Below are 72,089 nucleotides of genomic sequence, written 5' to 3' on the forward strand. Positions count from 1 at the left end.
TACCCCCACGTGGTCTTAACTAGCGCCGTTGCGTCTATTGCACTCAAGACAGGTCAACCTCACATTGTTTTTGACATGACCGAGACTGTTATCGATCCTATCCACGGTAAATTGGCGAGTGTCTTTATCCGAATAACGCCAACTCATTACACAATTACAACTCGCGCAGTGATTATTCTGTTGTTGTCGTAACGCAATTATTAATTCGGCATCAATATCAAAACGCCGCTGTTTTTTTTTATCCTGTTGGCGGTAACCCGAGAGTTTTCTATCAATGACGCTTGCATCGATGGTGACTCCGTCAGTGACTCCGTCAGTGACTCCGTCAGTGACTCCGTCAATAACAATTCTTCGAAGCTGATTTATCCTTCGTACTCTGGACACTGCAAGATAGACTAGATTCGACCATTCGATGCGATTATCAACTATCCAAACAATTGTGTCCGTGATGGTTAGTCCCTGCGAGGAATGTATTGTTGTTGCGTATCCTAGCGTCCACGGGGATTTATCAGCACGTAGCGCGTCCTCGACGACGCTGATATCAACGAGCACGATATCATTCAGCACGAGAATTTGTTTTTTTGTCCCTGACGCTGTCGGGGCTGGAATTTCAACTTCAATGTTCTGCCGCCGTGTGTCCGCGGGTCTATAACATAACGGCACTGGACGCGTTGGAAACTTTTCCTTATGCAACGTAAACAACTTCCGCTGAAGTGTGTCTCTGACTATCTTTCTGCTCGCTACAATTAAATCGTTTGGTCTCCATGTTTCCCAGAATTCATTCAACGGCGTTTCCGGAATTACCTCGCGGATTATTTCACACTGAACTCTATCCGGCTGTAATCTGATTAGTTTTTTAACCTCGCGCAGTTGTTCATCAAGTGCTCGGTAATCAGTATCGGTTTCTTCATAATAGTCCACAAAACCCCTTAACCAATCATGTGGGCCCTCGCCGACAAATGGTGGTGGTTGACCATGGTCGCCACACATGATCACCGCTGTATTCGCGCGCAGCAACCACTCAAGAAACATTTGTAAAGTATCTAACGAAACAGTACATATCTCATCCCAGATGATAATGTCGGGAATAAATTTTTCACCCATTCGATCAGGAGTCCACTCACCGCCGCTGTATCGAAAAAAGCTGTGATAAGTAACGGCGTCAACATTTCGTTGTTTTATCTCTCGCGCTAGTCTATGGGTCGGTGTAAGCACGATTATACTTGCCCGCGTTCGAAATAATTCAATTGCCCGAGTCGTCTTTCCTGACCCGCCACAGCCGCTTAAATAAACTGTTTTATGTCTACAAATTGGATCAGAACACGGTGGTGCATTAGACCATTCTGACAATTTATCACCGCGTAGGTAATTGTTTTCAACGGTGACATCTGCTGACGGGGAATAATCGCGTCGTATTTCATTTTTAATTCTCCATGTACCCCAACTCTCGTCCGGACTAGTAAACCCGGCTACGTTTTCCTTATACGCTACGTCAATATAAAATGAATCAACGGCTACTCTAACCGCGGTGTCGGGAAATCTATTTAACATTGAAAATAAATTTATGCAAGCGTAACCCAGCATAGACGCCCTCAAATGTGGATACGCGGGGCTGTCTCCATCGCTGTAGGAAACAACTGTACCCAACTTTGTTCCATTGGACAAGAAAGCTGTTTTGCAGTTCACGTATCTATTTTTCGCCACTGCGTCCTTGATTACGAAATCATATTCTGCGTCATCTATAATCAGCCGTGAGCAATATCGTTTGTAATCGCAGTTTTTTCCACCTTGTGTAAACTTACCAATTATTCTTCTACCGAGATCTTTTGCCTCGTGGTTTCGTTGGTTGAATATCCTCCTGGACCATTCGATGATATATTCCTCGTCGGCATCAATGTGTTTTCTGGATTCATCAATTATGCTATCTAGACGCTCTGGTTCTGGTAACCAGACTTCAGTCTGCGCCCGGTATGATATAATCGCGTCACTGACAATCAACGAAACTAGCATGCTACAATCAATCATATACCGTAGCAGCGCTATTGGCAACCACTTCTTTTCAGCTATGTGTCTACCGATCCAAATATAGCAACAGCGATGGAGTCCTGCCGCGAACTCAAATGATACTACGCGAGCAAATCCGGTTAAATCAAAATCAGGCAGTGGTCCATTAATAGCAACACGAGTCATTTCATGTCTGGGGTGTCCAAATCGTTTGAAATACTCAGCGGCGGATCCATACCCGAGAAAACTCGCTGGATAACAGGCAACCATATCAACGGAAATCATAGCGTCGCGGTTGTATTCAGTGTTCCATAGTCCACCGTGATAATACTCCAAACAACTGGATTGTACATCCGGTAGAAATTCCTTGCGCGTTGGGCTCCACGCATTTTTCCTCGCTGCAACATGAGCCGCAACCGATGGAATCGTAAAACAATTTGTTAGCAGTTGTTCATCATGCTCCTCAAATTCTATGGCGGTTTTTTTCATCCTGCTGTGAAATGCTTCAGTGCGGTATAATTCACCGTTTGGTCTTACAAACTGATCAAAAGTATCAGCGCTGCGAAGTAACCACACTGATACAGGGTCGTTTTTACGCAAGTAGGCAATAGCATCAAATAGTTTCCTCTCCGCGAGAAAACCGTCCTTGGAGAATTGTTCTCCCAGGAATTCTTCGGGTATATACTTTACTGTTCTATCCCGTGGAAATATTGTGATCGCGGGCGTCCACGCGTGTTCGTTATGATCAATAATTTTGATTGGGGCTCCCTTCGATTTGTACTTTGATTCGTATAATACTTCACCGGTTATCGTTGTAACGGTTATTGGAAATCTCAGCGACGTTTCTAATCTCGCTATGTCGCTGATGGTTGCTCCACGCTCTTTTACGGTTAGTTCCCACTGGTTGATTTTGCTACGTCGTAAATCAGTCAATTTGTTTCCTCGACACGCATTTGTAAAATGCTCTATTACTCGTTCTGCTACACAATTTATCCCAGTTGACTGTTTCATTGGTTTCAGTTTTCCGATATCAGGTTTCTTATTTAACGGGTATATTCCATAAACAACTGCTGTTTCAGGATACGCTCGTTCATAGTATGGTCTGTCAATTCCGGTTAACAGCCCCGGCTTGGAGTCGCGGCTGACAATGACTGTTTTCTTGTCGCTGAGAACTGGTTCAAATTTATCACGCATGATCCAATCGCCTGATTCCACCCGGACAATGAATTTTACTCTGAAGAAATATCTTTTACCGTCAAGTTGTGATATTATCATTGCTGCGCGGTTGTCGTTCATGGTAGCATCAACAATGTCATCAATTCGAAATGTTGACCAACTGTGAGATGCGCCATCACGCTTGAATTCATTGATACAATCGCGTATTTTATTCAACAGGGTTTTATCGTTTATTAACGCTTTTGGTGTGTCCTTGAGGACTCTATCGAGATTGAACTTAATATTTTTCCGGGGCTTAATTGCTGCCAATCTCTCAAACTCATCCATATAATTAAAACAAGTATTTAAATGAAAGAATATAGTATAATGAATCACTGCAAATGGTTGATGATTGGGTCGACAACCCCGTGCAATAAATCATGTAGAGGTGAATTCTGCGGATACCATTTACAAAGCGTTCGTAATGGTTCTCTTGGCCCTCTCCCGTGCTTGGTTTGCCACGTCGGTGTAAGAGGAAAATCACAGTTATGTATTAATTGTGGCGGAAAGCGATACAGGGAATTAAAACGCTATTATGACAAGCGAATTAAAAACGCCGTCATTGACCCTACCGCAGACTTCGTCATCAAAACTCCTCAGGACTACATTGCAAGGTTTATAATTAAACCAAATAATAAATTAGACAAGTAGTATTATTATACAAATGGACCAAGAGTTCAGACCTCACCCTGTGCTCGTTAATTACGAGGCATCTCGCGACGGTATTGTTAGAAACCGCAGACTGAAGAAGCCGGTTGGATGGAAAAATAATCAGGGGTATTTGATGTTTGGTGCCGGAAAGAAGAAGTATCATGTTCATAGGGCGGTATTTGAAGCATTTAACGGATTAATCGAGAATGGGCTTGTGATTGATCATATTAATAATAATAAGACTGATAATTCTCTTATAAACTTGCAAGCTATCTCGCAAAGTCAGAATACCAAAAAAGGCGAAACTGGTAAATACTCAAAGAAAGCAAAACCCGTAAAGTCATTTGATACAACAACTCACGAAGAAAAAACTTTTCAGTCGATGAATGAAGCCAGTAGATATTTTGATATTTGTATGCCCGCAGTACGATTTGTTGCAGAAAATATAACTAAAACAGCGATCTCAAAAAAGACGGGTCACAGAATTCGATTTTCATATATAACAGAAATCAGCGAGTGATGAAGTCACCGGCGCCTATGGCGCTGACGAGGTCACGTCTAACGAATTATTAAACACCTTCGGAATTGATACACGGGGTTTTCATTTTTTTTTATTAATATTTTTGATATTAGAAACAAGATGTTTTATAAGAATAATGAATATCGAAGACATCAATAATATATTAACTGAGATTTCAAAATTAAAAAATCAAGGAATTGAATTATCTGATGGTCTCGACAGTGAAAAAATATTATCCGATTATGAGATTATTAACGAACAGTCGAAACGGGGGCGTTTTACCCTGGCCCGCGAGTATTTTTTTATAAAACGATTACAACATACGATTAATGAAAACTTGTACCACAATGACGCAAATGCATTCATTGGACTATTCACTGCCGTTGAAATAATACGAAAAAAACTTGGACGTGTTTATGAACGACGCAGGGAGATTTCTAGTAAGATCAAAAACATTAGAAGGATTATAGACGAAAACTCCGTGGAGCTCCCGATGGTACACTCGGCGGAAAATTAGAAAATTGCGGATCAATTTACAATAATGGTAGGTGAATCACTTACTACTCGGCTAGCCAGAGAGCGGCTAGCAGCGCTTAAAAAGTTCATACCGTTACGAGACAGGGTGAGAGAGAAACTTCAAACGCGACAACAAATGCAAACTGATTTTGCTGTTGGAAGTGAACAGTTATTTGCCCCGGTAACTAAAGCGACCAAAGATGTTACGGCGGCAACTGTACCCGTTCTTGGTGCGCTTGAAAAGATAGCGGCTCAGACCGAACAAACAAAAAGGTCTTTAGAAACACTAGCGGCTGCTACAACACGGAGGCCACCACCACTCGCTATAACCGAACCACAAGAACCTTATGTTACAATGGCCGATGAAGAAGAACTAGGTGCTACTGCGAAAGAACCGGAAGAAGAAATACCAGAAGAAACACCGGAAGAAGAAATACCGGAAGAAAAAGAGGGGAATATACCCCGTATTGTACTCAAGAAGAGCACAATAGATGAAATTAGAGGCTTCAGCAACAGGGAAGAATTAATTAATTTTGCTGCCAACAATTTTGCTAAGAGCATACGAGATAAGAAGCATATCAATAGCGGTTACGAGAAAAATATAAAGTCGTTAAAGGACTGGGCAAGAATAGTGTATTTAGCAAGTAAACATAAAGATGCATTACCACATCGTAGTAAATCCGATTACGATGCATTCCACAAGGAAGTTAAGAGTATAACACCAAAAAAAGGAAAAGGATACTCTGTTGGTAAAGAATCCTACGGCGTTACCTGTCCTAATAGTGTTCTCAGTGATATATCACGGCTGGAAGTACTAATCGGAGGAAAACGAGCCGGAAATAACTCTCCGGAAATAATCAATGAGGCCGCTGATATTTGCAAGCGGTTATTTACAGGCGGTATTATGGACATTAATGCATATCGAACGCTCATAGACGAGCTCGTGGATGATTAATTGGAAAACTGGTGTTTTTAATAAGGATGATCATACACTACAACCACGATAAACCAGTACTCGTCTACGTGGTAAACTCGCGATTGCCTGTTTACCGCGCGTACTATGGAGATGGTCTCGGTAGCACCATTGCGGGGTTATTTACAAGAATGGCTCCAAAAGTAGCGCCGTTAGCCAAACAATTAGGAATGAAGGCTATTGATGTTATTCGTGATAAGGGAATCAGCGCTATTGGAGATGTTGCCGGAAAGGCGCTTTCAGCCGCGCGGGACAAACTAATGTCGTTGGTGAAATCCAAGAGATTTTCAAAAAGAAAACAGAAACCACCGGTAATGCCATCAACGACAGTGATGCCTGCAAATGTCAGTAAAGTAATAAATAACGCCGTGGAAGAAAAACTAGAGTCGTTGGCGGCGACTCAGTCGTTGGCGACGACTCCGTCGTTGGCGACGAAGCCATCAATGGCTGAGCCATCCGCCGATGCGGCAACCAACGCGCTCATGAACGCGATAGCGGGGAGTGGTTTAAATTCAAAGAATTTACGACGAAAAAATCGCAATTGAAAACATCAACATGATAAATAATAAAATGTTTGCGCGAACCGCTGATCCCGCGTTTGATATGGACGCCCCAGTGCGCAGGGATGATTCTGTCCGTGATTATCAATATTATTCTTATTATGCAGCGCAACCCGACCTACGATCGCGAATTGAACTTCAGGTCCAAGATACCAGTAAATATTTTTTGCCGTGTGAAGCGTTTATCGAAATTGAGGGAGAACTCGTGACAAATGCCGCCGATAATGCACCATACGCAGATGACCATCGTGTTCGAGTTGGCTTCGTCAACAACGGTATCATGGCGTTATTTGAGAGCGCCAGATATCTTATTGACGGGCGAGAAATTGAATCAATAGAACGCGAGGTTGATGTTGCAACGACGATAATTGGGTTGGCGAGATACTCGGATGATTATACAAGATCGGCGGGCCCATCTATAATGTTCGCAAAGGACACCACTAATAACGCTGATCATATTCAGTATATCAACGTGCTAGCGAAGGAAAATATCGCAGGTGATCAGGTTGAAGCAGCCAATCCAGATCGCAGAGCAAAACCAGGCGCTGATTTCAATATTATAAAAAGTCTTAACGATAATTACAATATGGGATTCGCAGCACGAGTAGGAATGTTGCAAGGACCACGCCGAAAGTTTTCATGCGCGATTCCACTCCATCACATATTTGGATTCTGCAGAAATGTCAGAAAAGTTGTCTATGGGGCTAAGCATACAATCGCGCTGACGCGAAGGGGCGATGATAACAATGCAATATGGCATGCTGCTGACGTCGCTGCCGGTAAAGTCATTTTAACTAAAATGGCATTGTGGATGCCGGTGCTGACTCCATCAGTTACCACGGAAGCACGATTGTTAGCATTTATGGAACAGGGAGGGAAATCGTTGTTGAGTTGGCTAGCGGTAACAACTGATGCTAAAGAGGATAATGTCGCCGATACGTTTACATGGCACCTAGCATCAAAACAGGGTGTTTCAGCCCCGCGTCATATATTCATAGCGCTGCAGAATAGGGAACGATTGGGCAGTCAAGAACGCAGCCATATGATATTTGATCAATTAGGAGTCAGGGATGTTTCGCTGAGAATAAACGGACAACAGGAACCATCCGAGGATATACAGCTTAATTACGGTGATAACCATATTGCACGTGTATACCATCGATTGCTGTCGTATATGAGCCGTGATCAAAACGTCGACACCGGTTTGCAAATATCACAACTTGATTTTAAAAACCTGTATCCGATTTATTACTTTTCGTTGGAACATCTTGATTTAACGAGACAATCCGTCGTTGATATACACTTTCGAGCTCGTATAGCCCCGGGTGGTGCCAATTATAGAGCGGTTGCTGTCATCCTCAGCGATAAATCAATGCTGTTGGAAGGTGTTGGTGGACGAATGAGAATCGTTGATGCGCCAGTGGAAAACATGTAATTGAAAGCACAAACGCGTTTACAATAAATGTCGTATAGTGTCGTCAGTGTAGAGTTGACTGATGGTCAAGTCAAGAAATTACGATCAAAGTCGGCTAAACAATGCGGGACCACAATAACGCTGAAGCCGTCGCAGATGGCAGGTGGTAATCATAAGATATCGTTGACGGCGCGTCAAATAAAACATTTCAATGATGCGATGAAGAATAAAAAGGGTGTTCAAATAGATTTTTCAGCCGCAGCGATTAAAAACATGGAAAAGACCGGTGGGATATTTCCGCTGTTAGCTGCGATTCCGGCATTGATTGCCGCGGCCGCACCAGCAGTGGCTAAGGCGGCGGCGTTAGGAGCCGTTGGTACCGCGGCGGGGATGGCATTGAAGAAGGCAACCGGGAAAGGCTACAAAAAAAAACGACCCGTGGCCGGAAAGGGTCTAAGACTACCGGGAACCCCGTATTCATGGTACTCGGGAAAGGGTCTAAGACTACCGGGAACCGTTTATTAACTCGAGAGTCAATGACTCCTGAGTTAATGACTCCAATGTCTAATTTTGATTTAATAGACGCCGCAAACGCGTTAGCGATAAAAAACTTCAGAGGTGTTTTTATGAGGGATCAATTACCGGCGGTACCAAGGAATATTGAAACCGGCATAATTAACCTCGATGGGTCCTCCGGAGCGGGAACTCATTGGGTTGCGTACGCGATTGATCCGCGCGCGATCGTCTATTTTGATTCATACGGGTTAGCCCCGCCGAAAGAGTTCATGCGGTATATCCGGGCGTGTTCAGCCCGGGTTTTTTATTCCACGCTGCCAACACAGCGATTAAGTGACCCACCGATATGTGGCCGTGAGGTATTGAACGTACTCGCGGCGATTTCATCATCGCGGAAACCACCTCATGTGGTTGTAAACGAATACACTAGTGGGGTTGTAGAAGCTCAACGGATTTTAGAGAATAACATTTACAATAATAATGATTGATATTTGGGGACGACCGGTTTCGGCGCTGAAAGAATCCACGGAAACGGCCGCCGCCGACATAAAAAAACTAATTGAGGATGAAATCGCTGATATGTTGAATCTAACAAGTGTTGACCCGGGCGAAATAGTTGTATTTCAAGACCGCCAGGGTAAATTGAAATCCGGTAATGTGTCACTGAATGACGTTTTAATACGACAGCGTGATGCCGCCGAGAACACCATCGCGTTGTATACCGGCGACGGACTACTCAAACCGGGTAGACATATAGTGGAGATAGAGAATACGATAGAATTAATCCAAGACGGTGTTATAAGGTTGAATAGATCAATAATCGAACTCGAAGGGTATGTGAAAGCAACTATCGATAGATTTTTTGGGTACCCGATAGTATTCGAACCAAATCTTGCAACAATAAAAAATACTATTTTGGAGTTTACGACGCTGTCGGGCCAATTTTACACGTTACGAAAAAATGTTAACAGGATCGATGACAACTTTGATAAATTCCTTGGTAAAAAAAATACCAAGCCGGATGAAATCACAATAACTATAAATGATATCACTGCGTATGGACAGGAAATAGAAACAATCAAAACTGATGTTGAAGCGAACAAAAAGGGTGTGGACGCGCATGAACGGGAAATAGAAATAATCGGCGCTAATGTTGCAACGATCATAAATAATGTAGACTCGCATGGACGGAAAATAGAAACAATCAAAACTGATGTTACAACGATCATAAATAATATGGACGCGCATACACAGGAAATAGGAACAATCAAAACTGATGTTGAAGCGAACAAAAAGGGTGTGGACGCGCATACACAGGAAATAGGAACAATCAAAACTGATGTTGAAGCGAACAAAAAAAATGTAGACGCGTATTGGCGGGGAATAGGATTAATCAAAACTGATGTTGCAGCGAACAAAAAAGGTATAGACGTACATACATATGAAATAGGAACAATCAAACTTGATGTTGCAGCGAACAAAAAAAGTATGACCGAGAATACACGGGAAATAGAAACAATCAAAACTAATGTTGCAACGAACAAGAATAATATAGACGCGAGTTGGCGGGGAGTAGGAATAGTTATAACTGATGTTGAAGCGATTAAAGACAGACTACCGAGAATGGCAGAGCAACTCGAAAAAATAAAAACCCCTCATGAGAACATCATCAACACAGTATACACAATTCGGCATGGATCATTCGATTGGACTCCTACACAGAATACAGTAAATATCACCGCAACTGTTAAGGGCATTTATCGATTGACACTGGTTTCAATGATGCAGTTTAATATATTATCGTCGAGTTCATCCGGGTTTAACAATACAATATCAACAATTATAGACAAGAACGCAACTGAACAGTTTACAATTTATGCCGTTGATAGAAATCTAGCCCGGGCAAACATTACATGGTATGTGGAATTTGCAGCGAATCTAAGTAATTAAAAACACTAGCTCTTTTAAAATAAAAATGACCACCAAGGAAGTTGAATCAGAGGTATCACCGACGTCACATCAATATCGATTCGATACCGCAAAAGAATTTTCCGCGAACTTGAAAACGCTTTCCGAACAATACCGTGTAAAAATAAAAAAATACCGTCGTAAAATAACCGCCATCGACGCGATCGTGTACTCGGTATCGGGTATAGTAGCTGGCGCCGGTGTTATTTTATCCACGGTGACCACGATAACCCCGATCGCTGTTCCAATCGCTATCTCCGCGATGACAACAGTTGCTGGAGTTGCCAACGCAATCACTAGGAAGATATCATCGTGTTTTCAGAAAAAACTCAACGAGTATACAGTAAAACATCAAATAGTATCCGACGCGTACTCGAAATTATCCGGGTTGATCTCGTTATCGATTGATAATTTGTTCGTATCCGATGTTGAATTCTCCACGATGGTCCAGTTGTATAGCTCCGCGATGTCAAAAATCGAGGATTTTCAACTGGAAGCCGAAACCACCTGGTTGCTGAAATTAGACACTAAAAACAACGAATAATAATAATGTCGCTGAACCCCGAAGGGTTTCAATTACTTCAGCGGATCGCGGAGAACACCACTCCCGTACAAACAAGTATGATATCGATAACATCAACGAAACCCGAATTCAGTGTGAACTTCCCATCACCGGTTCCAGTAAAGGAAATAGCGCTGGCAAAATTGCGAGTATATCACAGTTGGCCTAATATCCGAGCGGACGCATTTAACGGACAACAACCTAATAACTCGCTGGTTTTTGCACGGACAAATAAACCCGATGGGACCCCAAACTGGGAGGAGGTTACAATACCAACTGGGTCATACCAAATAGAGCAAATCAATAAAGAATTTCAACGCAGGATAAAATCGATCACAGGAAAAGAATCAAAAATCGCTATTACGGTTCATGAACCGACGTTATCGTCGACGATTGAAATAAGCACACCGGGGTATATGGTTGATATTTATAACAGTTCAATAAGAACCATACTAGGATGGCCTGAGAATCCACCCGCGGACACCCCCCCATCAACTATCCTCAGACACGATAACGGAGATGGTGGTAGGCATATTGCTCCATACAACGTAAATATCGCATCAGTGATAGCGATCAATCTAGTGTGTGATGTTATCGAAGGGAGTTATCAGGTGGATACCAAGCAATCAAATCAAGCTCAACAGGGATATATCCTTTATTCGTTTTCACCAACAGCCCCTCCGGGATTTTTAATCGTTGAGAGTCCGATTAATCCGGTCTATATGCGATGCCATGATCGGTTTTTAACGAGAATTAATTTTAGAATTACCGATCAGTCAAATAACCTAATTGATCTACAAGAGGAGGAGTTAGTGATCACTCTGTTTGTAAGATCATAGCAGCAGAGGGGGCAATGACATCGACGCGGTCGTCGATGTGCTTACCGGACGCTGACGACGCTGGGGATCGACGCGCAGAAGGTGTTAATTAAACCAAATGACGACGCGACAATCCCCCAACGACGTCGTCGTTTTTTTTTTACCAGCGCTGACGACACTAGATCGTTGAGTTGCAGAAAGTAATAATTAAGCAAAATAACGATTGGACAAAATGTCCGATTCGCCCCTCCCTCGGACACGATATCGTATCGGACTTGGTTAGTTGTAAATAACCACTTAGCAGCAGAGGGGGCGATGACATCGACGCGGGACGCCCGATGATTACCACGGGAAAACACCAACGGGATGTTGTCGCGAAATATAGCGTTTTCGAGCAAAAAACACTAAGGCTCCATTTGCCAAACGGAGACTTTATTTTTTTTTGTTCGAAAAGTGAGATTTCGAAGGAAGGCTCTATTTGTCGTTTTAAGACCTCAATCAAATTTTGTCGAAAAAGTTGTCCGATTCGCCCCCTCTGCTGCTATTTTTCTGTCATCTTAACGGCATGGACGACTAAGTACAGCTCACGTTTGACGCGATGTTGCACATGATTGGCTGAATGTTTACAACACTTTATAAATGACTATATAAATATTGTAGATTTATACAGTTCTTAAAAAATGTAAAGTATGAGAAGCATTGAACTGCTGTTGAAATTACGGACATGTTATTACAGAGAGTTCGTCCACATGCAAAACAACAAACATTAGTTTAACAAAGTAAAAACCTGATTTGGAGTAAAAGAACAACCCTTGTTGACTATATTTCGTTTGTGAAGTCATATTTTGCAGTAAGGAACGGATAACTAGATTGATACATCTGTTTGTGTTACGAAAACAATTGGCGCAATGACACACCTCACTGAGGAAACAAACAATGCTCAACGTACAAATTCAGAATAAGTATAAAGTAGAAATACAATGTGAAATACTCCTTATCTATTATAGATTACACAACTTATGAATCATTCCAATTTTGAGGCACTATTGTAATTATGTTTCGTGAGCGTTGAAACCACAATGAGAATGGATTAAATATTTGAGTGAATAATTGGTCTTAGAAATATGGATATTTCCAGACAATTATAAACCATGTTAAATGATGTATGTGCATTTGTGATGTTTTTACTAGGCATTAACAATATGTTTCTTATTTCTATGATGTTTGAAGTGTCGAAGTTTAGGGTGATGTCTAACACTAGGATATCATGCCGTTGACATAAAACAATCACACCCAAAATCATTATTTGGATCCCATTGCAAACAGTCCTAGCACTGAACTCTAAATGCTGAAAACCAAGCGAAGTAGCTACTTGTGCCATTTAGAATGATGCAAATGCTCTTTTAAATCTAGCACAATAACACATCAGATGATAGAAGCACACACCATTTTGTTACCTAACATTTGGTACAGCCCTTCGTATATTTCTGATTTTGTTTTGAAACAAAACATTTTTGCAGTGTTCCTGGCGTCGACCATGATCAAGTTGCAAGTGAGATATGGTAAATCCACTTAGTGAAAGCTGTACATCTAGGCTAAAGTATTCTCTTTTTTTCGGGCGGGGGGGATATGAGGCTGTTTAGATCCGCGTTCGCCTTCAGAAAAGCCGATCTCTGAAATCTGCGTCAATGACGAGTACAAGTGTCTCTTCCCAATCAAAGCTGACCAGCTGAACTGTCTATGTTAATCCTTCAGGCACATGTTCATCAGTATTATCTATGGTAGAGTCTTCAGGCAGTTGACCAGTAAAGATCTTAATCGGGGACACGTCCATTGAGATTTTCAACACGAACCATTATAAATACCACATGCTTGAATGAATCCGTTTCGATCACACCTGTATTGGTTGTATAACAAATAAAAACTGCTACCTTTAAATTTTACTTCGTTCAGTCTGTTCTTTAGTATTAAATGAATATAAGAGATCTGATATAATTTTGATGTAATCATCTTTGGAATTACCGAATAGATGCGTACTAAGCTCTTTATAACTTCGAATTTGTGGGCATATCAGGCACATACAGTTTTTGACGAAATATAAATACACAGGTCATTTTGGACGCTGGTTCTTGGACATAACCCCATTCAAATCTCTGGTTCGACTATATTCACAACAGTAGCATGTTATGTTCATTGATTTCATCAATCTTGTTTTCTAGATATGTGTTTATTTTAGTGAGAAAGCAAACCCGCGTATGCGCCTAATTCAATACACATATATAAATAATATTTAACAAAGCATTTTGGCAACAAATATATAAAATGCCACAAGATTTGGTACATGTTGTGTGATTATAAATACATGACAATCAGACACTTTAACATAGCAGTACATTTATGAACTAGGTCACTGATATTGCCATTAATATTTATCTCTTCGGTCAAAACTAATATTATATATATATATATATATATATATATATATATATATATATATATATATATATATATATATATATATATATATATATACACGTTTTAGGTGCGTTGTGGGCAGTCATCCCGAAAGTGGGTTTACGGGAAGGACATGATATAGTTTACATTTCAAATCAAAATATATATACATAGGTTGTATTTCTTACATAGTAATTATGTATATGTTGAAAATAAGTATATATACTTATGTTATAGTCCTATTCATGTTTTCGGTTCGTGGGCAGATATATAAATTTCATGGGCAGTTTTGACCTTTAGGTTGAAGATGACAAAGTAACTGCCCAAAAATACGTTCACGAAGAACAAACATATAGCATTCTGCCCGCGAATGCGGCCATGGGAACAATATATAGCGTACTGCCCACGAATACGTTCACAGGTAACAAATATATAGCATGACTTTCCGGTGTGCGCGCGCAAAATGGTTGTCAAGACACGACGATAAACATTAATCTATTAAAGCATCCTTTGCAATGGCCAGCGTACATATAGCGGACGTGAGGTTCGTTTTTCACAGTTTGTTTGAAATAAATGGATGATTATATATCCAGTGTAACAACTTGTCTTGACAGCTTATGGATGCTAATGTTTGACATTTATTGTGAAGATGATTGTTCACTGTTTGTTGATGAATTCGTAGATTCTGTTAATCGATGCTATAGCTCAATTTAACTGTCATACACTGATATGTTTAAGTCTGCTTGCACAGTTAACTATGCAGAGTTATGGAAATACAACAAATTGGTTTTAATAACTTTCAGAGTTTGTTTTACTATTACTCAATATTTGTTTCAAGTACTATAAAGGCTGTGATAGGTTGGGTGTCTGAGATTGCAAATCAGGCCCTTTCTCACTTGGGGTGGGGTGGGGTGGTACTGCCCATTATGAATATTACTGGTCCTAGATGTCCAACCTGATATTTATGACATATAGGTTCAACATCTTTCTGCCAGCAGAAATGGTGTTCTGTAGTATTTTTCCCAGTCAATAGTTTATGGATATATTATGTCATGTACTATGCTTGTTTAATTCTCTCATCTCAGTTCTGACGTTACCATTGAATGCTATAATGTTCCCAGACATGCGGTATTCTTGGTTATTAAAATTATATATATACACAGATAACTGAAGTTGAGTTCTCATTATTCCCTAACAACTGTAATTAGTGGGGCTGTAGCAATTGATGCTCTGAGAATTCAAGTTAACTGGTTCAAAACTTGGGTAAACAACAAACTGTTTTCTTCCTTTGACAGGCATCATAAAGTTTTGCACCTTTGTCTCTCTGATGACTGTGGTACACAAGTTACAAACTTTGCCTTAGAATGAGCCTGATTTTTGATACTTGTTACTGAATGGGGTGGGGTGGGGAAGTAACAAAATTATTAAAGGTGGAATGTATGCAAACCATGCTGGAAATAGATATGTGCCAGCAACTGCAACATGTAAGCTTCAGTAGATTTGGAAACTATAAGCTTTATCCTGTAAATATTAACAGTTCACACCCTGTATAAAAGATGATTTTGTGTTTGATTAACTGGAACTGTTAATTTATTATGTTAAGGAATTTATTGTTTTAACCCTAGTAAATGTAATATAATTAGGTCAAAAGTTCCAGTTTGTTTATTGTTTCCAGAGTTGATTACTGTAACTGGAAGAACCTGTTTCTAAGTGTTAAATGAAACGAAAGAGATATTGTTTACTCAAGTGATATAAAATAAAAGTTTAAAATGAACTGAAAGAAATATTGTTTATTCAAGTGATACAAAATAAATGCAAAAGTGTATATTCATTAAGAAGTGTATTGTCAATTGCAAATAAATGAAGATTTATCTTATTTTGTTCTTTACTTGTGTACAAAATTATACCTGGATTGGGCAATAATTACTTGGACGCCATTTGGAAAAGAAAAATCTATATGTCCTAAATACCTAATGTTCATATCATAATGCTCTTTTAATGGATGATTATGCTTTTCAGCTGACGTTACCATATTGCCAAGTGAACTAATAGTATGGCCTTCGGTGTGGCCCACTAATCATATTTGTAAATGAATTATGCATACAATAGAGAAATAGCTCTTAAAATATCTTATGAGTTGAACAATGTGTGTACACAAATAAACATGAAGCAAATCTTTGAACTTGTATGCCACACATGCAAGCGAATTGGTGGTTTTCATATGTAACTTGTGTACTCTTATGGCTTTTGTCTATATTACTTTTAGCCATTTCTATTCACACACCAGAACACAACCTTTTTTGTCTGATTCAGGTGCTAATGCAAAACTTATTTCAGCTGTAACTGAAGTATACAGAATTTTTCCTGATGCTGAGGCCTACTGTGTAGACAGTATAGCTGTAAGTCATCAAATCAAATGGAAGACAACAGTGTGCAGTTGAAGAAAATGATATATACCCAGTACCATTTAGAGTTATCTTAAAGAAAAGTCACAATGCACACTGATACAAGTAGTTTTAGAAAATGCATTTGTTCCACATACATTTTAACTTAACCCAAAAGTTCAGTCTCTTGCCTAAAATTCAATCAGATGTATGCATTTATTCCATAAAACACAAAGATATAATGAACCAAATCATTTTCATTATTGAGTTAGGTAGTAGGCTATGTTAAAGAGTGCAATCACTTTATCGATTTTTTTTTCCATTACATTTTTATTTATTATAAAATGACATTTCTTAGTGGAGTGCTAGCAACTGTAACTTGAGGAATATTTTGTACATGCTGGCCTAAGTGTCATGAATATACTGTGCTACATTTTGCTTTATTAGGTACAATACTATCATGAGACTTGCTTGATTAAATCCTGAATTTGTCAGTTACACTTACAAGTCCACTGGTAGAATTTAAAATCTGTGACAGTTTGGGAACTTTTTTTGCAGTAACTGCAAATCACTTTGCCTTCATAGTCAATGAATTCAAGCCATTGATAATTGTCAAACGATTGTGACTGAAAATGTGATTGTCTGTTAGTTGTATCCTATTTGATAATTTTGCTGCCACAGAGTCTGGATTGTGTCTCTGAAGAAATAGTTCATCTAGACTCTGTTGCAGTATTACATTTTATATGTTCAATTTAATGAATTTTCTTTCTTTGAATCATTCTTATGTCATAACTTGCGAAAATAGTTTAGTTAACAATATTTATTCAAACAGAAAAGATAACCTCACTTGACAAATCATCCTACTAAAGTGATCATGGCATACACTTTTATCTTTGAAATTCAAATATTGCCCACTCGTTAATTAACATAACTAATATTGCACATTGAAGGTGATCATATGTATCATCAGTTTTAAAAAAATAAAGACATAATACTATCATTTAATCACTGCATACAGGAAACAGACACTTGTGTCTGTAAAATGCCTTTCATTGGAGATTACTTTGGTTTATTAAAACCAAACAGCGATCCACTCAGGATTTTCTAGGGTAGATACAGAGAATATATTATGGTCATTCAGAACGCTATCAATACATCAGACCAGATTGTTTTTATTATTATTTAGGCAAAATAACTTAGTAAGTCAGATGGCAAACATGAGGATGGTGATAGGTTATGTGGAATTTGCATTGAATCAATGATCCCAGAAGATTTGATACAATGTCACTGGCTGTGGTAATCATCAAGTGCAGTTGCACGGCACCATAAGACTTATCAAGATACCATAAGCTAGAAAGATGAAGAAAAAGAAAAACGATGACCCAAAGACAAATCCTGCAAACTGTGTGCAAAAACGATTCCACAGATTATAGATGAAAACTTTACTATATTTAGCTTCAAGATATTAATAAATTCGGATTACTTCCTCCAGTCTGCTACAGTAATTCATGCCCATTGCACTCATAAATTGATTATAGTCCTTGCAGTATTTTGTGTGGGCCACAATATTTTAATTGATGCAGCTGATGCTCCATTCTTCAGTTCAGTGTTGATTCAAACATAGCAATGTCCCTTTGGGATGTGTGCATAAATAAAGAATGCCTGTCCCTTCATTACCACACTTGTTGAATTTATCGTGTCTCTCTGAAAACTGTACCATGTGAGAAAGAATTTTATAAACAAACTGGACATAAGTATTGCTAGACATATACTCAGACCTGAGACTCCATAAAAGACTGCTTACTTGTGAGGCATTATTAGTGCTAGGGCTTGAGGTAATAACTTGCTATATGTTTGGTAAGGCAAAATAAGGGGCCTTATGACTTAAATTGAAACTGTGAAAAAACAAAAGGTTCAAATGCAATAAACTTTTGTTTTTCCTCATTTGTTATATTACAGTGCCATGAAAGGTCATTTCTTTTATCTGTTTAATCCCTTGCCAATTTTAAGTCATCATCACTAACCAAGTCTCTAAATCAATTCTTGGCATATTTAGCTAAAATGGTGTCTACTATTCCATTATATCATTGATTGTTTAGCTTGCTTGTATGGAGCTTAACACCATTTTTCAGGACATCATAGACTTTACATGGCAGCCAACATATTTATTGGAAGAAATCAACACACATAACGCTACTGGCAAGCTTTCTCATATCCACACATTGGTTGGACTAGAGAGAGTTGATTAGTGATGTGTATGCCTAGACCATTCTATAATCCAGGGCCCCATGATTGAATACAGCTTAAAGAAATTAACCCTAATTCAATTTCCTTGTTGCATTTAAATCATAACACCCACCATGCAAAGTGACACATGTCTCAAGATTTTCAAATTTGTATATGTTTTGCAACTTTTAATTCTGAGTTGATGCATGTGGATGTGGAAATTCAGTTACTGAATACTTAGCTACTTATATAAGGAGCTCTCACACTGGTAAAAGCATGCAATTGGGATTGTATTTGCAAGAGGGCAATTAATTGTTCAAAATACTGTTTTAGCTAACTACATATGCGAAGGGTTGATGTATAAAAAAGAGGATCAAGAAATCCTAGCTGGTAAAGATAATTGTATCCAACTTGATAGAAAGTGAGAAGGCCTTTTAATTTTGTACAGCAGTTTCATTAAGGAACCAACTATAATACCATTAGAAGTTTATGAGCAGCAAAAACCACATTTAGGACCAACTAGACATCAAAACCATATGCATAGTTTCATTTACGGCCAACCAGACATCAAATAGGTCATCTAGTGAAAGCACAATGTCAAAATGACCAGCCATCTAGGAGAAGTAGCAAGGAAGGGTTTTCCAGATGCCCATTAAAACAGCCATATTGGAGGTTAGATTGGCACTATTTTCATTTACGTCCAACTAGACATAAGAAGTCTTTCACTGATATGACGATTCATTCAGGAGAAGTAGTTATACCAAGATTTTCAGGATGGCCACATTGGTGGCCTTATAGGATGTCTGTACAGCACCATAATTCTCATTCAGGACCTGCTAGACATCAACATAAGTATTTTGTACACATGTTGACACGCTGACACAATTATCCATTCAGAAGTAGCGATAAAAAGTTTCTTAATATGGCTACTGTGGCAACCACACTGTATGTGTGAGTGGCACCATCTTGTTTTTTCTTCCAGATATTTTCACACAAATATCATATTTAAAGATAACATGAATTCATACAAGATCTTGTCGGTTTATTTCATAACAGATTTTTCCCTCATATTAATATAATCTTTTGAAAACATTTATACATTATAGTTCTAGAAATTTTTCATGCTCTCAGAAACTATTAAAATCACAGCAGAAAGTGTTATGTTATATCTTTATTCAGCACTGAAAAATATTTATGAACTCTTAAAGTTTTTTCCCCTATATTAACTTAATTTAATGAAGATTTTCAGACTATAACCTTTCCATTGGATTTATTTTTTCAAACATGGCGTAAAAAGTATGTTATAGTAACCAATTTTTACATTGCCTTCACCATTGCAGAAATCTCTATAATCAATTTCCTAGTAAAGAAAAGCCAAGAAAATAAATGGACAGTTAATATTCACTTCAGGATCACAGACCTGAGGCAAATATGTCATTGTTAAATCAAACATTTTTATTGTGTTTCCTTAGACCTAAATATATATATATACTTGCTGTTACTCTAAACGAAGGCTGGTGATCCAGTTAATAACCTTTTGGGGGTCTTAAGGATGTCTTTAAAATTAAGGCCTTAAAAATGTTGAGATCTTATATTAAAAATGACAATTTGAGCCTTGCAGATTCATGTCCACAGGTGCCCAAATAAAAAAAAAAGGGGGGGGGGTGCAAGGGGCAAGCTTGTTGGTGTGTTATAAAATAACTGACTTATCATCGGTGTGCTGACAGGTGATGTGTAATTAAATCACTGTTGTAATATTAATAATGAGTGAGTCTGCACAAAGGAATTTCATACAGCTAAACTAGCTCAACAACTAGAGGCAATTAAGAAATATATCCACATTCGTGATTCTGTCAAATGGCAGATACAACAGCATCAGGAAGCTCAAGTGGCATTTACAGAAGGTAAAGAGCCGCTATACTTGTTATCTTTTTAGGGATGTGCTTGGATTTTGCCCTCAAGCTGGAGCAGTCATAGGATATATAATAAATCGCCACGGTCGGAATTTATCCCCAAGCTGGGGTAATCGATGGGTAAAGTCTTATCCACAGTCGGGGTTTTATTCAAGCTTCAGGTGCAAGTTTTTGTGCATCTCCATGCCCTTGCATAAAACACAGTTACACGTTTTTTTATATAGATATTTTTCAGTTGTAGACAGGAATAATAAGTATTTGCGAGTGTTTGAAATGAATGGGTTCATTATGAATTGAGTGGCACTACATTTCAAAAGCAAAATTGGATTGAAATGCAAGAACTGTAGTACGGAATTAGTGTTGGTTCTGGATCGTAGAATGGAATTGTGTGTGTGTGATTGGATTTTTAACGTAGCTTGAATAATTTTTCAGTCATATTGCTACGATGTCTGCAGTGTGGCAGTTTATAGTGATGTATAGCACTGGGGCATCATGCTGCAAACATGTAGTATGATGTTGCACCCAGTCACATTATCCTGACACCAGGCCGATCAGTCCTAACACTAACCTCTTAATGCTGAGCGTCTAGCAAGGTAGCTGTTAATACCATTTTTGTAAGTCTTTGGTATGACTTGGCTGGGGTTTGAACCCATGACCTCCCGCTTCTGAGGCAGACGCTCTAACCACTAGGACACCGGAGTGGTCAGAATGGAATTGTAACAATTACAATGGAAGCAATTTGTATTATGCTTGTTGGGGCATTCCTCACTGATGGCTGTCAGTGACATCATCATGGGAATGTGTAACAGCCACATTTTGTAAGAACAAGGTGTCGTTGGTGAACAATACAGACACTTTTCTGCCATTTCCACTGGCATCATCTCATATGATGTTATTTAAAAAAACTTCCTACAACATACTCACAACATATAAAACCTATATGCAAATCTGATGAAAGCTGCTTGTGTTTCTGAAACACATATTCCATACTGGTGGCAAGAATGTCCAAATCTACATTACAAAAATGAAAACATTACCATCCATCTAGGAGTTGCAAATGTATGAAATCCTCTTGTTGGGTAGTTTTACTAACAGGCTTTACAGCAGGGCCTTCCATTAGATTTAAATGTGGCAGGTATAATTCATTTTTTTTTTAAAGTAGCATGGTGTAAAGTAAAAGTAGATGGGCTGATAAGGAATCCACTGAATTTACAGACTAAAGGTTCAGACATTTGTTTTTAAGAGAAAAATGAAAGAAGGAAACAATACAACAGATATTTTAATATGACTTTAATGTTTATTTTCTAGATTTAATTAAGATTATGAATCAGAATCAGTCTCCAACTCCACTGTAAAGTTTATCTATTACTTCTTCTGCTCAGGCACCTGCAAATTAAAACAAAATTGTAATGCTTAAATAAAGTCATATCATCTCAGCACTAGTTACATATGCAGAAGTCATGTTAATCAGCATTATAAAAATGTATGAAATTTTCTTCACTGCACTTGTGCTTCCCTTACTATCGTTAAGCCATGATACAAGATAACTTTGCACTTACTTGTCATTTCTGGCAAGTGGATGGTGCAATCAATTTGCACAAAGATGAATTTATTTCATCCAAATATTTCATGTGAATAAAAATTCCAAATGGAGGCACTTGTCCGATCAGACAAGATATATGCATATTGTAGTTAGCTGGACTCTAGCTCTGATAGTCCTGGGCAATAGGATAAGCTGATTTTGTTATCAGTTTAGAAATGCATCCGCTTTGCAAATACTATGCTTTAAAAGACGAAACTGAATCCAATATTGATGAAATAAGAGTCATTTGGATTACCTTGTTTTTTATCATTCTGCGTTGGTTGGGTGCATATTTGAGGGCCTCTGATACGGTCTCTTCCATTCCATTTGCCTTTGCTTTGCCATTAGTTTTCAAGCAGGCTTCTGCAAGAGTAATACAATGTTTTAAAATAAGTTTCACAACAAAGGATGCATTGCATTTTTCTAAATGCCAGCAATAATCAATGGAATATTTTTAAAACATGTACTTTGAAATGTGTCTCAAGTTACTTTATCAATTCATTTAAAAATCTCTGGCAAGTCACATGAAAAACACAATTTAAATCAAGCCATACTTACTTATCAAAACCTGACATATCACAAGCTCTTGAAATGCTTTTTTCCCTTTACGTCCCTTTGGACTCTTTTTGTTTTAAGCTTTTTCATCATCCTGCAGACACTATCCCCAATTGTAAACCTGCCAAGGGAGCTCAAGTAGCATATCTGAAAATAATAATAATAATAATATTACTATTTTTTGATTTTGATATTATTATTAGTAGTAGTATTTCATGATCGATGTGACAAAATATGCTTGTATATAGTTATTTTTTGCCATGGTTTTGCAAGCAAATTTAATTTCTCTAACTTGAAAAAAATTTGATAACATTAACTATGCAACACAATGTACTAATAGCAATTATAAACCAAATTAACCACCGTGAATCTATTAACTTCATAAATGACATTCACTCAAGGATTGAATTAAAGTAGCCACATAATATGTAATAGTGTATATGTAGTAAAATACCTGTTACATGTTCATCTCTAAACATGTTTTGGCCTACATCCGTAAGACAAAACAGCCGACCACTACATGTTCACCCCACCCCCAAAAATAATTATACAGGCACTGCAGAACTTGCATAATGCATACTGAGGTTCACAACAGCAAATAAAGGTTATAACAGTTTTTTAAACAGAAAATAAAGCCCCAATTTACTATCTTCTTGGAGAGTTTGGGATTCTCCTCCAACCTCTGGCAAAGGCCCTCTAGTTCCTCCACTGAATCACATGGCATTGCAAGAATTTCTTCTCTATATTCTGTGTCTGGGCCTTGTGTATGAACTTGGAGGGCCAGCTGCTCCAACAAATTCTCAATATTTGTGTCCAGTTTCATAAGTACATTGAACTGGAAATCTGTAACAGATTTGTGATGAAATTAGTTTTGAAAGATCAAGATCATTATTATAAACTCCTTAAAAAGATCTGTACAGTGAACATGGGTTTAACAATGAAATATATTTATGAAATGAAATACATGGTTTTTGTACAGTTTATATGAAAACTTTTCCCTATAATCCTTTATTTTTTTATTCCCTGGATATGTTGTTTCACTGCTGGTGTCTGTAAAGTCTGCATTCAATGTAGATGGTTTAGGCGTCTGACTTACACAAGACAATGGTATACATCAGAAAGAAAAATAAAAAAACCAATGCAATGATGAACAGTCGACACATCAATGAAAAACAATTCATTGTTTATTTGCACAAATAAGTCTTGAACAGTATGTTTTATGACCTATAATTTAATTAATTAACATCTCACAATGTTCTGAAATAACAGTATCTAAGCTACAAGAGCTTGTGCTTTCATGTCATAATCTTCCATTTCGCAAACAAATTTTGATGTTGAATCAATGTATATGACCTTAGCATTGAACACTAACATTCAAAATGTCTACAAGATGACAAGACTATTATCAACTGAAGTGACAACAAACCAATGAGTTTTACGTGCACTGAACATAAGCATTTTTAAATGCTACAAAATGTGTTTTTAGTGTATGGCCACAAATTACCCAACATTTTGTCAAACATAAAACAGTTCTACTACCTTAGATGAGAATTAAATTCATAAATACAGTGTATAATTGACCTACTCGTATTTAGAGAGCTGTAAATGAAATAAGAGATTATATAAAAGTCAACACCTGTAGTATTTGTTTCATTATTCTATAATGTACATTTTTTTCCATCCTCAATACTTACTACTTGCAGAGGAACTGGCAGAGAGAAATCTTTATATTCTCCACTCCAGAGTGGATGGGGATGGTGATGGTGTTGACCTTCTGGATGCAGCTAAGAGTATAAAGATTATCACTACTCCTTAATTGCAGTAAAAAAGAAACAAAGAAATCAGACTGGATTTTTTGGCATGTAAACAAAATGCATACTGGTTGCAATGACCACTGTATATAAAGCAGTGATACAATATATCACAAAATCCATTCTTTTTTAACAAAACATCTAATCTCATATATACAGCATCATGAGTAAGTAAGTATTCTTAAACACATCTTGTTAAACAGACAGAAAAATGATGAAATTTATACATACTTTTGATAAAGAATTTCCAATTGTGGCATGGTATAAAAGCAATTGATAAAAAATAAAAAGAGACCAGATAAACTAAATAGAACATACCAGCAGGATAAGAGGAAATCTTGGAGTCTGCAAAATACTCTCCATTTCAGGAGGTTTTGGATGAGATGGCTGACCAGAAAGGTTTCCACTTGAGATTTTCATCTTTAAATAATCATCCTAGAGTGCACCAAAGTCATGTGAACTTGATCCAATTCCAACATTACTGCTGCTTGAGTGCTTAGATCCAGTATTGCCTTCACTAACTGATGTTATTAATACCTCTCTCTCATCAGCATAATTTCCATCATTTTTCAAAACTCCCATTGTAAAACCTCTGCTGAAGAAACTAACACTACACCATAAGGATTTAAAGAACTACTGCCCGGTTTCTAATCTCCAATTCATATAAAAAATCTTACAAAAGGTTGTTCAATCCCAGCTTGCATCTTGTCTGAATTCAAACAGTCTTTTTAGCAATGTACAATCTGCATATCGCCCTTGCCACAGGACACAAATTGTGTCTGCAAATAGATTACACTCCAGCCCAGTTGATCTATGTTGTGGTGTTGCACAGGGGTCTGTTCTTGGACCTGTTCTCTAAACTCTATACACTCAGCTGCTCTCAAGTGTCATAGATCATCATCCAGTGTCTCACCAATTGTACACTGATGACACCCAAATATACAAATCTAGCCACCCAACTGAAGTTGATGCTGCCATCCAAGGTGTAGAGATGTGCATTTCTGATGTGAAATCATGGATGACTTGTAACAAGCTGCAGATGAATGATGATAAAACTGAGGCCATTCTGATTACAACACAAAGACTTTCTCATTCACATCCTTTACCTCACACAATAAATATCAGCAACACCAACATTAAATTCACACAATCAGTACAAAACCTATGTGTTACTCTGGACAGTACTCTCACACTGCACCAACATGTCATGAACATATGCAAGGCTGCATATCTTGAGCTGAGACGCATCAGCTCCATTCTCAGATATCTTTCAGTTGATGCCACTAAAACACTTGTGTGTTCATTACTACTTTCAAGACTGGACTATGGTAACTCAATTCTGTCTGGTTCATCTTAATATCTACTGCAGAGACTTCAAAAAGTTCAAAACATAGCTGCTTGGATCATACTTAGAGTACCACAATCAGAGTACACCTCCCCGCTGCTCTGTACCCAACACTGGCTATCCATTCGATCCAGAATCAAACACAACATAAGTTCTCTGTGCTACGTTTCACTGACAGACTCTAGTCCAACATACCTATCCGACCTCACCTATGTGTACACACAAGCAAGATACTTACACTCCTCTTCCGACAATCATATACTCATTATTCTCACTATGAAAACAAAGTCACATGGACAGCATTCTTTTGCATACCAGGGCCCAGCAACATGGAATGAATTGCCCACTGAACTTAGACACAAAGACGCAGTGATCCCATTCAAGAGTGCTCTCAAAACTACTTATTCTGACTACAAAAACAAACTTAATGACTTAATAATGTTAACTACCTTAAATATTCTCAGCATGTTTTTTATGTTTTCTAATTTCATGGTGTTTGTTTTTGTAATCATATCATTGTGTATGTTTTTATGTTGTCTAATGTTGCAAAGCGCTTAGAGCTTCTAAAGATTAGGCGCTATACAAAGTCCTCATTATTATTATTATTATATTTAGCTTGGATGAATATTTTTTAAATCAGTGGCCATAACTAAAAAATGGGATTTTGTTTTATGATCATAAAAGTATGTTGGACACCATCCACGATGTACAATGCTGTCTGACATTTCTATGCACCTAAGGTTTCCATCTCAAATATTAAAGCAAAATGCATACCGAATTTGACAGATTGACGAAAATAAAAAAAAGCAATGCTTACCATTTGAAAAGAGGCAATTGTCACTAGAATATTCTATTCAAAATGATATTAATTTTGGACACAGGGGATACCACCCCCATGTTTTCCTGACTCGTGATATGTCGGCCTATTCTGTGCACAGCTTTAAAAGATGTAATGTTTATCCATCGAGCTATAGAAATGAAATACATTTACTGTAGACTGTTTCTGTCAGCAGTTAAGTTGAGTAATTAGGTCAGGTTTATAGCTAGTTTACAAAATTCAATGTAGAATGCCAATAAATGACAAGATATATTTTTGCAAACTAAAGTGATCTTGAAAAAAGATTAGTAAAGTTTAACATTTTATAAAAAATAAGCTATTATGTGGAAAAGAAACAACAATGAAATAGGATGCAATGTGTTTACGTCTAGTTTTGGAAGGTACCGTCTCTAAGGTACCGTCATAATTGTACCGTAGTTTAATGGGTGGAAAGGCCATTGAAAGGTAAGGGCAGTGCGGAGACCATCGAGTATGTTCCAGAATAGCTGAATCTTTGTAGATACATAGATCCATTCGTAACTTCAGTCCACAAGCGAAACACTGTACTTCGTATCCCAATCCTGACTCAGGTCCGAAGTAGACAAATCCTGTTCTAGCTAAAACATACGAAGAAGGTAATCCTTCCCTATCCGTAGGCCATTTCTGAAATGTGTCCAATCGACGGGCACAATCACAATAGTCAGGTAAGAAGACTGGAAAATGGTAGGGTTTGAACTTGGAGTTCTCACTGGATTTCTCACTCGATTCTTGCTGTGGCGAAGTCATCCTTCTGGTGGGTGGCTATCCTCTTACAACCAATGTTTTATACCGACATGTCCATACGGCAAAGTAAAGTGGGTGGGAAGCCGCACTCGCTTCTGCTACACGATTTGATAGACTTTTTCCAAGGGTCGACTGACGATGTGGTGTGTGGGTAAACGTACAATCTTGTTGGGTTGATAGGTGGTCACTTTCTCTAGACTGCAAGGCTTCTTTCAATACGCCAAAGTTGACCACTCGACTGGTACGATAATTCAGAGTAAGTCCTTTCACTTTACACTTCGTGTGCACTTCTCCTTGTTTGTCCCAGTATTCGTAGCTGTAATTTTTGGGACCGCCACTGACGAAACTTAGAATCTTGTCATCGGGGTGCTTGTCTGTCCAGGCTCCTAAACGGTCTCCTTCGATGTCAGGGTGCTGTTGACTCGGGTGATCGATATAAATGCAACTGTCCATGTCAAAGTACAAGACACGTTCCCCTAACAGTTCTAAAGCTTCGTACAATTTTAAGCGAGCATGAGCTGTCATGTAAGCTGCAATGATGACATTTCCAAAGGGGTCATCTTCTACAAAGTTCAGATCTTCTTCGTAATTCACCAAGATCAAATCCTCACGAACGACGTCCACGTGTTTCATGAATTTGGCTTTGTCGTGAATCATCTGAAAGTAGCGGGAAGGTTCGGTCAAATACTCCGTCTTGGGTAAACATGGTCATTGTGCCATTTTACCCCACAAGCAATTTAACATCACTTTGGCAAACAATCGCCTGCCTTCGTTTTTCTCAATGTGATCTAAAGTAATGCCTTCTTGTGCCCAGAATTTCTCTCTGAATGTCTTTTGGTCTTCGGGAGTGTGACACCAGGACAGATAGCCACTGGCTTCTTGCTCAGTTTCAAAAAGGCATCCATGTAGTCTGCGAAAATGCCTTTCTGCGTGGGGTCACCCTTGTGGAATTATTGTGTCTTGGGAAAGTGGCAAATTTCGTACACTTCTAACAGTTGGTATCCCATGTTCAGAGCTTTGAACAATTCTACGCTGACCCATGTCCCCGTCAAGGCCCGTTCTTCCTGGGTGTGATGACAAGGTTGATCTTGGTTGCACGTTTCAGCACAAGTACGGCACAAAGGAAACATAAGTTTGCCTTGGCAATGGCGAGGTAAGACGGGATGGTATAGGTTCGTGGGAGGCAAAACTTTGCACTTGATCAAGCCTTCGTATTGTCGAATGTTTTTTAGGTCGATGTGTTCGGTGAACAATTGTGGGTGCCCTGCAGGAAAGCAACAATATTTGCACACGTAGGGATACAATGAACACACGTCCAAGTATTTGATTTCTTCTCCTTTCTCTTCGTCAGCTTGGTACAGCAAACAGGTGGCATTGGTCCTTCCTCCGTACAAACTATCACTTGGGTTCAGGGGGTCCATGAACTGGTAACTTTCCATGAGACGTTTAAACTCGGGATCGGTGTTCAAACGGTGATTGTATTTGTGTTCCCACATTTCCACCACTTGGTATCCTTCCTGTTCTAACTTTAGGCGTCGCTGACAAATGGCCTGGTACAAGTCTTCCATGGTTCGTTGTAAGAACTGATTTTTAGTGCCGCGGTCAGGGTAACAGACGGGACATCCGTGAAATAAGCAACCGTTAAACTCGTACATGATCTTGGGGTTTTCTAAGTCCCAGCCATCGACCGAATGGATTCCGATGATCTTTTCGCCCTGTCCGTTGCGGGCATGCTGAATCCATTTGTCTTCCTTGTCGCACAAGTAATGCAACCAGCATGGGGCTTTGACCGAGTATTGACGTTTGACATAGTTGGTTGTTTGAGGACTGATGACAGCCACAGTGTTTTCAAGCATGAATCGTTGTCGGTAGACTAAGGAACACGCTTTGGCAATGGTGCAAGCCTCTTTTAAATGATCAACCCCTCCGTGTTCCATGAACAGTTCTCGAAATTTTCCACAGCATCGCCGTAAAATGTCCACGTCGGAACGACGATACTTTAGCATTTCTTCCTGAAAGTCGAAAGGGTCGGAGGCGTGAGCCTGGTACCAAGCGTAGAAAGTTTCTCGTTCGGTACGCATGTTGTCAGGGTCGTAATAGTGAGCCTGAGGCAAATGGGGTAGAACGGCGTGTTGATTGGCTTCTGTATTGAAAAAGTGTGGAAAGTACCCTTTAGCCATTTCTGTCATTCCAAACATTTTAGGCATTCGACTCAAAGGCATGGCTAAGTAGCTCATCGAATCTTTAAACTGCACTTGTCCCACTTGCATGAAAATGATTTTGGCTCCGTTCAAAGTGATTTTAGGACGCTCGATGCCACGTTCCGTATAACATCTCAAAAGAAACTGTCCATCGTATCCGGAGAAATTGTGAGCCATCACCGTGGCATGGTGATGACATTCTCCATAATAATGTTTGATGTCCTCTTGGCTCCACGTCTTGTCGATGGGGTCTAAGACCCATTGTGTGAAATCGGCTAGTGTTTCGGTCCTTGAAAGATTTTTTCACGCCCTCCAGGAATCTTACTGCAGTGAGGGCAATAACTCAAGATAGGTTCTTGAATCACTTCTCGCACGCTCGATGAGCCACGCAGAAATTAGGAATGTGAATACCGGTCTCTTGCATGCATTCGAAATCGAAAAAGATGAAATTGCCTTTCTTCTTCTTGTGACCATCCTCTTTCTCTGGTTGGGATTGGTATTTTTGCATGTAGCATTGGTGTTCCAAGTCCACGATGCAGTGACAAATGTGACATTTTTTCTTTCCTGAACATACGTGTGCCTTGGTACTGTTGATACATAGACCTTGTCCACACATTGGGCACAATCTCAGGAGTTGACAAGCACATTTCTTCTGTGAACCTTGCATCTTCAGATGTTGTTGGTAACAGGCAGGGCTGACAAATGTGCGCAGACAAGCAGGACAATGCACTGGTTCTTGCCCTTCGCTCAGACAGGGTTGAGAGGCCAAACATCCTGAGCATTTCGATCCACAATGTTTGTGTTGCTCTCGATTATTATAACCATCATAAGTCACATTTCTCACAGTAATATTTGTATCCCAGGAATCCAGTGATAGTGGTAATGGTATCGAAATGGTCATCATGATGATAGAGGTGAATGTATTTTCCATCCTTAAAGTCTTTCCCTCGAAACAACAGAGACCCGCGCACTTCTTGAGGGTGCACTTTCAAGGTGTATCGTGGAGCTAGGGCATCTTGCAATTTTTGCATCTCAGGAATGCCACAGGATGTGTCTTTGGACAGGCATGCTTGTTGTAACAGAAGTTCTGCTTCATTTCGTTGTTTGGCTCGGTTCGATTTTCGAATGTTCTCCCAGGCTCTTTTCCATTCTACCATGTGTTCTTGTCGGCATAAGTTCATCCCACCACGATGGCTCGGGCTAAACACATGTGGTCTTGAAAATTATTAATTTGGACAAGACTTGTTTTGGTAATGCGAAGGTTGTTGACCAATAAGGTCTTTCTGCATTGTCCGGTCCCTTGAGGAGGAGAGACGTGGGTCATGTCCAGTGTGGCTTTTCCATCGGTGATGTCAAACTGGTCATTAGATTGTTGCACGTGTTGAATCTTGTCCATGACTTTGGAAGTGGTCAATTCTGCAGGGCTGCTAAACTCGATCCAAACAGGGGATTTCAAGCCGTCATGTTGTATGGAAAGTCTCAAGCGATCATCTTCTTTGGGTTGACATTGTCGCTTGAGTGTGGTGAGCAAAGAATCCCACATGTCGGTGATGAACCCTTCTGCTTTCTCTAACAGTACTTCAGACTTGAAATCTTTAAACTTCACTGTGTATTTGTAAGCCGTAGTTCTAAATTTTCTAGAGGGACGCTTTTCCGTCTCTCGAATGTCATAGTACTTTTCAGGCTTGACTAAGGGTGGTAAACTTTGTTTAGAGGGTTTGGATTCTGGTTCACTCATGTCCACTTCAAAATCACTGGCATGAATTTTGTGCCAAGACTTCAGCCCTGGTACGAGGCGATAGATCACGTTTCTGCCTCTTACTTTCTTCTTCTTTCTTCTCAAATGAATTGGATCATTTCATCTCGATAGCAAAAAGTCAAATGACTAAAGTTTAAACACCATGGACTAATTTATAGTCATAGCAGACCAGTGTATATAAAGGGTATGTGTCTTGTCCTTTCACTATTCATTTCACTCTCAAACTGAGCACAACGATGGAAGAGACTACCAAGATCGAACGTTTCATCAGAGCTTTGCGAGGGGTCATTAGAAAATTCTCTTCAGACCAGCCGAGGGACTACTCTCCTTCCTTTCAAGATAAAAGTCAAGATACTTGCTATATCTGTCAGAAGAAAGGGCATTGGTCTTCAGAGTGTCCAGACCGTCAAAAAAGAAAAAAAAGGGGTTAGAAGAGACAAAAGTCAAGATACCTGTTATTATTGTCAAGAAAAAGGACATTGGTCACCAGACTGCCCAAAAAAGAAACAAGAGGAGTCAGAAGAAGAGAGGGATTCTTCAGAGGAAGAGGAAGAAGAAGAGGAAGAAAACAGACAGGTGAAGAAAAAGAAACAGGAGAAGAAAAGAAGGGAAGAAAGTGAGGAGGAAGAGGAGGAAAAGACTATGACGGTGAAGAAATTAAAAAAACAGAGAGTGAACAATGAGACAGAATAAGTCTATGAACTTTTTAAAGTGCTCTGTTGTGAATTGTGAATTGTAAATATTTATAAAAGAATAAATTAATTATAAAAGGTAAGTGTCTTTGGGTTTTGATTTTAAAATAAGAACCTACACTCACGCACACTCATACACAGACAGGTACTATTGGGTAAAATGTTTTTTTTTAGTTATTGGCAATTGAAAGTCCATCTCTTTTCGAGAGACGTGGATGGCCCTGAAAAGGGCCTTTTTTGGTGTAAGGGGTGAGTTTAAACAATCAACTTTAACTGTCTTAAGCCTTTGCCATGGCCAAGGCCTACTTCTGGACTGCGTACTGTTGATGATGATTTCGTTGAAATCACTAAGGGTGGTGCAGTAGGCGTAGTCACAGGGTTGGAGTGTTTAGCTTGGGAAGGTCGTATTCTCTTTGGCCGTAATAAAGAAGTCTGATACATTTGTTTCAGACTTCTTAACTCCACTAAAATGTCTAACAGTACCGTGACCGTTTGATTTTGACACCCTTGTTTCTTTGCTGCTGCTTCTTCTTCTTCTTGTTTTTTTCTTACCTCTTCTTCTTGCTGCTGTTGCTGTAGGAGAAAAGCTTGTTCCGCTTCCTTTTGCTGTTGTATAAATTTCTCCAATTCTTCTTTCTGTCTCTGTCTAAAATTTTTCATGTGCGGTAATGAAGGAGAAGGTGACGAAGGTTCAGGAACAAATTCTTGCAAGGTAAAAAAATCCACAAAATCCCAATTCACCTCTTCTGAAAGTAAGTCTGGGTTCCCTTGGGTAGTCTCCACCATCAGTGCACCCAAACTGATCGTTTTCTGAGTTTCCGTCATGTTGAAAAACTGTCGCTTAGATTGACTGCGCACAGGCGCTAGCGAATCTAAATAGACTATGTGACGTCACAGACTGCTCTCTTCGGATTGGACGTGGGCTGACTGAATTTTGTAACGCGTGTTTGGATTGGTCAACAAACTCAATCCGTTTCAATCCTTCCTCCCCCTATAAATAAGTACAGTTCACTGCATTCCTTCACCTGTTACTCAGCACCCCAACATGTGGACCGACGTACAATCTTCAACGCTTGTGTCTTCGATGATGTTCCGGACGGACATATCAATGTATGTCCGATCCAACTGGACAGTTATCCACAGGACAGACACCAGCCTGTGGATGCGAAGAATCTTATATGGAGCATCAAGGATGCCTCAAAAGAGTCTTAATCTATGGTCCTGCAGTCAGGCGCAGCCTAAGGTCAAGAAGAAGATGTCACAGATGCCCTTTATGTTAAGGGTATATTAACATAAAACCAAAGGCCCTTTTCAGGGCCATTCCTATCTCTCGAAAAGATCTTGACTTTCAATTGCCTACCCCTTTTTTTATTTTTTTGTTTAAAAAAATAATAAAAAAATAGAGACCCCTCCCTGTTTCAATTTTCGCCTGTTCCATTTTCATAGACCCATCAGGTCGGGACCTTATTAAAATAGGGTCCCGACCCTGTTCCATTTCCCTTAGTCCCAAGACAGTCCCACGATTTATTCCCCATGTTCAATTTCCCTTGTCCTTAGAGTGAATAGTTTTTTTTCTTTCTCCCATGTTAAATTCCCCTTGTCCCTAGAATGGATATTTTTTTTCTCCCATGTTAAATTACATAGTCCCCAGAGTGGATGTACCCTTTTTAACATGGAAGTTCCCTAGTCCCTAGACCGTCCCTATTCACTACTACCATTGTCATTACCAGCCTGAAACCCAATTTAATGCCATTTGTATAAATTCATTTCAAATAAATATTATGATATAGTTGAAGTGTAAAGTCAAGCAAGTATTCTGTTTGCAGATTTTACATTTTAGATATTATAGTAAAGTCATATTTTCTCTTGTTTAGTAAACTTTATTGCAACTGGTTCCAAAATAGTAAATCTTATTTAATGTTCATTCACCAGAATAGGTATTAATACAATCCCGAATTAACTGTATGGTACTAAAATATACCCTGATCTTGTGTGAGATTGTAATATACAGAACTATACCTCAAGACAACAATAATATATTGAATTTATATTGTATCAAGACTGTCATGGTTATGAACTCCAACTTTATTCAGGTTTTTTCATAATAAATGATCATCTTGTGCTATGGTTGAAAAGAAATCAAAGTTCAGTTTAACTCCATTCTCTCCACATTTGTCAGTTGTTAAGAGTCATACTCATCCTCAGTGTTATAGTAAAATGTAATCTTATTTGGATCAATCTTGGTGGTGTAATATATGAATGGAGAAAGAATATTATCATCCAGATTAAAATATGTTTTATTCAGACACTACTAAAATTTTTAGTTGGATATGGCTTACGGAGCCTGATGTGTACGAACAAAGCAATGTGTACCATGACCTTTTTCATTTAACATTTTAAACTCCTGCAGAAGAAAGAGATTTTTTAGATCCATTAAACTGTATTAACAAAAACATTTCTTCAGTATGATTTTCATTTACTTAGTATTGACAAAACTCATATTTTAAAGTTGTTGTTTTTTTGTGTTTGGTTTGGCCTTTTATGGTAAACCAACACAAGTAAGTTATTTAGTGCCAAGGCACTTTAAGTATAGTGCCTTGCCCAAGGACACACCATGGTAGCTAACCCAGGTTGGTCTGATGGTAGAATTTGAACCTACCTTATTTCACAGGTCCAGAAAGCTAACCACTGAGCCACTACAGCTCCCCATCTTATAGTGGAATGCTGGTATACTTTATGATCAAGAAGGATGGGTTGGGGTATGCATGTTGCATCTGAAAAAAGTGATGGAATTTTTGTTTACATAATATTTTAGTCATACAATATGAATCATTTTCTATAGATTTAAGATGTATCAGATCAAGTTAAGAAAAATCATATATTCTGTTTCCTGGGAATGTGCTAAAATTCACTGTTATTGATTTTTTGGTAGTAAGCTTACTTGGTATTTTTTTCTTTTTAACTTGAATACCTAATTTGTTAACATCCTATTCTAAATCTTCATAGTTCTGTCTATTAAGTGACAACTGTTGATACATGTAGGGAAGTTTTTGTTTAGGTGGCGCTCACCAGATAATATGTACTTTTGAGAGAGTGACGTATGTAAGGTGAAGTAGTTCGCATTTAAAACATGCACAGTGGAGAGAATGTTTGCATACCTCAATGCTACATTAATGTAATGTGGATGATATTTCTTTTGGATATTGTACTTTTGGAAATTTTACATGATTTAAGCACACTGCTAACTAAAATGACTGCTCCCTTGTGTTAAAAAATCAGTCTGAATTAGTCTAAAGTACACTATACATAGCAGCTATTAAAATAGGGAAAATGAATTTTGCCAGACTAGACAATACCAGCTTCTGAAAGTGCAATGAATGAATTACCAAATATATAAAATATAAAAAAAGTTATCGGCTCTTTTTTATACAAATGACCTCTGAAGTTCAGGAAGAGAAAATGACCAAGTAGAGCTAGCACTTTTTTGAAAGGTGCACATTTGAAGTAAGGCCAAGCTGTATACTCTATAACCCATAGTACACCCATCAATCATACACCAGAATAAAGGGAATTAAAGGTTCTTTGCATTATACCTAAGATATACAAGGTCTTTTTTAAATAGCCAGTATAACCAGTGAGGAAAGCCGGGGACATTCTTTTTCTTTAAATTCCTAACCCTATGCAAAATGCGAAACTGTATAGCGCCACCTTAAAGAAAATAAAAAAATGTTTGCAATTATTTTTTTTTATTTTCATATAATTATGCATGATGTTCTGAATAAAATGGTACATTCATATTGCATTTAAGCATGAAAATAAGCTAATTATGATCATTTTTCTCTTGCTTACATAATTTGCCATGAGGTATGTTTGTGTGAGTAGTGACCTTAATTATGGGGAAATTAGAAGACTTAGAATATAGGAATAGAGTCAACTTAAATTTAAAACTGTTGCAATAAGTGACAGAAATATATGTTGAAAATGTTTCTTTTCATTTATTTGCAATGAAATAAAAAAATAAATGAAGAGAAAGTGAATTCGCTTCTTCCATATTAAACAATAGGCAAATATTTTACATTTTGACCTTTGACCTTTATGAAGCTGATGAGTTACCTCCCTTTTCTAATTGTAAAATTCATTGTTGATATCTCAGAAATAATTCTGGCTAGTGTCATGTTCCTGTCATTCAGCATAACATTGCTTGCTATGTTTACAAAATGTAATGTGCATTCTTAAAATAGCTCACTTTTATCATGGGGAGGGGGAGGCTGGACTTGTTAGAGACTCTGACACTCATAAATACTGTTCTGTGGGGAAAAAAGCAGGAGAATTATTCATAAGGATTGTTTTGATGCTTGCGACTTAAATGTTTCAGCCATATAAACATAATTAAATCATAAAAAAAAATACCTACATCTTCTTTATAGAAAATAAAAAAATGTTTGCAATTATTTTTTTTTATTTTCATATAATTATGCATGATGTTCTGAATAAAATGGTACATTCATATTGCATTTAAGCATGAAAATAAGCTAATTATGATTATTTTTCTCTTGCTTACGTAATTTGCCATGAGGTATGTTTGTGTGAGTAGTGACCTTAATTATGGGGAAATTAGAAGACTTAGAATATAGGAATAGAGTCAACTTAAATTTAAAACTGTTGTAATAAGTGACAGAAATATATGTTGAAAATGTTTCTTTTCATTTATTTGCAATGAAATAAAAAAATAAATGAAGAGAAAGTGAATTCGCTTCTTCCATATTAAACAATAGGCAAATATTTTACATTTTGACCTTTGACCTTTATGAAGCTGATGAGTTACCTCCCTTTTCTAATTGTAAAATTCATTGTTGATATCTCAGAAATAATTCTGGCTAGTTTCATGTTCCTGTCATTCAGCATAACATTGGTTGCTATGTTTACAAAATGTAATGTGCATTCTTAAAATAGCTCACTTTTATCATCGGGGGGGGGGAGGCTGGACTTGTTAGAGACACTGACACTCATAAATACTGTTCTGTGGGGAAAAAAGCAGGAGAATTATTCATAAGGATTGTTTTGATGCTTGCGACTTAAATGTTTCAGCCATATAAACATAATTAAATCATAAAAAATAATACCTACATCTTCTTTATAGAAAATAAAAAAATGTTTGCAATTATTTTTTTTATTTTCATATAATTATGCATGATGTTCTGAATAAAATGGTACATTCATATTGCATTTAAGCATGAAAATAAGCTAATTATGATCATTTTTCTCTTGCTTACATAATTTGCCATGAGGTATGTTTGTGTGAGTAGTGACCTTAATTATGGGGAAATTAGAAGACTTAGAATATAGGAATAGAGTCAACTTAAATTTAAAACTGTTGCAATAAGTGACAGAAATATATGTTGAAAATGTTTCTTTTCATTTATTTGCAATGAAATAAAAAAATAAATGAAGAGAAAGTGAATTCGCTTCTTCCATATTAAACAATAGGCAAATATTTTACATTTTGACCTTTGACCTTTATGAAGCTGATGAGTTACCTCCCTTTTCTAATTGTAAAATTCATTGTTGATATCTCAGAAATAATTCTGGCTAGTTTCATGTTCCTGTCATTCAGCATAACATTGGTTGCTATGTTTACAAAATGTAATGTGCATTCTTAAAATAGCTCACTTTTATCATGGGGGGGGAGGCTGGACTTGTTAGAGACACTGACACTCATAAATACTGTTCTGTGGGGAAAAAAGCAGGAGAATTATTCATAAGGATTGTTTTGATGCTTGCGACTTAAATGTTTCAGCCATATAAACATAATTAAATCATAAAAAATAATACCTACATCTTCTTTATAGAAAATAAAAAAATGTTTGCAATTATTTTTTTTTTATTTTCATATAATTATGCATGATGTTCTGAATAAAATGGTACATTCATATTGCATTTAAGCATGAAAATAAGCTAATTATGATCATTTTTCTCTTGCTTACGTAATTTGCCATGAGGTATGTTTGTGTGAGTAGTGACCTTAATTATGGGGAAATTAGAAGACTTAGAATATAGGAATAGAGTCAACTTAAATTTAAAACTGTTGCAATAAGTGACAGAAATATATGTTGAAAATGTTTCTTTTCATTTATTTGCAATGAAATAAAAAAATAAATGAAGAGAAAGTGAATTCGCTTCTTCCATATTAAACAATAGGCAAATATTTTACATTTTGACCTTTGACCTTTATGAAACTGATGAGTTACCTCCCTTTTCTAATTGTAAAATTCATTGTTGATATCTCAGAAATAATTCTGGCTAGTTTCATGTTCCTGTCATTCAGCATAACATTGGTTGCTATGTTTACAAAATGTAATGTGCATTCTTAAAATAGCTCACTTTTATCATGGGGAGGGGGAGGCTGGACTTGTTAGAGACTCTGACACTCATAAATACTGTTCTGTGGGGAAAAAAGCAGGAGAATTATTCATAAGGATTGTTTTGATGCTTGCGACTTAAATGTTTCAGCCATATAAACATAATTAAATCATAAAAAATAATACCTACATCTTCTTTATGGTGGCGCTCACCAGATAATATGTACTTTTGAGAGAGTGACGTATGTAAGGTGAAGTAGTTCGCATTTAAAACATGCACAGTGGAGAGAATGTTTGCATACCTCTATGCTACATTAATGTAATGTGGATGATATTTCTTTTGGATACTGTACTTTTGGAAATTTTACATGATTTAAGCACACTGCTAACTAAAATGACTGTTCCCTTGTGTTAAAAAATCAGTCTGAATTAGTCTAAAGTACACTATACATAGCAGCTATTAAAATAGGGAAAATGAATTTTGCCAGACTAGACAATACCAGCTTCTGAAAGTGCAACGAATGAATTACCAAATATATAAAATGTAAAAAAAGTTATCGGCTCTTTTTTATACAAATGACCTCTGAAGTTCAGGAAGTGAAAATGACCAAGTAGAGCTAGCACTTTTCTGAAAGGTGCACATCTGAAGTCAGGCCAAGCTGTATACTCTATAACCCATAGTACACCCATCAATCATACACCAGAATAAAGGGAATTAAAGGTTCTTTGCATTATACCTAAGATATACAAGGTCTTTTTTAAATAGCCAGTATAACCAGTGAGGAAAGCCGGGGACATTCTTTTTCTTTAAATTCCTAACCCTATGCAAAATGCGAAACTGTATAACGCCACCTTAAAGAAAATAAAAAAAATGTTTGCAATTATTTTTTTTTATTTTCATATAATTATGCATGATGTTCTGAATAAAATGGTACATTCATATTGCATTTAAGCATGAAAATAAGCTAATTATGATCAGTTTTCTCTTGCTTACATAATTTGCCATGAGGTATGTTTGTGTGAGTAGTGACCTTAATTATGGGGAAATTAGAAGACTTAGAATATAGGAAGAGAGTCAACTTAAATTTAAAACTGTTGTAATAAGTGACAGAAATATATGTTGAAAATGTTTCTTTTCATTTATTTGCAATGAAATAAAAAAATAAATGAAGAGAAAGTGAATTCGCTTCTTCCATATTAAACAATAGGCAAATATTTTACATTTTGACCTTTGACCTTTATGAAGCTGATGAGTTACCTCCCTTTTCTAATTGTAAAATTCATTGTTGATATCTCAGAAATAATTCTGGCTAGTTTCATGTTCCTGTCATTCAGCATAACATTGGTTGCTATGTTTACAAAATGTAATGTGCATTCTTAAAATAGCTCACTTTTATCATGGGGGCGGGGAGGCTGGACTTGTTAGAGACTCTGACACTCATAAATACTGTTCTGTGGGGAAAAAAGCTGGAGAATTATTCATAAGGATTGTTTTGATGCTTGCGACTTAAATGTTTCAGCCATATAAACATAATTAAATCATAAAAAATAATACCTACATCTTCTTTATAGAAAATAAAAAAATGTTTGCAATTATTTTTTTTTATTTTCATATAATTATGCATGATGTTCTGAATAAAATGGTACATTCATATTGCATTTAAGCATGAAAATAAGCTAATTATGATCATTTTTCTCTTGCTTACATAATTTGCCATGAGGTATGTTTGTGTGAGTAGTGACCTTAATTATGGGGAAATTAGAAGACTTAGAATATAGGAATAGAGTCAACTTAAATTTAAAACTGTTGCAATAAGTGACAGAAATATATGTTGAAAATGTTTCTTTTCATTTATTTGCAATGAAATAAAAAAATAAATGAAGAGAAAGTGAATTCGCTTCTTCCATATTAAACAATAGGCAAATATTTTACATTTTGACCTTTGACCTTTATGAAGCTGATGAGTTACCTCCCTTTTCTAATTGTAAAATTCATTGTTGATATCTCAGAAATAATTCTGGCTAGTTTCATGTTCCTGTCATTCAGCATAACATTGGTTGCTATGTTTACAAAATGTAATGTGCATTCTTAAAATAGCTCACTTTTATCATGGGGGGGGGGAGGCTGGACTTGTTAGAGACTCTGACACTCATAAATACTGTTCTGTGGGGAAAAAAGCAGGAGAATTATTCATAAGGATTGTTTTGATGCTTGCGACTTAAATGTTTCAGCCATATAAACATAATTAAATCATAAAAAATAATACCTACATCTTCTTTATGGTGGCGCTCACCAGATAATATGTACTTTTGAGAGAGTGACGTATGTAAGGTGAAGTAGTTCGCATTTAAAACATGCACAGTGGAGAGAATGTTTGCATACCTCTATGCTACATTAATGTAATGTGGATGATATTTCTTTTGGATATTGTACTTTTGGAAATTTTACATGATTTAAGCACACTGCTAACTAAAATGACTGCTCCCTTGTGTTAAAAAATCAGTCTGAATTAGTCTAAAGTACACTATACATAGCAGCTATTAAAATAGGGAAAATGAATTTTGCCAGACTAGACAATACCAGCTTCTGAAAGTGCAATGAATGAATTACCAAATATATAAAATATAAAAAAAGTTATCGGCTCTTTTTTATACAAATGACCTCTGAAGTTCAGGAAGTGAAAATGACCAAGTAGAGCTAGCACTTTTTTGAAAGGTGCACATTTGAAGTAAGGCCAAGCTGTATACTCTATAACCCATAGTACACCCATCAATCATACACCAAAATAAAGGGAATTAAAGGTTCTTTGCATTATACCTAAGATATACAAGGTCTTTTTTAAATAGCCAGTATAACCAGTGAGGAAAGCCAAGGACATTCTTTTTCTTTAAATTCCTAACCCTATGCAAAATGCGAAACTGTATAGCGCCACCTTATATCTTTTGATTTTTGTGATTCTGGAAGTTGCAGTATTTGTTGTTGTATTATTAACCATTTCAGTAATTTAATGAATGCAGAGTATACTGCTCTATAAATGAAATTTAAGGGAAAATAATGTAAAAGTATGTTTCACTGCAAATATAAATTGTTTAAAATAATATATCATTTATCATATGACTATTCAATTGTGGTAACTAGTATTCCATCCAATATCTATATATTAAAATATGTCTTTTCATACAACTGGTGATCATTTAGATACAAGTCCAATTGAACATAATCAAATTATCAATGCAGGTGTTTTTATTAGTAGTAGTATTGCAAGTATAAGTGTTAGTATTAAGATTTCATATACAGGTATGATAAGTGTATCATAATGTTTAAATGATGCTCCTTGTTACAACATAAAATATGTTCATTGAAACAAATGGTTCACTGGTAAATTGGCAGCAAAGGTCTTCACTGAATTATGTTGCATAAACTATTTTACAATAAAACATATATGATGCATCTCAATTATGATGAATGTGAGGAGGAGGATTAATAATAATGCAATTTAAGTTATCTTCATAACATAAGTTCTAGCAGATGTGTAATTTTTATGTGGTTCATCATCAGTTTGAAACTGGTCTATGATTTCTGGATCTGGACATATCTGGTCCCCTGCTGTTGTGCTGCTATGGTCTTTACAGTTCATTAGGATATCAGTTACACTTGGTTTACATTTAGAACCCCATGGGATGGAATGCCCAGTTTGAAACTGAGAGAATGGTTAATTATCCATAATATAACTCCTGCAGTTATTATTAGGTTTGATATCAAGGTCTTTCTTTAAAAGCTTTTCAACTCAGGTTCTGTTCTACCATACAGATAAATAAAGTCAAATTCAACGCTTTCAGATTTGTCCAGTTTGTTTCATGTGTTGCGGCAGACAGACTGTATATTGCCACTGTACCATATAAATATCAGTGCTTAGTCTGCTCTCAGTTGCTGTGGTTTGATTAGTTACAAGTGTCATCACATGTGACTAATTATTGACCAATGTAATGAAACTTGTATAATTAGAAGGCTGTATTTAAAAACTCTAAAGATCTTAAATGTGTGCTAGAGGGTAGGGTTAGCAGTTATACTCCCAGTTATGTTTGTGATGAGCAAAAGCAGCTGCACAAATTTGAGCTTTTAGTTTGGTTCTGGTAGGGTCAAAGGATGCAGGTACATTTTACATTCATTTTTTACTAGAAATAGCTATTTTCAATATTTTTCTGTGACAAGGCAACTAAAAGAATCAGTATGTGCCTTATGCATGAATAAAGTTCACTAGTACCATAACAAATTAACATACTTTTCATCACCCCTCTACCATCAAGATTTTTTTATATTTACCTCTGTAGCAGACACAAATAAAAGTCGGCAGCTCATTTGCAGACTAAGTTACGCATATGATCTCCAATGCTCATCTAACTGTGACAGGCAGTCACCAACAAGCCAACCTATTTCCATGCCTAACTCAAAGTAAATCTGAACCACATTATAGATTTAGCTTATGTGTAAATTTATAAATGCTAGGCTTGTGATAATTAGGTTCATGCCTTCTACCTTAAAAATTAGAGGGATGTCAAAATACGAAACTATCCAGTGAGACCTATGATGTTAATTTTAATCCCTATGGGATTTGTGACATAAAAAACCCAAATGCTTTATGTATTAAAAGGTAACTAATGGGGGTAGGATCTGCAGTGAATCAATGGTTAGTATGCTAGACTCCTGATAAAAATGTTTGTGTTAAAATCCTGTTATCAAGTCAACCAGGTTACCTACTGCAATGTACCCTTGACTTACTCCAATTCCCTCAGTACTCAGTAAACAACTAGTGTTGCTGTACATAACAAAACCAGTCCATATTGATTTTACATATTTTACTAAATCCTGACAAAAATAATTCTCTAAATAAAGAATGATTAATATGTGATGGTCTCGCATGTAATCAAACTCTTCCAAGCTTTTAATGATATGAACCGATTTATCAATGTTTATCAAATTTGCATGAAAAACTATTTCTTATTTGTCATCAAATATGTTCAATGTTTTGATCATATAAGCATTTCTGCTACATTAGATCAAAATAATCTTTTTGTCAGAAATAGAGCCCTTATAGTATTTGCAAGGTCAACCAATCAGATGCAGAATTTGAGTTTAATATGAATGAATATTTTTTTTTACAAAATTGCTCTTTTGCTATATCTTGATGAGATAAATCTATTCACCAAGTCTGATAAAATTAATGAGAAATAGTTTTAAGAGCAGTAGCAAGAATGGCTAGTGAGATGTAGAACCACCACATTATATGCATAGATTTTGCTTATAGCCTCAGACATACAAGCAAATAATTAAACAAGTCAGATCTAAATTGGATCATAAACACTGTTGTGCAAATCATAAGAAACTCTGCCAATCAGATGCAAGGTCACTTCACTACCATACCTTTATCACACTCATAATAAGCATCATTGTGAAACTTGACTATATAAGCCCAATGGCCAAGCATGATCAAACTTGAATCAGCAGTAGTGGTTATAACCTCATGTATTTGTATGCATCTTCACTTCTTCAATCTAGATCTCATTTATATAAGCATGTATTCTAAGTTTAGTAAAAGCTGCACTACATGTATAAATATTGCATGCGGTGGTAACATACTCAGACGAAAGATCACCTTATTATTATTAATGGTTAACACTCATCAAACTTCAAGGACAACTTAATGATTTTAGCCTATATTGTGGAAGTATGGCTTTTAGGCTGGTTAAAAAACTCAACTAATCTTATACATGATCACATGTATATACTTGGATTTTGCTCATTATTAGATTTATCCAAGATGTTGATTTAAGCCCAAAACCAAGTTTTATATAAACAAATTGATCAGAACTATGGACTCCAAAGTAGCTAATTTCTTACTGTTGAAAGACAGAAGGGGATGTGAAATAAATAACACACTCAGGACCATTACATAAACCCACTTAGCCTTTTGACCAGTTGAGATAAAATATCAACAATAATGTTAAATAAGATTGATAAATTATGTTTTCTCACATTACCTCTAGCCCTTTTCAACATGGATGGTATTTTTCTTCCACATATGTCAGCTCTTAATTAGTGGCCCTTTCCCATCATGAATGTTGTATGAGAAACTCTCAGAATTAGGCTTTTTAATTTATATCTGTAGAAGAAAAAAAACTATTGGTCTGCATATATCAATGTCACCATTTCTGTATTAGATTAAAATACCATATGTGTGTGTGTGTGTGTGTGTGTGTGTGTGTGTGTGTGTTAATTTTAGAATTTAAGCAAACTTGTCTCCATGTGTTTATTTTAAAACTGATGATGATAACACATAACAGGTTCAATGGATAAAATGTTATTTCTTACTTCTTACAACTGCTCATTATATCTGAATTTACATTCAATGTTTGTTTTAATTAACATATTTGGGATAATGGGCAAATTATTTATTTTGTAGTTTATCATTATATCATTTACCAGTCTTTTATCATTCAAATATGTAAAATATAGTACCATTATACTGACTTCATATTCTATATGATATCTCAGCAATACATATTAAGCAGATAAGTGCAAATAAAAATGTTCAGAATGTAAAATTTACTCCAAGCTCAAAGAAGATCAGCAAAAGATAATATCCAACAAACTACCAAACAAAAAGCGAAGTTAACGCAGTTACCTTTATTATGATGTCTCCAACACCAACGGCACTGTACAGCTACGTCTTCTGAGTTTTACCGTCATCTTGTCTTTCAAACCAGAATTAATTTCTTGAGCTCTTACAAAATGAAGAAACTTTTAAATACTATAATTTAAGCAGCTTCTTTACATGCCATCAGATAAATTATGGCACAGTGTTATGTCTGTCAGCAAAACGCAACTTCACATTTGGACGGCGCGCTGTGTGGGCATCGCCGACACAGCAACTGACATGAATTCTCTATTAGCAGACAATGATTCGGAATAAATCCTTCGCAAATCTAACATTCTCGATTTTTCATAGTTCCACTTTTCATTGTTGCATCTGTTTGATTGTACAATTGCTAATGATGTTCAATGAATCAACTTCAATTCATCTGCTGTCTGAAATCCCGGTTCAGTTGGTATTTTCTTCCGCGCATGATGCCGTGTAAATAAAAGATACGGTCGACATTCAAAGTGGTTTAGGTTAATTTATTATTTTTCTTTATTAAGGTCATTTGCAGAAAGTGTTTCGCTAGGGTGAGAAAAAAAAATATAACAAAAAGAAAACTTTCTTTTCCAACGCTAATACTGTATATATTTCAATTTGTGATTGATGCTATAAATAAAAAAAAATGATAATAAAGCATTTTAGCCCGTGGATTCGGCACGGCACTCGTTTTTGTGGGTTTTTTAAAATGTTGTTAGTGTTGTTTTGGGGTTGTTTTTGTGTGTGTACCACACTAAAAAACATACCAGGTATTAGGCCTAACGTAGGAAAAGAAATTATCCTCTATTTATTACTATTCTTACTGTCAAATGACGCAAAAGTGATCAAATTGCTATTAAGATTTTGTTTTGTATAACACTTACCGCTCGTTTTCCTCGAGATAAAGCAGCCACTTCAAAATGATTATAAAATCTGTGACAGATGAAAAACGTGGTTTAAATAATTCGTAATCGCCTGCCTTAAAATACTGTAGGAATTTGCTAATGTATTTCATGGCCCTCGTTTGAATAGATACCAACGATCATGTATATCGACCAAAATTTGTATATTCCTGCCCACAATCATGTATTTTGTATTAAACGGTATATTACACGAGCGCTCTGTGGCAAACTCGCGGGGGGGGGGGGGGGGTATTTATTATACCCAGAGGCGTAGCTATGATATTTTGCGCCCGGGAACGAACTATAAAATTGGCGCCCCAGCCCCCTCCCCGTTTAATCACATTTTTGAATATTACCCTTGTTTACTTATTATAATGTAACGTTGTAAGCCTCATTTTGGCGCCCCTGTACCTTGGCGCCCGGGGACATATGTACTCCCCTTCCCCCCCCCCCCCCCCCCCCCCCCCCAGCTACGCCTCTGATTATACCTGCTGTATCAGTTGAGAAATATATTGAACAGATCAGGCCCCAATACTCTCGCTCTGAAAAACATTAAAATAATTATATGCAGAATATCGGTAGGTCTCCCTCTTGCCGAAAATGTCAGCACCATATATATTTTGCAAGTAATGTAATGGGTATAATAACACACACACACACACTTTTTTGGGAGTGGGGTGGGGGCAACGGACAGATGCCCCCATTTCCAAAAAAAAATAAAAAGTATTTTATATTTGTGTATTTCCCCCTCAGATGTGTTCTACGTTTTATTAAAACAAAATTTTATATAAAAAATTTAGTTTTTAGAATTTTTGATGGGGTATTTATGTTTCCATAGTGTTATCTAAAGGGTTGTTCGTCCGAGTCTGGTTTCCCTCACCTTGCTCGAAGTTCCTTCCCTTGAAATGTTTTGTAACCTTTGCTATATGTCGCCTAGGTCTCAGTGTTTGCTATATGTAATGGTGTTATATTGTGTGTATGCTATATTTTCTTTATGTTTGAGACAGCAAGTATAGATCAAATATCTTTCCCAGTTGTATTTCTTCCTTTATGATGTTATATTGTATCTTTTAATTTGTTTTATGGTTTTCTAATTTTAACGATGGAATGGTGTACTATTTAGATTTTGTTTAAAAAAAATAATTTCCTATTTTATTATTCGAGTGATAATATGTGTCGTTCCTCATAATAGTCTTTAAAGATGTTGATAGGTAGGTTACGTTCGATCCAAGGTTCACGCTTCTTTATTCTCTATGTGTTTTTCCTGGGTCGCGTTAGGCCTCCTTTATTTAGTTTATCTGATTATGCTTTATTGAAAGATCCAAACGTATTTATGAGACCACATTATTCTATAGTGGTCAACCATGCAGTGCGGGAGAAGTTAGTAGGGTTTTAAACTAAGTGTTATACAGTATGTATTTGTGTCTTTATTTTGTCTGTTTATGTTCTACATTGGGTGTTTTCAAAGACTCATGATGGGCCTGTGCACTTCACTGAGCCTTGTGACTTAGCCCCATGATGTCATCGCCATTTACTTTCCCCTTATATTTTCCCTGTATCCCTTCCTATATATATCTTTAGAATTTTCTTTCAGAGAAAGAAAAAAAAAATTAAATTACAAAATTCTTTTATTTTTTTCTTTCTTCCTTTCTTCCATTTTCTCTTTAAAAAAAAAAAAAAGTTATATGGGTTTCTTTGAAATATTTGAAATAGAATTTGAAATTTTGTTTGAAATATGGCTGTTGTGGGGTGCGAGGAGGGGGTATGGGTATGGCATCAGGTCGCAATTGCGCTACGCGATACTTCGGTCTGTAATACCTATTCCTCCCTCCCCCTCTCTCCCCCAATTCCAACATCAATTGCGTTATATCAACCTGACGGTTAAGTATCTATTCGTCGTAAGACGTATTGAGTTCTTGTTGTGGTTAGTATTCTTATTTTTACCACGTATCTTATTTAAAAATCTTTATCACCTGTCCACAGGATATCATCGTAGTTACTATATAGTCTATACATTTTAGAACGATTTTGTTTTCGTAGTCTAAATCTATGAATAAAATGTTATTTTTGTTATACTTATATTTTTTGCAAATTTTCATTATTAACTTTATCCTATTATGTTTAGTTTTATCACATTGGACAATCGTATGTAGTTTGGTGAAATTCGCTGTTTTACATAAAGGGCATTTCGGCATTATCCTCAGCATGCGATGTTTGATTGTTTCTTCGCCTGTTAGCCAGGTGTTGTGCAGGTATTTAAAAATTATACTTTGTGTTTTGACAGATCTTATTTTCCCCAATTTTTCCAATTTTTTGTCCAATTTACCCCCTCAGTTGTCCTGCTCTACTCTACATTTTATATTTTTGGTTACCTCCTCCCTAATCCAAGCGTGACTTTTACTTATTAAATTTTGCATAAATCTGTTTTGTCTCTATATTTTAAAATTAGTTCTCATATGTTTGCGTGGCACTTCGATTTTTTTATATTAATTTGTTATTTTTGTATATCTCTGGTCGGTTTCTCAAGGTGAAGCCGAACCAGTAGATGTACGGTGCTTCTCACGCTGTAGCCGGGTCTGAGTGCATTTTTTTTTTAATCTATTGATTATGTTAGTTAATTATAGTAGTAGAGGGCTCGGCAACCCCAAGCCCCCTCTACTTTTGGCCCTATATAATGTCTCTTTTTTTTACATGATGCATTTTATGATTCCATATATAATCTATTATTTCGTTGTCTGTTTTGTTTAAAATTGTATTATCCATATCTATGGATTTAATTATGTAGTTAATATTTGAGTATAAATAAGTCTTGGCCACTTGGGCCCGCTCCATGATAGGTAATGGCGCCATGGCCAGATTTTCACATTTTCTCTTATTTTATTGATAATATGTTTATAATTTTCTACAGCTTCTTTTTTTATTACCAAAGTAAACCCCTAGAGCCTTTACAGTGTCTCTCAGTAAGTGTGTGTGTGGGGGGGGGGGACGATAATCCAGGGTGGTTGCCCCTCCAGTTAACTATTTTTAAGATTTCGTGCTTGTTGTGGTTTATTTTGGAACCCGACGCTTATAGCATTTCCCCTCTCATATAAAGATGTTGCAATCATATGCACGTTAGAGCATTTTTTAATTCTTTTTTAGGTTTGGTATTTGTATACCTTGTATAATCAGGGGCGGATTAAGGCTCACTGGTGCCCTAAGCACTGACAAATCTTGGTGCCCCCCTCTTTTCCACGTACACCTGAGAAGATAACCCTAGGGTGTACCATGATCAAGAAACAGAACATCATGATCAATTTGCACTAGTTGTATCAGTTTTTTTTACAAATCTTCATTCTTTTTTCTTTCCTTCTTTTCACCCTTTTCTCAACTTTGTGGTGCCCCCTTTGGCCCTGGTGTCCTATGCACGTGCTTAGTCTGCTTAATGGTTAACACGCCCCTGCTTGTATATCTGGGTTGTTTCTTATCGTGTGACGTAGGATTTATATTGCCATTACGTATTCTAGCATTGATAGTGGACATCCTTGTATCACTGATCGTTGTATTTCAAATTCTTTCGTGCATTTCCCGTTTAATTATCCCAGTGTGTAGGATTTTGGTCCATTTTGGAAATTGGGTCCGAAACCAAATTTTTTAAAAACATTCTTTATACAGTTTTGTTCAAATCAGTCGAAAGCTTTCTCCTGGTCGAAGAGTACCATAGCACTCATCATACCAGTTTCATTTATGTAGTTAATTATAGTTTTAATGTTTAAAATATTGTTTTGTATATCCCTCCCCCACAAGTTTGATTTACATTAATTATCTTGTTTATCCTACCCTTTACTGTATTTGTTAAAATCCTACTTAAAATCTTATAGTCCGTGTTTAAAAGTGATATAGGCCTCCAGTTTTTAATCTCGTCTCTATTCCCTTTCCCTTTGTATATAATTGTGATAACTCCCTCCCTCATAGATTTAGTCATTTTATTTTTACTTAAAACTATATTATTATACAAAGCGTTTAAGATCGGCGTCAGTTCACCGTGGAACTTTTGGTAGAATTCCACGATGAGTCCATCTTTCCCTGGTGACTTTTGTGAGTGTTGATATACTTTTTGTGATTTCTTCATCTGAGATGACATCATCACATTGGTCTCTATGTACTGCTGATGTCATCTCACAGTCGACATTTTTTAAGTAGCTGTCGATTGTGCTGAAGTATATGTTCTGTGTGGTGTGTGGTGTATAGTTCTTTATAATATTTGGAAATATTATTTAGGATATCTTCTTTTACAGTATGGGTTACATTGTTTATTTTGATATTGTTTAAAATTGTATCACCCCCTTTTCTAAATTCTTCTCGCTTATATACGTTTTTTGCCTCGTTGTAGATCTCTGTAAATTTTCCCGCCCTTATTATTCTCCCCTGATTTTCGTCTTCTTCAACGATTTTAATTTTGTCTGTCAATCGTTTTTTTTTTTCTTTCTCCATCGTCGTTTGTTGTTTTGCTTAGTTCTAATTTGAGTTCGTGTTTGTCTTTTTTTTCTGGGGTTTTTCCGCCCTCTATTTGAGTACTGAATATTTATTCCTTTATTTTGTTTTTTAAAACATCCCAATCAATTATTATATTAATATTTTCTTCAGTTTTGACGGTTTCAATTTCTTTTTTTAATTATTATTTCGACATATTCTTTGTCATTTAAAATCTTATTATTTAGTTTCCATAGTCCTGGCCCACATGTTTCTATTTTTTTCATTTTTAGGTCAATAGTGAGCATGAAATGGTCTGATAGCTTTTGGTTGGTTATTGCAGTATTAATATATATTAATGGATCATAAAAATTTCCGTAAAATTTATCAATCCTGCTAGACTGGTTTAATTTATAGTTACCCAGTTGAAATCTCCCCCTATGATTAGATTTTCCATCGAATATTGTTGTAGGTAGGTATATAAGTTTTCTTTAAAATTAGTTTCTTATTTCTATTAGCTGGCATGTACACATTTATAATATGCCAATTAAACATTTTAACACGTAGCAACCGTCCCTTAAAAAAGTCCCCCCTCCTCAAACCTTTCCCAGCTTTTTAAAAATATTATTGTTGCAACCAACTCTAATATCATTATTTGTAAAATTGTTGCATATCTTTATTTTGAACTCTGGTTTAATTCTATAGTGTGTTTCTTGTATCATTATTACATCAAAATTTGTTTCTTTGGCTACTTTGTCTGCTTTCGCTTTGTCTATCCCATTGCTGTTGATAGTAGCGATCCGGAAATTTGTTTCTTCCATTTTTGCTTTACTCCCAGGTGCCGCATCACTTTTATATAGAATTTAATTGTATATATTTCAGTTAAAGTTATTATATTCCAATTTTTTTTGTACACACACACCAGCACGCTCGACAAAGAGCGCTTGAGTAATATACAGTTTGATACATCCTACATGGTAGTGGGCAGGAATACATATATAGGTCGTTATCCTTCTCGACCGAAGTAGTAACATTGTTCCAAAGCTAACACTCGACGTCCTCGATTTGTGCTTCATCGTATTTGCAGTCTATACACTTAAAGTTACAATGGAAAAGTGTACATGAACATATTTATACCATAGACAGAGCCTTGAAGTACTACTTTTTTCGGTCTAAAACTGTCCAAAAAAAAAAAGAAAAAAAACCCAGCATGTAATAGTTCATTTCGATACAGTTGCACAGAGCATTTGACGTTCATTTTGATGTCAATATATATTGATATCGATTAAGTGCGATTTGTTTTCAAAGCTGCTTTATTGCTGGTAGTGCTTCTGTTTTCAAGTTCGATATATAATATACCCATGGAGCAGTAGTAATACAGAAATCAGAACAACAACCATCATCATCATCATCGGGAGTATTATTATCGTATATGTTGGTCACATCGATGATCATTAATAAGAAGCGGTTGAAATATGAACAATATTCTATCTCTTCAAATAGCAAATAACCAAGCAAAGTGTGTGTGTGTGTGTGTGTGTGTGTGTGTGTGTGTGTGTGTAATTTTTAACGTAGCTTTAAAAAAAAATGCAATCATATCGCTACCATGTCTGCATTGTGACAGTTTATAATGATGTCTAGCAATGTGGCATCATGCCACAAACATACAGCATTTTGTCCCACCCAATCACATTATCCTCACACCAATATCTTAATGATGGGCGCCAAAAGAGGCAGCTGCTAGTACCATTTTTATGTCTTTAGTATGATTCGGCAGGGGTTTGAATCCGCGACCTCTCGCATCCAAGGCGGACGCTCTGTACAGACACTGCACCACCTGAGCGATCGCTTAGCAAAGAATGTACGATACTGTTTCCTGTTGTTCATAACAACTCGACCTGGAGACCTACCTGACGGAAAATGAAAGCGCATTATAACGTTATAATATACGAATCCGGAATTTTTTTGATTATTATAATTTTCAAGAAAGTTAGTGCCTTTTAGCATTTGACAAAGTGTGCTTGCAGTTGCATACTAAGGGGAGGGGGAGTTTACAACATACTTCGATGCTGACTGCTGATTTGAAGCATAAAATTAAAACTAAACAACAGCATAACATGTTTATATATCTTATTAAATACGTCTTCATTTGTCTTTCCGTGCGCCAAAATGCCTTCCTACACGAACATGTTCCTTATAGGTAAATAAGTTGTACCAATCGTAAACAACCACCGATTTCGACATATATGATATCAATTTATAGGTTTCTCATCAGTTTAAATCGATCTGTGCAACAAAAAAAAAAAAATAATAATAAAAAAAATGTGTGAAAATGAATAATAAAAAAGTTGCTATTTGTGACTCATTGTCGCTTGCGACTTTACCGATCTTCGTATCCTTGATGCTTCCATCCTTCCCGTTTAGGGATGGTAGCACCTACTTGGATGCTAATACTATAGATTTGAAGCATATAATTAAAGCTGTACAACAGTAAATAATATGTTTATGTATCTTCTTATTAAGTACGTCTTCATAATGTATGTTCGTGCGCCCAATGCCTTCCTCTACGAACGGTTTCGATATACACGAATAAGTCATACCAATAGTAAATAAACACCGATTTTGATAAATTTCATATTAATATATAGGTTTCTCATCTGTCTAACTCGATCTGTGCCAACAGACATGTGTGAACATGCAGAATACAAAAAAGTGTACTTTTTACTGAATATTGGGTTCGACTTTACTGATCTTCATATCCTTGCTACGTTCATATACCGTTCCCGTTCTGCGATGGTAGCACATACTTCCATGCTAATACTATAGATCTGAAGCATAGAATTAAAGCTGTACATAATTATAAAATATGTGTATGTATCTTATTAAGCACGTCTTTATCTGTCTTTCCGTGTGCCTACATCTGACCTATACGAAAGTTTTCCATATGGGCGAATAAGTCATACCAATCGCAAAGAACGATTTTGACACGTTTGATATCAGTTGATAAATTTTTATCAGTCTAAATAGATCTGTGCCAATATAAATGGGTGAAAATGCAAAATAGAAAAGTTGGTATTTTTCACTCAGTATCGCTTGCAACGTTACTGATCATCGTATCCTTGCTACGTCCATCTGCCATTCCCGTTTTGCGATCGTATCACATTTTTTCGATGCTAATTCTATAAACCTGACACATATAATAAAAGCTGTTCAACGGTAAATAATGTGTATGCGTCTTATGAAGTACGTCTTCATTTGTACGTCCTTGCGTTTAGTGCCTTCCTAACCGAATATTTTCCATATAGGCGAATAAGTCATACCAATCGCAAACAACCAACGATGTTGACAAGTTTGATATCAATTGATACGTTTCTCATGATTCTAAGTCGATCTCTGCCAATAGACATGTGTGAAAATGCAAAATAAAAGAGATTGTTCTTTTTACTGAATATCGGGTGCGACATTACCGATCTTCATATCCTTGGTACGTGAAACTACCATTGCCGTTTTGCGATTGTACCACATATTTCGATGCTAATACTATAAATTTGAAGAATATAATTAAAGCTGTACAACAGTAAATAATATGTGAGTGTATCTTATTAAGTACGTCTTCATTTGTCTGTCTTTTCTCCTAATGTCTTCTATACGATCGTTTAACAAACAGGTGAATAAGTCATTACAATAGTAATAAACACCGATTTAGCAAAATTTGATATCAATTGTTAGGTTTCTTGTCAGTCTAAATCGATCTGTGCCAACAGAAATGTGTGAAAATGAAAATAAAATAGTTTGTATTTTTGACTCGATATCGGTTGCGACTTTAACGATCTTCATATCCTTGATACGTGCCTCTACCATTGCAGTTTGCCACGGTACCACATATTTCAATTTTAATATTATAGATCTCAAACATATAAGGAAAGCTATACAACAATATATAATATGTGTATGCATCTTATAAAGTACATCTTTGTGTGTCTGTATGTCCTCTCAATGTCTTCCTCAATGAGCGTTTTCCATATAGGCAAATAAGTTATAACATTAGTAATTTTTTAAAAACGCGATTTAGACGAATTTGATATCAATTGATAGGTTTCTCATCAGTCTAAACTGATCTGTGAAATATATAAATGTGTGAAAATGCAAGTAAAAAAGTTGATATTTTTTACTTGGTGTCGCTTGCGATATTACGGATCATCAACGGATCATCATATTCTATATTCTACCTACGTGCCTCTACCCTTGCCGCTTTGAGATGGTACCATATAATTCGATGATAATCATTTGAATGTTTGTGCTCCTAGATCTTTACAACACGAACGTTTATCTTAGAGTCGAATAAGTCATACCAATCGTAAGCACACACAGATTTTGACAAATCTGGTATTATTTGTTAGGTTTCTCATCAGTCTAAATTGATCTATGCCTACAGAAATGTGTGAAAATGCAACCTAGAAAAGTTTATATATTTTACCCAGTATCCTTTGCGACTTTACCATTACCAATCTTCATATCCTTGTTACGTGCCTCTAGTATTGCTGTTTTGCGATGGTATCACATACCTCGATGCTGATACTAGTGATATGAAGCATATACTTAAGCAATAAAACAGTAAAAATTATGTGTATGTATCTTATTAAGTACATCTTCATTTCTCTGTCCGTGCGCCTATATCCTTGCAACATGATCGTTTTCTATAAGGCTAAATATGTCATGTTAATCGTAAAAAAAGCTACAAAGATTTGGACCTATTTGATATCCAGTTATTGGTTTCTCATTAGTCTAAAACGACCCGTGTCAATATAAATGTATGAAAATGCTACCTTGAAAGTTGCCTTTTTTGTCTCGGTATTGCTTGCGACTTGTTGTTGTTGTTGTTGTTGTTTTGGGGCTTAACGCCATTTTTCAGCACACGATAGGCTATACATGGCGGCCAGTATTAATGGTGGAGGAAGAACCCGGGAAAACCCAGGAAAGAACCACCGACCCACGAGAAGCTACTGGCAAGCTTTCTCACATACCCACATTGGCTGAATCCTAGACTCGAACCGCCGCAGACAGAGGTGAGATGGCAGTGATCCGTAACGGAGAGCGCTTTAGACCACTCGGCCACTCGGGGCCCCTGCTTGCGACTTACCGATCTTCATATCTTTGCTACCCGCTTCTACCCTTGCCGTTTTTTGATGGTTTGTATATAACCAAATAAGTCATGCCAATTGTAAAGAACCACCGATGTTAACACATTTGATATCAGTTTATAGGTTTCTCATTCTCCAAATCTTTCTGTTTTTAAGAAACGTTTTTCTAATTCAACTAACGGGTCATCACGCTAAAATTACGCTACTGACAAATGTCACCTTAATATCCTACATACTAAACTTAGACAAGCAGGTAGTCTCCTGAAATCCGACCTTTACATGGTGAATTTAGTTAACTCTTTCACGTGTGCATGTGCTTATGATAATGAAGAAGTTGAACACTTTGTCTATTGTCCCTTACCTAATGCCAAAGATCCCAGCTCTTTCGCTCTACCTTTCAATACACTTCTTGGTTAAGTCTAGATTTATCATTGAAAAGTGACGTGACTACTCACCTACAATAAGATGTCTTTCTGCTTGTGTGATGACACGTTAGTTAAATTAGAGAAACGTTTCTTAAAAATAGAAAGATTTGGAGGATTTCGGATATCATCAGGCAGAGAGTTCTAAAGACGAATCGTATATGGTAAAAGGTCGTGTGAAAATATAAAGTTTGGCTGAGATTGGTGTGATACTTTGAGAGTAACGTAGACGATAATTAGATGCCTCATATCTCCTTTGTGGAAGAAGTTCGTTTAAATAGTTAGGTACTTGAGTATTTATAATCGAATACATAATGCATAATCTCTTCCTTTTCCTTCGTTGTGCAAACCAAGCAGTTTCCACATAAAGAGACTATCTAGAAGAATTAATGGGTATAGATCTGGAACGATCCGTGCATCTTCCATCTGATTTTCCCCCTTTTATTCTGATCTTTCCGAATCTTCAATAGAACAATTATCCCAGACTCTAGAAGTATATTCTAAGGTTGGACTTATGAATAGTGTATATAATTTAGCTGAAGTCAACAATTAGTCTGCATTTAGACGGTAGTGTTTTATCTCCTTTCTTATACATCGGTATGTCATACGCTAGCTTGCACTGTGTTAGGAACACGCTGGCTGGGAGTGATTTATTTAAATGTATTTGCAATGGAACATACATTTCTTCAACTATACTTGTACAAGTTTATTACTTATTGGATTAGTTCCAGCGGTTTTGTTTAGGTCAAGACTAGTTACTACATCTATAATTTCTTGTTTATATATAATGATGGCAGAAATAAAAGTTTCATTTCTAACTTCAAAATGCGGTAAGTGTTTATCATAATTTTTTAAACGTGTAACATATCAAACTTCCGAGTTCAACAGGTCGCACTTCTCCTGATCACTTGTTGCAAATTTAGATGATCATTTCGTACGTTTCAGTGGAGGTAATAGGTTCCATGTCTTTGTAGAATGTACTTGTTATCTCATTATTTTCCAATAAGGTCGAGGATTTGATCCGATGGCAGGGGTTGAACCTGCATCCTTTCGGTCGCAGGTCTGAGACGCTAACCACTGAGCCAATGTTGCTCCTCTTAAGATTAATATACCCATATGATATTTTCCAGTATCATACGTAACTATATGATACGTTTAATAACACCCAATAACTCAGCAAATGCCGGCATGACGACATATGAATTGAAGGTGTAATGACGAATGTAATTTAAAGTCAATTATGTAACCTATTTTTATGCTTTTTATTGAATATCATTTCTGTCATGTGATACACATAACATAATCTTACATTTAAGATTATTTAAAATGAAATTTATGAAATTCGTTAAATAGTTTCAATCTTTTGCGACTCTCGTGAAAAGATCCTTCATTGCTGTTCATGTAATTTTACATGTCATTATATTTCTTTATTGATTTGCACTTTGGTTACAAAAGAGACAACTTTTGCAATTTAAAACTTATTTCATCTATACTACACTAGTATAGCTCATGAAATGAAGGCAGTTTACTTGGCCTCTAATTCATCTATAGGGAATGATACCTGCGGGAGACTGCTCTATCTGACCAGTGTGTAACTATGGAAACGGTAATTTAGTGACCTCTTCTCCAGCCTCGAGCTTTAGGTTAAGACTGAAATTCGCTGTCTTATGTAATGTTCTGTATCTGTAGTTTAAAGCTGGGAGAATTATACAAAGAGAATAGCAAGTAAACCCTTCTGTAAATGGAGCAAACTCGCACTTTTACATTGTAAAACTAATTTATCTTACAATCATTTATGAATAATTAAAAATTACTGAGTAGTAACTAAGAATATATAAATTCTTTAGATGGAGACCCAAATTTCATTTTTTAAATTATCGTATTTTTTATGTTTACTTTCCAGATACATTTTTAAAAAAATTCTCAAGAAAATATGAAATCTAACAAAAGATGAACGAAAGTCTTATTATTTTGATTTTTTGTAATGAGCAAAGAAAGAAAACTATTAATGACATAAGCTTTCATCATGACATATACACACTAGCCTCCACAGAAGTACCTTTATGACAGTACGGTTAAAATAGAAATAAATATGCATATACAGTTGTAAACTTTCCCGATTTATGACTAAACATTTATACTGTGATAGGGTATTCTTAGTAAGTAAAATGTGTATTATACAATGAATGAATAGGAGGTATTCGATGAATGGACTGCACGCATTTCAGGTGCAGTGGCTACTCAAGATTATTTACTGATGCACAAACTAGTTATAGTTGTCATACTGGTTGTCATTCCAGGGATACTGACAGTCAGTGATTTCCACCTTGTAAAATCTTTCCTCTAGGGCGGACAATAATAATAGTTTCTGAAGCTGATTTTATTAGCAATGGTTTGCAAAATAACAACAAATATCCTTGTGTTTTATCAACTCATTATGGTTCCGCTGCTTTGGTAGAACAAAAAGGAATGTTTTTTATTGTTTTATGAATTTTATGCCCTGTGACAATGGGTAACATTTTGTAGGTCACGATCACTTTGGCATAAACTTATTTTATGCATGGCAGTTGGAAACTACGAAAATCTTCTTAGAGGCGAGCTGTATAATCGGCAGTTACATTGTTATTCTGAAAGAGTTCTGATAACTAAATAAATAAGTAAATAAATAAAAACACCATCTTTTATCATTAAAAGTTGCCAAGTGTTGTTTATACATTGTACGTGGCGTAATTCGTAAGTTTACTCGGCATATTTTCAACTCGGTAACGCCTGGTAACGGTCATACTTTTACCTAAATATGTGGGTCCTTTGAGAGCATCGTAAATGTATGGAGGAAAAGAAATAATTGTATTTTATGCTCATCTCAAAAGATTTGTTTGTATTTCTGCGAAATAGTCATGCCTAACCAGATAATAGCACAGACCCCCCCCCCCCCATTGTAACTACAAAGCCTTGAGCAAGTGCGAAGTTACCAGTTAATTTTATTGTTTGTTTCTATTTTTCAAGTTGCCTTCGTGTGTGCGCGCGTAAATTGAAAGCTTGTTATTACTAGTCAATATCGTCAATCATATTTGCTCCATTATTCCATGCAGATAAGAAAGGAACTAATTTTGTGTTGAATTTGTGCCCCCCCCCCATCCCACCCCGCCCCGGCACGGTACAATAAACAAACACTTGATTGAAAATAAAATAAAAGAAACTAACCTTGCATTGTTATAATGTATTTCTTCTTTTTTCATCATGCGAAATTTACAGAACAAAATATATCAACGAACTCCGTAAATGTAGCGGATGCCGGCATGCGTATGCATCCTTACTGTGTGTGTATCGCTAATGTCAGATAAAAAAATATCGCAAAAGAGACGAAAATATCACCAGATTGCTTGAAGGCGCCTGCCATTCACGCATGATAAGTTTCAAGGTGCAAACGGACCAAGATTATATTGTATCCAGGTTAACTATACGACGATATCTCGCAAATAAAAAAAAAAATCATTATTTTAAAGAACATACAATGTGAGTGCAAATGATAATCTTTCGCTAGTATGAGTTACGAAAGTATCATGGGGGGGGGGGGGGCACCAGACAGATGACCCCCCCCCTACAAAAAATAAAGTGTTTTCATGTACTCTTGTATACCCCAAGATGTGTGTGCTTGTTTAAAGTTTAAAAAAGGAATTTTGATCAAACTTTTAGTTTATAATTAGTCTTAGTGTTTTCTAAAGGGTAGTAGTCTGAAACATGGGTCTTATTCCCATTTTCAGATTTCATATCCTTGATTTTTAGTGATCTTTGTCAAGAATTTTCTATGTTCCGTGTATGCTATGTGTATCAATGCTATGGTGTGTGTATGCTATATAGTCTGTGTGTAGGGACAGCAATACTATGTCAGATTTGTCTCTGTTGTCTTAATATATATTTTTCTATGGACTTTTCAAATTTATTTGTTTGTCCTGGTATAAATTTAGTTGCTTTTGAATTAATTTGCAATTTAGAATTCCGGCGAGATGAACGGTATACTACCATTTGAAATTAAAATAAAACCTTTTATTTTATGTGATTGACTATGGTGTGGCGTTTCTCACATTAAAGTCTATTTTCAAAATGAGGTAGGCTGTATTCGAGTCAGGGTCCGCACTTTCTTTCTTTATTTATTTGTGTTTCTCCCGATTCGAGTTAGGCCTCCTCTCTAGTATTTAATTTATAATGTAAAAGAAGTAAATATCCAACCCAAAACCCCTTAGGAAGCTTTGTACATTTACTGGTTTGGTTTTAGCATGAAAAACATAAGTGACATCTACAAAAATAATAAACTGGTAAAAAGACTAGAAACAACAAGGACCTTTAGAAGTATAAAGGAACTTTTATGTAAATATAGGGAAAATGAGGAACTTTGGGGAATTGAAACTAAGGAAACATATAATTGGATAAGGAAAAATTTAACCTCTAAAATTAAAAATAAAGTAGAGGAGGAAATATCTCGGTTAATTGGGACAGACCTTGGAGGTACTGGACCAACATCGGCTCTCCAAAAATACAAAGCTTGATATTCAAATATCTACACGACATATGCATACATGTAAAATATCTCATGTGCAAATGTGCGAACTTCACAAAATATCATGCGATGGCACAGTGCGAGTTTAGGAAACAAGACAGGATACAATTAATTATGGAGATATCCAAGAAATAAAAATACAGAAGAAACCAAGTTTTACATCAAGACGGCAACTTTAACAAAACTTTAATAGGAAAAATAACAGATAACATAACTAAAACCATGATGGCGTGTGACCAAGTCATAAACATAAAAAAAATGAATAGGCAAATTTTTTTGTAATCCTTTCAAATTAATTAGAAAAAAGAACTTCTAGGAAGATTTGTGAATGGGAGGGACGGGGCTGCAAAGGGTGAAAAGAAGGGGAGGGAGATGGGGCAATGGATAATCTCCCATTAAAGGGGACCATCACAAAGTGAACCCTTGCCCTCATACCCCCACCCCGGATTGGAATCTGCTGTAGCCGCCACCCTTTTAATTTCTTATAAATTTTCCTAAACAGCTTCAGTTTCTTTTTATTATCCATTACAATTAAAATTAAATAATTAAATAGACTTTAATTATATTACGTAAACTATCACAAATCCTAATTATCGGGACAGAGAAACTATATGGGAAAAGTACGAGATAATGACGTCATGGGTCTATGAAAGAGTCGGGATAAACACCTCATATAGGAAACTTTACATACATACACGAAAACAAAGGATCTAATAAGTCTCTCTTCTAATTCTATTTGCTCAAAATGTGCAGCTCTCACACTGCACGGTAAATCCCCACTGTGTGTGTGTATGTGTGTGTGTGTGTGTGTGTGGGAAGAACAACCATTTTTAGAGATTTTGGCAGAAATCCAATAAATAATTTGAGACGGCCTAACTCTAGGTGGGAGAAATACAAGCAAATAAAAAAGTGTATGGACTCCAACTCGAGTACAGCGGATTTCAATTTACAAATCCAATATGTGAATAATGACACAATATATTTGCACACAGAACACATTAAGTTTTTTTTTCTTAATTAAATTATAATACACCGTTACTTAGCCAAAATTCAAAAATATATTAAATAAATAAAAATAAACCTTTTCTTGATCCGATTATAAGGTCCTAAGATTACTGGGGAGATTTGGGAAAAAATAAAGGCTATCCCAACATGGAAGCAAAATATAGCATACACAAACTATAGCATATATATATATAGCACACACGGGATATAGGCGACCTCTAGCCAAGGTCAACCAAGAGTATAGGGAAGGGATTTCAAGTCAGGTGATGGAAAGATGGAAACCTATTCGGAAAAACAACCCTATAGATAAAACTAGGTTTTAAAAGAAATACCCCGTTAAAAAGGAGAATTAAATTTTTTTGACCTAAATTCTTTTGCATAATATAAAACATACAACACATGGGGGGGGGATAAATACACATAAAACACTATAATTTTTTGGAAAAGTGGGGTGGGGGGTCTGTCTGGTGCCGGCCCCCCCCCCCGTACTTCGTCTTGTGGGGATAAATGTACGTCATTTCCTGCTGGCGTCCTCTATAGGTGGAAAATCGTATCTAAGTAACAGTGATGTATACTTTTATTTCGAGAAATTAAATTATTTTTTCTGTACACTTTATAGGTTTTTTTTGGTTCTTTTTGTTCAAGTATAACTACTTTTAATCATGTTATGCAAATCTGATGTATAAAGAAAAATGTTGGTGCATGGCCGGTAACTTTTATACGTCATGGCAACGGAAAATACATTCCGCGCATGCGCATTTTGTGTGGGAGCACAAAACAAAAACCCACACAAAAACAAGCAATCTACTAAAACAAGCCATTACGTGAGAACTTGGCCTGAAAAGAGCAAATATAGGTACTATAAAATATTGCTAGTCTCGGATTTGACAATCCTTAGTTTTTTATGCTGATGAAACATTTTTCAGTAGAATTTCTTTTCCTACAGTTTAAATGCCTAATTTTACTGTTTATAATCATACATGTTCAAATGTACTGGTCACATATAACAATATCGTCGAAATATTAACTGATACCATGCTGGATTTATATAGAATGTCTAAATAATCATAAAACTAAAGGTGTAATTGATTATAACCAATATATATTTTTTGCAATAACAAGATAATGAGATCCGAACATTGACCAAACAGTATTTAGAGAAATTCAATATCGATTAGTTCATCCTCAACCTCCAGCTGATACACTTTATTGCAAGGGGTAAATGGTACCGTATTGAAAGACGTGTTAGGATAAAAGATACCGTTGTTAAAGAATATCCTGACCGACTGAGATCTTAACATCGTACATCATAGCTGAAAACAGTGCAAGCCAGTATACATATTTGCATTATGCTCACGCAAGAAATATTGTATCAACCAAATGGGTTTCTTGACCGAGCGATGTCAAGCCCTTGCGCGAATCCCGCTACGAGTCATAGGTTTCCCCGATTCAAAGGAATCCTGTACAACTACTTCTGCAAACTGGAAAGTCCAACGCGTCCAATCTATCAGTAATGTTACTCTAATTAATACATGACCACAAATCCCAACTTCCCAATTGTATGTCAATGTCACAACTGCAAAGCTTCTCTTCGTTAACTTTCCGTAACTTACCGCCAGTATTTCACGCCGTGAAACTATACAACTCAACAACCTAATACAGGGAACCGTTTTTACTACGCCACCTTAGGCCTTTTAAATCATGATTTTTAGCTTCATTTCGCCTGTAACTTTGTAACATATTTACCACCACAGCAACAACAAATGGCGCCCGCCGACGGCGGAACAGTCCTTTTCTGTTGATTCCATTGTATAATTTACCAATCTCCAGTCATAAATACTGCACCTGGAGTCACACGATCAATTCACGCAATTAGATTTGAATAGGGACTACTGAGTGACAGGGATACTCATGCGGCTCTTACCTGAATTCACCAAAAGTAAACCATGTCATCTTGAAACTCACTTACACTTCACTCCGTAACGTTTGCCCCTAGTAATTGGCTAATTATTTTGGTCTAAAGACTATAATCCCAGCACCGACTTCCCATATTCAAGCAAGTATATAAGGAATCCTTAAAATGGAGAGCGGTAAACAAATGCGCATACTCCAAAATATATTACAATATTATACATACCTTGGAATTTTATTAACTATTTTTGTTTACATATTTTCATTGTACTCGTGGATGGGTAATGTGATTTTGCGTTCTGCCTTGCTTATAAAATGTATTGTCTTTGGTCAACAAAAGTTGATTTAGAGAGGATAAGAAAAGAAGTTTTGTTAAACGATGATGGAATTAAATAAACACTGGGGACAATATCGTACGTTGCACATAAATCGCAGAGATTAATTGAGATTTTGCTTAACGGTCAATCAGTCCGCACTCGAAGTAGGGAAATAAGCGAATAGTGCAAAAGCCGACCATTGTCTGATAATCGACGTACATCTGCCACAGCCATATATTGTAAAAATCCCATTACTACAGGTAAAAAAGAATTAACTACAACTGCTTCTTTGGGGCGTCATGTGTGACCAGTGTATATTAGTACTGTGTTAGAAAAATATTGCGACAAACCAAAGTAAAGAAAACAGTCACTTTTATCAATCAGTCCATATCGTTTTACAAATTATATTGAATAACTGACTTCAGTAGAACTCAGAAGAATGTATTCCTGTAAGCACATCACGATTGCGGTGTTTGTACATTTATATAAAGTGGGATCATTTTACAAGCAAAGTATACATTTAAAAATTAACACTACAAATGAGACAACGCTTAAGTACATACGGATTATAATCGTGAGATGGCAAAGAATGGTTCATATGTTGAGAGGTAACCAATACACCAACAAAATAAGAGTTTGTAAGAACATCTTATTTCCTTCTTAGATATACTTAGCCATAATGCAAATTGTTTCCTAATATGAAACATGTAAACATATTCCGACCATGCTGGAAACAAAAATAGTAAATTTAATTTAGTTCAGCGTAAACTGTAAGTTAGTTCTTTCCTTTTGGCATGGTGTCTGAATAAAAAAGTATATTTCTCAAATTTGCTAACCACTACACTGTCATTATGTAATTAGATACCTAATTGATGTACCATGGTTGTATACATATATCTATAAATATATATAGTTTTGTGGACATGTACGGTTGAATAATACCATCCCGTGTTTGTGTAGGAAAATGCGTACATCACAATCGCACTCGTAAATTTGAATCAATACCATCTCATGAATGGTTAGGGGCCGTCCATTTAGTATGTACGCATAGAGGGGTGGGGGGGGGTAACCCAAATGCATAGGCTTGAGCATGGAGGTATACTGATAATATATGTACGCATTTAAGGGGGGGGGGGCGCTGAAACCTCGAAAATAAGTTGTATAATACGTAACCTGTTCGACTTGGTTCAGTAGGCTTTTGCATTTTAGCGGACATAAGACAAACTTGTCCCACCCAGTCACACTATCCTGACACCAGGCCGACTAATCCGAACACTAACCTCTTAATGATCGGCACCAAAAGAGGCAGCTGCTAGTACCATTTTTATGTCTTTAGTATGATTCGGCCGGGGTTTGAATACGCGACCCCTCGCATCCGAGGCGGACGCTCTATAGACACATTGCACCATCGGAGAAGTCGCTTAGTAAAGAATGTACGATACTGGTTCCTGTTTTTCATGACAACTCGACCTGGAGACCTACCTGATGGAAAATGAAGGCGCATTATAAGGTTATAATATACGAGTCCATAAATACATAAATATTTTTTAAATTATAATTTTCGAGCAATTAGTGTCTCTTAGCATTTGACAAAGTCTGCTTTCAGTAGCGTACTAAGGGGAGGGGGGTTACAACATACTTCGATGCTAATACTACTGATTTCAAGCATACAATTAAAGCGAAACAACAGCATATAACATGTTTACATATATTATTAAGTACGTCTTCATTTGTCTTTCCGTACGCCAAATACCTTCCAACACAAAGATTTTCCATATAGGTAAATTAGTTGTACCAATCTTAAACAACCATATATTTCGACATATATAATATCAATGTATAGGTTTCTCATCAGTTTAAATCGATCTGTGCCAAAAAAAGTCGAGAAAATTAATAATAAAAAAGTTGGTATTTATGACTCATTATTGCTTGCGACTTTACCGATCTTCATATCCTTGATATGTGCATCTACCCTTCCCGTTTTGCGATAGTAGCACATACTTGGATGCTAATACTATAGATTTGAAGCATATAATTTAAGATGTACAACATTAAATAATATGTGTATGTATCTTATTAAGTACGGTTTCATATGTCTGTTTGTGCACCCGATGCCTTCCTATCCGAACGGTTTCCATATAGGTGAATAATTTATACCAATAGTAAACAAACACAGCTTTTGACAAATTTCATATTAATATATAGGTTCTCATCTGCCTAAATCGATTTGTGCCAATAGACGTGTGTGAAAATACAAAATAAAAATGTTCCACTTTTTACGGAATATCGGGTGCGACTTTACCGATCTTCATATGCTTGCTACTTTAATACACCCTTCCCGTTTTGTGATTGTAGCACATACTTCGATGCTAATATTAGAGATCTGAAGTATAGAATAAAAACTATACAATATTATAAAATGTGTGTATATATCTTAATAAGCACGTCTTTATTTGTCTGTCCGTGCGCCTAGATCCGACCTATACGAAAGTTTTTCATATGGGCGAATAAGTCATAACAATCGCAAAAACAACGGTTTTGACACATTTGATATCAGATGACAAATTTGATTTTAATTGATATGTTTCTGATCATACTAAATCGATCTGTGCCATTAGACATGTGTGAAAATGCAAAATAGAAGGTTTTGTTCTTTTTACTGAATATCGGGTGCGACTTTACCGATCTGCATATCCTTGCTACGTGAATCTACCATTGCCGTTTTGCGATCGTACTACATATTTCGATGCTATTGCTATATATCTAAAGCATATAATTAAAGCCGTACAACTGTAAATAGTATGTGTATGTATCTTATTAAGTATATTTTCCTTTGTCTGTCATTTCGCCTAATGTCTTCCTATACGATCGTTTTCCATACAGGTGAATAACTCATAACAATAGTAAATAAACCCCGATTTTGACAAATTTGATATAAATTGATAGGTTTCGCATCAGTCTAAATCGATCTGTGATAGTAGAAATGTAAGAAAATGCAATATGAAAGTTTTGGTATATTTGACTCTGTATCGCTTGTGAATTTAACAATCTTCATAACCTTGATACGTGCATCTTCCATTGCCGTTTGTCTCGGTATCACAAACTTCAATGTTTATAGTATAAATCTGAAGCATACAAGGAGAGCTATACAACAGTATATAATATGTGTATGAATCTTATTAAATACATCTTGATGTGTCTGTATGTCAGCCCAATGTCTTCCACAGCGAGCGTTGTCCATATTGTGTATTGTTCCACTTCCTATTTTTACACTACCTAATTTTGACCTAGTTTAATAAACACCCATTTCTACAGAGGACACATCTGTCGCAGCCTCGACATTTTTTTACACTTATCAGCATTGAGTCACTCGGACAAAAAGATTTGTCAAAAGTCATATCATTATTATTAATGAAGTGAAACAAGGACACATACGATGAAAAAAATAATACATTTCTCCAATTCACTTTTTTCCAACCAGGAAGTCCTCTTAAAATCTTTACCAACTATTCTGACAAGGCAAATACAATTCGTTCCATACCAATCATCCAGTCTGCTACTCAACATGTGTTATCTATGTGACTCACAGCTGATAACTGCATCTCCATCACTTTTTTAGAATTGTGTTTTGTGTTTTACGTGAATATGTCATTACTGATTTTCCGAGGTGGTTCTTGGGTATTTTACTTTGGAGTAATGAACATGAAACACACGTTTATGGTATATTTCATAAATAAATCAGCATCCTCTACATTACTGCTAATTTAAATAAAATTACGTGTATTACTATTAGGATTTTTCTCTCAAAAATAGGCAATTTTACTTTAATAGTAAATTTTCAAACGTCCATTAAACTAATCTTGATATTTAACTTATTTTGACAAATTAATTCTTTCTAAATGTCTTCTGTCTCCTATTATTTGCACTATTAGAGAAATAAATTATGAAGTATACAAAACAGTTTTGTACCTTAAACAGTACATGTACATTAAAGAATTGGGGTTCTGCATATTCACAATGCCATTTAATTATTGCAAGGATGTTGTACACTAAATCCAGTATTCTTTTATTATAAGTAAACAATTGTATTATTATACCATCATGATTTTCCCCCAATTTTATTCTTTCAGCTTTTCCAACAAAATATCTGTTCCAAAACAAATTTTTTGATAAATATAGGAATAAATTCTGAGTAAACACCATTTTTCTTTTGTTGTCGTTGTTAATGGTAGACTGAGAGAAGAAAATGCAGCAGCATATAATATGAACTTAAGTGAAGTTATGAACTTACTAAGCCTGGATTTAAATAAATGGTATCACTTGTATTTCTAATGACAGCCACAATCCTCTTAGTTTGGGCTCAAGACCAGCAATAGTGAATAGAGGTATTTCGAAAGACATATAACAGCTCACTCATTATAATGTTACTAATTAGCATTATTGAAAACTTCTTAGATATCAAAATAAATAGTATATATGTATGGTGCTTGTTGGCGACATTGGCAGATTATTCACTCCACATCCTGGTTCCCGGGCAGTTTTGATATCTCACAATAATAATCACGGGCACAGTGGCTCGTTACAAAGAAAATCAACAGATTTGGGTTCTAACCTGTAACACTATTAACATATTATATTGTTACAGGTTAGAACCCTATCCCTTGATTTTCTTTGTAACGACCCCTGTCATCATGGGCAGTAAATTTGAAACATACTACTTCCGGGTCAATCTATTTTTAAGGTGCAATATATACTAGTACATAATGGGAGGTAACTCAAGTTGTGCTATTCAATTCAATTCATTAATGAAAAAATGGAAATAAATAGGTAAAAAGGCAATTCTTTATTTTGCAGATGAATATTTATCGAATATTTAACATTCAGCAGCGTAAATATGCATTTATTTTATTGATATTTGTGGCAAGAGTGCAGAAAAGGACGACGTGCTTCGTGGGCAGATGGAAATCTGCCCACGAACTTTTATCTGCCCACGAAACCGTCTGAGGATGACAAAACTGCCCACGACCCACCTTAAATAATAGTATATATATATATATATATATATATATATATATATATATATATATATATATATATATATATATATATATATATATATATATATATATATATATATATATATATATATATATATATATATATATATATATATATATATATATATATATATATATATATATGTGTGTGTGTGTGTGTGTGTGTGTGTGTGTGTTTGTCTGTGTGTCTGTGTGTGTGTGTGCGCGCGATTTAAAGTTGCACTAGCTTGTCGGGATTATGAATTACTGTCGTTTCTTTGGAGGAATATACATAAGATTACTATAATTTATTTAATGGTTTTTATTGATATATTGTATTCATGCTTTATAAAACCTATCAATATTGGTACACACACAAATTATTTAATATTAAAATGTTCGGAGGTCGCTATATCCTCTATCAAACAGTATTGGGTGTATGTTGGTCAGGCAGCAGACTAAACGACCTGATAATCGATAGGACCGGACGGAGAGTCAACAAGTGTTGTAACCCCACTACCAAGACTCCTTGTATGTTGTCTGTATGTCTCTCTTCTGTATAAATGTGTATATTTGTCTATTTCGCTCTCTCTCTCTCTCTCTCTCTCTGAAGTTATGATTGGTGGAACACTGTAGTCGCACGAAGTAACTGAAAGGAGAAAGTAATAAATATATAATGTAAATAACTATATATTCGGTAGCAATGTCAGTTAAATATGAATAATCATTTAGATGAACTGTAAATATATTTAAAGTTTAAAATGAATCTTGATGGTCCCTCATTTTGATTAGTATTTATTTACAACTCGTGTCAATAACTTAGCCTGTATTTGAAAATCGGCGTTTGCGATGTTACTTTTGTTATCTATCAGCCTATTTTGAAAAATATGGTCTAAGCGATGCATCGAAGTAAACTGATACAATGGTACGATGTGTGGGTGCAACCGATTCTTAGCCATATAGTTTGTTTCGGAACAGGTGTGCCTGTGGTGTATTTGGAGTTTAAATGTTGTTTTAATAATGTTTCAGTCATATCACTACGATTTCTGCATTGGTGCTGTTTACAGTGGTGTCAAGCACTGGGGCATCATGCGGCATGATTCATGATTATGTCTCACCCAGTATTATTATCCTGACACCAGGGTGACCAGTCTTAAAACTAACCTCTTAATGCTGAGCGCCAAGCGTGGTAGCTGTCAGTTCCATTTATGTAAGTCATTGATACGACTCGGCCGGGGATCTAACCCACGTCCTCCCGCATACGATGCGGAAGTTCTAACCACTAGGATACATGAGCGGTTGTTCGGAATAGGGATATACTGATAAGGATGAACAAATATTAATTACCTTCTCTATTAAATGTCCGTAATATAATTAGAATAGATTACCAATGTAGTATTTGTGCAAAATAAGCACCTTTATCACTGATAAGCTATCCGTTTTACTTCTTCATTCCTTGTCGTTTTCGTTGTCCAATCTTCTTGCCTATCTGCCTTATTTAGTTTCCAGCATCAACGAAGACAACCCGTCTATTTTATAGTTTCAAAGCGAACACTATCATGATAAACACATTTGTCGTTATCAGTATCTTCTATAATAAGAATTCAGCTAGGCAGAAACAAAACGAAGTCATATGTTGTGTAATATAAATGCTTGTGTCTGATCTAGTACGTGAACAAAGTAGAACAATGTTGCTCTTGTTATATGTGTTTGTTTGTGTACCAAAGAAATGGAAGCTAGGTATGGATTGGTGAAGCTTGGTGGGACTTCTCGTATTATACTTATTTTTTTAGGTTTGTAATAATAAATGTTCCAATGATATACATGTTACTTTCACAAACTACATTCTTCCCCCCTTCTGTGTGCCCCGAAAGACCCAGTGGTCTAAAGCGCTCTCCGTTACAAATTACTGCCATATCCCCTCAGTCTGCGTGGGGTCGAGTGTCGGGTTCGGTCAATGTGGGTATGTGAGAAAGCTTCCCAGTATCTTTTCGATGGTAGGTGGTTCTTTCTAGGGATTTCCCGGGTTCTTCCTCCGACATGTATAGCCTATCACGTGCTGAAAACAATGGCGTTAAACAAGACAACAACAACAATTTACTCCTCTATGTTTTACTCTGCACAGTACACACACAAACACACACACACACACACACATATATATATATATATATATATATATATATATATATATATATATATATATATATATATATATATGCAATAACAATCATAATAAGAATGATACTGACAATAAAATACATATAACAACATCTGTCGTTATTGGTCATTGGTTTCTAGGTCAATACAAATATTTTCCAGCATCCCGAATAAGTTGTGATAACTAGTTGAAACAAGATAAATTTAAAACTTTAATCCATGTCCAAACTCTCAGATTAGTCAGCTACCAGTTTTGCATTGTTCATTGCCAGGTTATTGCATATATATATATATATATATATATATATATATATATATATATATATATATATATATATATATATATAAAGATCTTTATAACTTATCTTCATTTTAAAACAAATGAAATATATTATGAAAATAACTCCAAACGTGTACTTTGGGACCGTGGACAAAGTTTATCGGAACGATTGCAATGGGAATTTTATCATTTCCAGTATGAAACTGAATCAGGGAAATCACAATGTTTATATATTCTTGTTCTTATTTATTTAAAGATCACCTGCCGTACTCCAATTTTGTCCTATTTATATTAGATTTGCATTACATGATTAAGAATTGTTATACTCGCACATGTTTGTATCAAGTGTAAAGAAGAAATAATTTAATTGATGCATATATAAGTAATCAACACTCTTACTTCGCTTTAGTTACAATTTCCCACCTATATTTATTTTTATTTGCAAGATACCGACTTATAGTTAACCTGGATATCGTATAATCTTGGTCAGTTTGCAATAAGCAAATTGCCATGCATCATCGTCATCATCATCTTTATTTCCTTCCATGGAACATCACATGATATAAGATTAACTCTTATAAACATAATCAATATATAAGTATATAAAAACAAAATTAAAAATATAAAAATATA

At 36.2% G+C, this 72,089-nt stretch overlaps 1 protein-coding gene across 8 annotated transcripts; it reads right to left on the reverse strand.

Moving 5' to 3' along the window:
• Positions 1-21,969: 21,969 nt before the first annotated feature.
• On the reverse strand, positions 21,970-45,710 carry LOC149774624 (uncharacterized). 8 transcript variants are annotated; one of them, XM_089944924.1, is made up of 8 exons: positions 45,282-45,710; positions 44,638-44,759; positions 34,899-35,013; positions 24,526-24,615; positions 23,478-23,674; positions 22,835-22,978; positions 22,533-22,639; positions 21,970-22,080 (listed from the first exon to the last, which is right to left on the reverse strand). In XM_089944924.1, coding segments are annotated over exons 2-5 (225 nt in total). In that variant the 5' UTR covers positions 44,657-44,759; positions 45,282-45,710; the 3' UTR covers positions 21,970-22,080; positions 22,533-22,639; positions 22,835-22,978; positions 23,478-23,673. The 8 variants fall into 8 exon arrangements, with proteins under 8 accessions (XP_089801050.1, XP_089801049.1, XP_089801047.1 ...); XM_089944923.1 differs by having other exon boundaries at positions 24,526-24,642; positions 45,282-45,709; XM_089944921.1 differs by having other exon boundaries at positions 45,282-45,694.
• Between the last annotated feature and the right edge of the window lie 26,379 nt (positions 45,711-72,089).

Source organism: Sinohyriopsis cumingii, unplaced genomic scaffold, assembly GCF_028554795.1.
Source record: "Sinohyriopsis cumingii isolate HCF-2022 unplaced genomic scaffold, ASM2855479v2 utg000160l, whole genome shotgun sequence".
Classification (NCBI taxonomy): Eukaryota; Metazoa; Mollusca; class Bivalvia; order Unionida; family Unionidae; genus Sinohyriopsis; species Sinohyriopsis cumingii.

What these genes read in the sequence shown, in the direction of transcription:
- LOC149774624 (XM_089944919.1), bottom strand. Translation starts at nt 29,965, where the DNA reads ATGGCTCACAATTTCTCCGGATACGATGGACAGTTTCTTTTGAGATGT.